The sequence below is a fragment of the Bidens hawaiensis genome, unplaced genomic scaffold, assembly GCF_021521415.1.
Source record: "Bidens hawaiensis isolate Kalapana, Puna unplaced genomic scaffold, B.hawaiensis_p1.1 tig00004234_1, whole genome shotgun sequence".
NCBI classification, from domain to species: Eukaryota; Viridiplantae; Streptophyta; class Magnoliopsida; order Asterales; family Asteraceae; genus Bidens; species Bidens hawaiensis.
In genome coordinates, this window is record NW_027491252.1 from 183,390 (window position 1) to 255,478 (window position 72,089).

At 37.8% G+C, this 72,089-nt stretch overlaps 3 protein-coding genes and 2 pseudogenes across 7 annotated transcripts; 3 read left to right on the forward strand and 2 right to left on the reverse strand.

The window, feature by feature from the left end:
* Positions 1–18,849: 18,849 nt before the first annotated feature.
* LOC143625729 (UDP-galactose transporter 1-like) lies at positions 18,850–22,070 on the forward strand (annotated as a pseudogene). Its single transcript, XR_013152319.1, has 5 exons — positions 18,850–19,121; positions 19,194–19,439; positions 20,248–20,455; positions 20,578–20,809; positions 21,676–22,070. The product of XR_013152319.1 is annotated as a UDP-galactose transporter 1-like (transcript).
* A 1,808-nt stretch (positions 22,071–23,878) lies between these two features.
* On the forward strand, positions 23,879–38,029 carry LOC143625748 (uncharacterized). 2 transcript variants are annotated; one of them, XM_077096001.1, is made up of 17 exons: positions 23,879–25,175; positions 31,463–31,548; positions 31,694–31,891; positions 32,017–32,298; positions 33,034–33,094; positions 33,553–33,658; positions 33,823–33,914; positions 33,986–34,165; positions 34,251–34,498; positions 34,567–34,722; positions 34,811–34,987; positions 35,064–35,183; positions 35,276–35,416; positions 35,537–35,590; positions 35,834–35,893; positions 36,160–36,546; positions 37,430–38,029. In XM_077096001.1, the coding sequence occupies exons 1-17, from the start codon at positions 24,017–24,019 to the stop codon at positions 37,481–37,483; spliced, it is 3,561 nt and encodes a 1,186-aa protein (XP_076952116.1). In that variant the 5' UTR covers positions 23,879–24,016; the 3' UTR covers positions 37,484–38,029. The 2 variants fall into 2 exon arrangements, with proteins under 2 accessions (XP_076952116.1, XP_076952117.1); XM_077096002.1 differs by having other exon boundaries at positions 32,017–32,292.
* A 2,106-nt stretch (positions 38,030–40,135) lies between these two features.
* LOC143625730 (uncharacterized) lies at positions 40,136–42,110 on the reverse strand. 2 transcript variants are annotated; one of them, XM_077095988.1, is made up of 3 exons: positions 41,948–42,110; positions 41,195–41,327; positions 40,136–40,463 (listed from the first exon to the last, which is right to left on the reverse strand). In XM_077095988.1, the coding sequence occupies exons 1-3, from the start codon at positions 42,022–42,024 to the stop codon at positions 40,296–40,298; spliced, it is 378 nt and encodes a 125-aa protein (XP_076952103.1). In that variant the 5' UTR covers positions 42,025–42,110; the 3' UTR covers positions 40,136–40,295. The 2 variants fall into 2 exon arrangements, with proteins under 2 accessions (XP_076952103.1, XP_076952104.1); XM_077095989.1 differs by lacking the exon at positions 41,948–42,110 and adding an exon at positions 41,627–41,766.
* A 1,380-nt stretch (positions 42,111–43,490) lies between these two features.
* On the forward strand, positions 43,491–45,988 carry LOC143625731 (cytochrome P450 81Q32-like). The gene is made up of 2 exons (XM_077095990.1): positions 43,491–44,501; positions 45,212–45,988. Exons 1-2 carry the CDS (start codon positions 43,596–43,598, stop codon positions 45,836–45,838), a joined length of 1,533 nt encoding a protein of 510 aa, XP_076952105.1. The 5' UTR covers positions 43,491–43,595; the 3' UTR covers positions 45,839–45,988.
* Positions 45,989–55,649: 9,661 nt separating this feature from the next.
* Positions 55,650–58,084, reverse strand: LOC143625732 (protein SRG1-like; annotated as a pseudogene). The gene is made up of 4 exons (XR_013152320.1): positions 57,826–58,084; positions 57,493–57,740; positions 56,060–56,384; positions 55,650–55,928 (listed from the first exon to the last, which is right to left on the reverse strand). The product of XR_013152320.1 is annotated as a protein SRG1-like (transcript).
* Positions 58,085–72,089: the final 14,005 nt, after the last annotated feature.

Sequence of the window (72,089 nt, forward strand, 5' to 3'; positions counted from 1 at the left end):
AATGGAGTATTTGTCCTCCTGTTATAGTGAAAATATGGAGTTGTTATGTCTTATGGAATTTATGAAAATTAATCATATTTAATATAATTAAAAACAAAAATTAAAATGGTTTAAAAGGTTTTCAAAGTGTACTTTTAATAAATTTTATTTAATTAAAACATTCATTGCTTTATTTTTATTAGTTAATTAAAAAAACATAATATGAAAAAGATGGTAATAATAATAATCCAAGATTTATTATAATGATTTGCATGGGAAAAGTTCATGAATAAATTATCTTGATTATGAATGTTTTAAATGAGTATGCAATACTACCAGGGTGGTAAAAAGTATATTTGCATAGAAATGATCACATAAAATACATGAAACGAAAATTGAGATTAATTACTAATATTATAAAAAGATATAAATTTAAGTAGAACAAAAACAAAAATTTAAAATGGGTCCGGGTTTTCGGGTTTGATAATTAACGAATGTTACACAACGACTGTCAAGTGACAGTCGACGGTATGGTTTCCCGGGAGAGAACGCCCAAGCCAAACTCTAAAGCCAACGTGAGCCCGGCTAAGACAACATAGTCTGGCTAGAGTGGGGTATCGGGGCTCTCCAAATTTGAAGAGTACGATAGCCTAAATATAAGAAAGTCGTTGTTATAAAAAGTAAAATAAAATAGGCAAAGCATAAATAATAAAAGTAATATAAGTCCCATTCGTTATTTTGACTATTTTCTACCGACGTTGGTGATAGCATTTATAGAGTTAGGATACCAAAAAGACCCAAATACCCTTAAGTACCACCCGCGGGTCACAGAGGAACCTCTAATAGGCCACCCGCGGGACATATGGATCACCCGCATATCACATTAGAGGAAGAACGTCCTCATTACACGCGCGGAAGCATCCTGGCACCCTCAAAAGTCATCCGCAGGACAAGACATCTGTCCGCCTAAATAACTGGAAGAAAATGCCAGCGGGACAGCTGTCACCAATTATTTACTCTCTAGAAGAAGGATCACGATTCTTACTTGGGGAATACGTGACATATCAACCAATGAACAAAGGACACCTGGCCAGGTTGTTATAACCGTGCACATGGCCAGGGTGCGATCCATCCTATCACTGGATGACACGTGTCCAGGTTGTTATACCCATGCACATGGGACGTATAGCTCAACCTATCATGAGAGGACACGTATCCAGGTAGTTACCAAAGAACTTCTAGAAGAGAGCAGCTGGCCCAATCACCTTCCTACATCCTTCGGCTATAAATACCTCGTCAAACGGTATGTGGTATTCATTCACTCACCTACATTCTGACTACACTTAGTCTATTTACTTCAGTACTTTATCCTCAGTAAAGGTCACTGATTCTCACGCCGAAGGGTGGTTACAGGAAGACCCCCCCCCCCCTTTTCCTTCCTGTTACGAGACTCACGGTGTCTGTTTCGCAGGTTCTGGTCATTGCACTTTGGGAAGTTATACTCATATCTTGGTAGTGGTTATCGTATTTTACCCTGTGGACTCATTGGATTCAGGACCCATACCCGGGGATTGGATCCGTGTTTCTTCATTGGCGCCATCCGTGTCTGGTGTTAGAACAACAATAGTTTTCGTTGGTTTTTTGGTTCGTTCGATATGAGTAAACTTCCTGAAGGGCCGACGGGAATCCCCGCACCTGATTCACGTGTAACTAACATAGAAGCACCTCCGGGTCTCAGTGTTTTTGCACGTATTACGACTCCAAGTGGCCGTACTCTTGAACGTGTCACAGCTCCGGGGTCAAGAAGCATTGATGTAACACCTGGGGGTTTTACCCTAGAAAATGTTACAACACCAACCGGTCCCACTCCCACAGACATGGGACGTGTCTCGGCACCGGAAGGTTCTAATTTAGGTAACCTCAGACGAATTACGGAAGAGACTCGTCGAAACCGGTCAGTGTTGGATCTGGAGGATGATTCAGGCGACTCTGACATGGCGAGGTCTCATCAACGTAATTCCAAATCCAGAGGAAAGCTAACTCCCGAGGAGTGGCTCCATGTGCAACAACAAAGTTTGGTGGCCGAATATGAGCGCAAAAAGCGTGATGAACGACTTCATGCTCGCACTTTGAATTATGAAGAATCTCCCAGGAGATCCCCTTCTCCTCCACCAACAGTGAGAGAAAGTTAGATCCGTTACAGCCAACGGACGAAGCCAGAGTTTGGCGAACTACCGAGGTTACGCCTTCGTCCTCGCATAGATATGCGGATGCCATCTTACTTAGAAGAATTTGATAGTTACGATTCAACCTACCAACCAGGAGAATACAGTATGTATACCGATGATAGTAGGATGAGCTCACGGGCAAGGAGCAGTCGTCCCCAGGACACAGTCCGCCATACCTAGTACCATAGTAATGCTGAAAGAGACTTTACTAAACCATATCGCCCGGCGGCCTTCGCCGAAAAATCAAAATTTATAGCAAGCATTGCAACAACACCCTTCCCTATTAATGCTAAAATACCTACATCGGTAGGTAAATACAATGGTATGACTGATCCAAGTGATCATCTCCTGAACTTCGTGGCAGTAGGTGGTGTCAGTGGTTGGACACTCCCTTATTGGTGTCACATGTTTGCATTGACACTAACAGGGGCAGCGAGAGAATGGTTTGAAAAGTTACCTGATGGTCAAATTTCTAGCTGGGATGACCTCGTAAAAAAATTTTCTCAACAGTTTAGCCAGCAGAAGAAACATACACGAGATCAATCAGAAATTTTGGATGTCGTTCGCCGAGATAGCGAGTCCATAGAAGATTTTATCACCAGATTCAATAACGAAAGTCTGAACATCGGTGGAATAAGCAAAGACATGCTTCGTGGTGCCTTCCGCAAGAATGTCAAGTGTGACGATCTAGTCCGCACACTCACTAGCAGAGATGGAATGCCAAAGGAGTGGGGCGATCTTATGACTGCGGCAAAGTTGTATGCTAACACTGAAAAAACTTTGAGGAATGGTAATCCGAAACAAAAATTTAAAGTCGAATTTCAGACACCGAGACCCAATAAACAGGCGAGAGGGCCTATCTGGTTAAGACTTCAGCCAAGTGTGGAAGTGTCAAAATCATTCGATGCAAGATCCCTCATAGGCAACAAGAACAAAGCGGGACCCTCGAACCGAGGTCCCAACAATTGGACTCCTCTCACAAAGACTCCCGCTGAAATTCTCACTACAGAAAATATAAGTTTTAGAAAACCACAGCCACAGACAAGGTCATTCTTAGATGCCAAGAAGCATTGCTCATATCATAACGACATTGGTCATAATACGAAAGATTGTAGAACATTAAAAAGTGAAATTGAGGCAGCCGTGAAGTCTGGAAAACTTGGGCACTTGGTGAAAAATGGGAAACCTGATAACGGTAAAACTCCCGTTCGGGACAACCAAGGCCCGAGCAAAAAGCAAGTTAAAGATTTAAACGTCCACATGATACAAGGCGGATACGATACAGGGAAAAAGAGGAAGGAATCTGATGATGAGGAGTGGAAGAATGAGCCAGTGATCTTCCCACGAATAAAGGGGGCACAAACAACAAGAATCCCTTGATCATCACTGCCCTCTTCGGACACTATCGCTCCCAATACGTCTTCTTCGACACCGGTAGTACATCAGACATTATGTATGAACAATGCTTTGAACAGCTTAACGAAGAAGATAAAGAAAGATTGAAACATATCCATGCTCTAGTATCAGGGTTTGGAGGGGAAATAATGCATCCGCGAGGGGTAATCTCATTCTCGGTTACCCTAAGTGACGGAATTCATTCGAGGACCGAGGAGGTCAAATTTCTGGTTCTACCAGCAATATCGAAACATGACATTATTCTCGGATGAGAAGCGATTGGTGACTTCAGTGCGCATCCGTCCACAGCACACGGTGCAGTTGGAGTTCCAACTTGCACCGGCATAGCAATAATTCACGTCAATCGACATTGTTTTGCAACCGAAAGCTCAAAACCCAGCAAGATTCCAAAACAAACTTTGAGGACTGAACCGGAAAAATGGGTTTTGAACAAAACGTTTCCTGATCAAACTGTAACAATTGGACCTGCTATCTCTGAAATAGTACGGACTTTCCTAAAACAGTTGTTATCAAAAAATATTGACGTTTTCGCATGGCAACCCCCGCGGACATGACTGGTGTCCTGCAGAGCATTGCGGAACACAAATTAAGGGTGAACCCATTGTTTACTCCAATTGTTCAAAAACAACGTAAGATGGGTCCGGAACAAACAAAGGCAATGAATGAGCAAGTCCAAGATCTCTTACAGGCTGGGATCATCCTGCCAATCCGTTATCAGACTTGGGTCGCTAACCCAGTTATCGTCCCCAAGAGCAACGGGACATGGCGGATGTGTATAGATTTTAAAGATATAAATAAAGCATGTCGTAAGGATTGTTATCCTTTGCCGGAAATAGACCTCAAGATTGATGTTGTGGCACCATTCAAATTCAAATGCTTCCTGGATGCCTGCAAAGGCTACCATCAGATCCGCATGGCAGCGGGTGATAAAGACAAAACAGCATTTCGTACCGATCAAGGTATCTTTTGTTATAAAATGATGCCTTTCGGACTGAAAAATGCGGGAGCCACATATCAATGATTAATGGACATAGCGTTTAAAGATCAAATTGGTCGAAATCTGGAGGTTTACATGGATGATCTCGTAACTAAAAGTGTTGAGGAAGACTAGATGCTGAGAGATATTGAAGAGAAATTTGAAACCTTAAAGAGCAATAACATGAAGCTAAATCCAGCCAAGTGTTCAATCGGAATGAAGGAAGGAAAGTTTCTTGGAGTAATTGTCACGGGTGCGGGCTTCAAAGCTAACCCAGACAAAGTTCAAGCTGTAGCATGCATGCCTTCTCCTTCTTCCCTCAAGGAAGTTCAGACACTCAATGGTCGATTGGTTGCTTTGAATCGTTTCCTGGCAAACCACGCAGCCAAATCTCATCCATTTATCTCAACACTAAGAAACTGTCTCAAGAAAGCACAATTTAAATGGACCGTAGAAGCGGAACAAGCTTTCTTGGAGATTAAAAAATGTTTGATGGAATTGCCCACGTTAACAGCACCCCATGCGGGAGAACCTATAACGTTATACTTATCGGCTTCAGACATTGCCATCGGGGTTGTTTTTCTGACAGATAGAAAGAATGTTCAAACGCCGATTTACTATGTTAGCAGAACGCTATCAGACCCAGAAACAAGATACTCTATGCTCGAAAAACTCGTTTTGGCACTGGTATATGCTACCCGACGTCTCCGCAGATACTTTCAAGGGCATCCCATCAATGTCTTAACCGGATACAAGCTCAAAAACGTTCTCAGTAAACCAGAACTGTCTGGGCGATTGGCCAAATGGGCTATCGAGCTAGGTGAGCACGCGATAGAATATAAACCTAGGCCAGCAATCAAAGGGCAGATGTTGGCGGACTTTGTAACAGAAGTCCCGCTCCACAAAGAAAAGGAATGTTTGATTGAGCAGCAACCCCAAGCACCTCCGGAATTTGGACAGATTTGGTCTTTATTCACGGACAGATCTTTGAGAAGTGAGGGATCTAGCGCAGGCCTCAGGCTAGTCAATCCCGAAGGCCATGAGTTTACATACACTATTAAGTTAGACTTTAAAAGTACTAACAATGAAGCTTTTTTGGCAGGCTTACGGATCGCCAAAAAACTTGGGGTTAAGCATTTGGAAGCTCGGGTGGATTCCATGTAGATTGCGGGACAGATTAATGGTACATATGAAGCAAAAAATGATATCATGGCTTCATATGTATCACAGGCGAAAGATTTAATGCTTCAATTTTCCTCATGCAAAGTCATTCATATTAACAGAAGTGAAAACAAACCGGCGGATGCTTTTAGCAAACTAGCTTCGACAAACTTTGAACACTTTGCTAAGGACATACGTGTCGAAGTGTTGGATCGCCCGTCCGTTATGCAACACCAAGTTTTGGTAATTCAAACCGGAGCGGAATCTCGGATGACACCCATTACAGCTTATTTGTCATCCGGAATCCTCCCAGAAGAAAAAACAGCGGCCCGGAAGATAAAACACAAAGATTTGAACTATCAGATACATGACGGTGCTTTATACCGACGTTCCTTCCTAGGACCACTACTTCGATGTGTGGATGCTGAGGACGCGAACTATTTGATCAGAGAGGTTCACAAAGGAATATGTGGTCTTCACGCTGGCCCGTGCATGGTCGTAGCAAAATTAATGAACGCCGGATATTATTGGCCATGAATGCATTTGGATGTTGTGCAAGAAATCAGAAAGTGTGATTCATGCCAGCGTCATGCGCCTAACATGCTACGACCAAAAAACGAGTTAGTTCCACTCACTTTGGCTTGGCCATTCCAGAAATGGGCGATCGACATAATGGGACCTTTCCCCGAAGCCCCCAGACGGGTCAAATTCTTGATAGTAGCCATTGATTACTTCACAAAGTGGGTGGAAGCCAAACCGGTTACCTCCATAACAGCAGCAAGTGTTAAGAAATTCCTGTAGGAATTCATAATATGTCGGTTTGGTCTTCTTCTGGAACTCGTTAGCGATAACGGAACACAGTTCGCGGACAGTGGGTTACAAGAATGGTTAAAAGAGTTACACATTTCTCAAATCTTCACCTCTGTAGCCCACCCGCAAGAAAATAGTCAGGTTGAGAGGACTAATCGGACCATCAAAGAAGGAATTAAGACAAGGTTAGGAACTAAAAGGACGGGTTGGGTTGATGAATTACCCCATGTACTATGGGCCTTCCGCACTCAAAGGAATTCCAGTAATTCCGAAACCCCCTTTAGTTTAACTTATGGCACAGAAGCCATGATTCCGGCTGAAATTGGTATTCCATCCGCCAGAGTTCTTATGATTGAAGATAATAATCATGAACTCCAGATGAACCTTGACCTCCTCGAGGAAAGAAGAGAATTGGCATCAATTCGCGAGCATAATTATAAACGCCAGTTGCAAAAGTATTATAGCTCGCGGGTCCAAAGATGTGAGTTTGACGCGGGAGACTTTGTCTTCCGCAATAATGAAGCCTCCGGGCAAGAGCCTCTGGGCAAGCTGGCCGCAACTTGGGAAGGATCGTATAAAATTCAGAAAGTTTTATCCAAAGGTGCCTACAAGTTGGAGAAGTTGGATGGGACTGAGGTTCCTAGAACTTGGAATGGAGGTCAACTAAAGAAATGCTACATGTAGTTTGTTTTTCTTTTTTGGCCTACGTGCCTAATTAGATGTTCACAACCTATGTAATTTCACTTCTTGTAATTCGGCTTATGCCTCAGTTATAGAAATTTCCATTTCAATCATTTAAGACTTGTATTGTTATATAATCCTTTCTTAGTATACAAAGAAGATCCTCCAGACACTTATATTATGAAAAATAAACAAAGTGTACCGGATATAAAAATAAGCCTTCTTCATTCATACAAAAAGGGATTACAAGACACAGAAGAGCTTAATTCAAAAAGGAAAAGAAAAATCTATCTACGGCACGACATCGTTATGTCCTGCACCTCCGCCTCCCGCACCTTCTTCTTCATCTTCTCCATCAAGTTCAAGAAGAGATTTTAGCTGTTGGATGCTATCCTCTTTGTCAGCAAGCTCGGATATCTGCTCCGTTAAAGAAAATTTCAAAGAATCAAAATCCTTTGATTTCTGTTTAAGGATCGCAACAGTATCTTGGCCAGCCAAGACATACTCCTCGGGAAGCTTGGAAGTTGAGCCGAACTGGTAACCTTCTTGAAAACCCAGTTAACGGCCAGCTTGTTTAGAAGCTTTCAAAAGGACAACAACACAATTCCCAAGCTCATCACTAGCCCGAACATCGGCGATGACCTATTAAAAATATTATGCATAAATAACTATAAACACTTAGATTATTTATAGTAAGAGCAAGATACATACCTTGGGGATGGCTTTCGCTAGTAGCCATTTTTGATCCGCTTTGGCCTGGACAAGCTCCATTTTGTGACCGGCGCACTCCAAAGCTTGGTCACGGTTCTTGACGTTAAGGTCAGATAAACGCTTGTACTTGGCCGCCGATTCAGCTCGAAGGGCTTCCACCAATTTGGCTTGTTCATCCAATTATTTCTGGAGAACAACCCTGGCCTCCTCAACAGCGGACCGAGCAACCTTCTCCGCTTCCAGAGCCTGGCTGGCTTCTCTAGCCTCGTTTATAGCTTTAAGAGCCTCCTCTTTAGCATCAGATGCGGCAGCCGCCAGCTCGTTCATCGCCAACCAGTCTCTGGTTATTTCCTGGTTAGTGGAAATAGCATTTGCCAAATAGTAAGAATTGGAGTTCAATAATTCTTGGCGAATACTACGGCGACGTCTCTCCCTCTCACCGTGCGGAAGACTCTCCCGCAAAAATTCTGAAGAGAGGTCCACGTCGCGAAATGTAAAAATCCCGACGTAAGGACCAATTTGGTTGATGCGGGGTGGGATCTTCCTCCTGAAGATCTGGGGAAGTTCAAGGAGAATGGGGAAACATGCTCACACCCCCTTGATCCCTGAAGTGATGAACGTAATAAGAAGGCGAATTCTTGGCATGATCAGTTGTGTCGGCCTCCTTATTCTTCAAAGGGGAGTCATCCGCAACAATAGCCGGATCCTTAGCAGTATTAGGAGGCGGCGGTGGCGGACGAAGAGGTGAATCTTTCAAACCAGAAACACCTTCATAAAGGTTATCCAGGTTCACTGAAAAACATTAACATTGGGTTAGAAATATTCTAATCCACAGCAGATAAAAAAAAAGGGAGATTTTGCATACCTAACGAAGGGTCTTCTGCGTCAAGTTGTTCCAAACGTGCTTCCAAGGCGGCGGGATTTGTCTTATTGGATTTCTTCTTCTTTGAGACAATCTTAACCGGATTAACCTTGTGCTTGCCCGCCACCTTTGAAATGCCCGCGTCAACAACTGGGCGCTTACCCTCAGCAGTAACATCATCGGGTCCCGGACCCTTAACTTCCGAAGCAGTATCGACATCATCTTGACCCGCTGCCTGACTAGTAGTGGCTCATTGACGGGTAAGACCTGCAGTTGAGTCCACATCTTTATTAGCATCATTTGAACAAATTTCTTCACAAAGTGACGACTCCTCGCTAGACGAAAAGAGTACGATCACTCCGCTAGAAGTAATGGCAGTCACGGGAAGGGGTTGCAGAATGCCCTCACCTTTGAGTATAGCTTCTCGAACGTACTTCTCACCTTTGGCATACATGGGTTCGGAGACCACAGGCTCCGGACGAAAGGCAGTGGGGAACAAAAAATTGTTGAGAGTTCGGTCCAAAAGGGACCATCTCTCGGTTCAATCGGACGATGTACCATCATGCCTCCTTCATGATCCAATAAAGTGTTGAAGACAGAACCTTCACCTATATTAACAAATAAAACAAGTTAGCAATTACTCGTTCACAATGAAAAGGATAAACAAACTTACTCTTGTCAGTCTTCTCATAGTATGGTTCCAACTCAGGAAAGGGCCACAACCAGCTCATTTTTGCACTCACCATCGCTCCCTCGTGAATGGGACGCATGGGAGTTGGGGTAGAAGTCAGTGCCTTAAACCATGGAAGACCTTCATGAGCGGTGGCAGGAACCACAGGCATGGGAGCTTCCGCCTTGCGTTTTGTCATCGTGAAAGGAATGACATCCTCTCGGATCCAGAAAAACTTTGGCTTCCAGCCATGAAGGCTACGGATCCATTCCGTTCCTATGGTCTTCTTCTCGATAGATGCAAAACTACACCACCCATCGCGGAAGGTCATTTTATAGAAAACGACAAACATGCCAACGGAGGGTTCAAAGTTGTGAGCTTGGCAACAAAATTCGAAATGTCGAATCCTCAGCATCCCAAAGGGATGGATCTGTGAAAGATGAATCCCATAAGTCGTCAAGATTGATTGGACAAACTTCGTCACCGAAGTTCCCTGTCGTAAAATTTCTTCACAAAGGACTAGTGGCAATGGAACCACTAGCCGGACGGTCTGGCTCCCATTCCGTTGCCAATCCATATACGTTAACAACGTCATTAAAATCTTCTTCTTTAAGAGCTACGACAACTTCGTTGATAGCAGGGGCACCTTTCTTTTCTTTAGCCATTTAAATAAAAAGAAAGATGAAGAAATCTCAGGAAGATGAAAAATCTCAGAAAGATGAAAAATCTTAGAAAGTGTGGAAAAGTCTCAAAGAAAGGAAATCTGAAAGTGATAAAAGTTGAATGGAAACCACAAGTGATCTATTTATACTCATCACAATTAATGCGCCTGATGGAGTGCCAGAGGAGAGAGAAACCGCGGATCGCCAAATGACTGACACGTCAAGCAAAAAGTTCAAATAAGTGTAAAACAGGCTGTCAACGGCGTCATACACGTCATGTCAGTTGTGCTCAAAAAGTTTCTCCCTCCGCCACGTCACCATAGTTATCCAAACTTTCAAACATTTCAAAAAGTTGTAGATTTCATAAATATCTTCTAAAAGATATTTTCTTAAAAAAAGATTCGCAAAAGACAAAGAGCTCTTTCTCATTAATTATCCGAAAAATAATTACAAAAAGAGAAAGAAAACTTGCAAAGTTACAAAACATCTAAACCTATTCTAAGGGTTCGAGGCCGTCTCTTCTGAAGAATCATTCTCAGATTCCTCACCAAGATAGTTCTTTAAATGTTGTACACCGTCATCAGCGGAAGCAAATTCCGGAAGCATATCTTGTAGAGGGAAGAACAAAGTGTCGTGCTCTCTAACCCGGCTGGCACGATCTTGTTTGATGTTTAAGCCATGGAGCGGAGGATCCTTAAATGTGCAATTGCTTTGGGCATAATTCATTCCTTCATGAAAACCCATTACACAACCAAATGAGGAAGAAGCAACCATCAGATTGGCAAAGCTATCATTAAGCTCCTTACTTCCTTTGATATGGCGGATGACCTGTCGGGTTAAAAATATAAGTTTTCATTATCAAAAACGAGAATTAAGCAACGAACTTCAAAATATAACTTACAGCATCGACCCCTCGAGCGAGGAACCACTGACGGTCCCGCTCCGCGCGTTCAGCTCGCACTTGAGAAGCTTGAGATTCCGTGGCCTTTTCCTCATAAGCTTGCAAGAGGGAGTCATAAGCAGCTTGAACCTCAATAACACTTTTGTCTTTAAGCTCAGTTTGCTCCCTCTGCAACTTTAATTCCGCCTCAAGCTCTTGGATTCGAACGCCTTGAACGGTCACTTGATTTTCTAAAGCTGAGTTTGCTTCTTGAGCCCGGGCTAAATCATCTCTCTCCTTTTGAGCCTTTGCCCGAGCAGCCTCAAGAACGGAATTTTGTCTTTCACAAGCTTCTTTCCATCGGCGGGCACCATCAGCATTACGATCTTGCTCACTCTTAAGGGCATTCTCCGCGTCGGCTTGCTTCCATTTAGCAGTTTGGGCAGCAATACGATGCTCCTCAGCTTCTTTCTTCGCAGCCTCGGCGGCTCGACGAGCTTCTCCCACTTTCCCGCCTAGAGTACGCCACTCACTTAAGACCTCCTGGCTACCGGCCAAAGCATTAGCTAGATGATAAGCTACATTCGTATAAAGGTCATGGCGGGAAAGGTCACGTTGATACGTCATTTCAGCAGGTGGCGCACAATGTTCGACAAACTCCATACAAGTTCTAGGATGAGAAAACCGAGACCCGTTATTAATGCCCCATGGAGGGACAAACAGCTCATATTTGTCACCCAGGCCCGTACCCCGTAGTAACAGGAACCCGAAGGTTTAAGACGAGCCGGGGTGGAAGAAGGCTGTTATGGAGGGGGTCGAAAAGGAAACTCTTCGGTCCTGGAATCCTCCTCATTAGTAGCAGGATTGTTCTGCTAATCATTAGTAACACTCCCAGTCTGAAAAAGATAGTCGAAGTGAGTATCAGATTCTGACTGGTTGTCGAGCCCTTCCGCCGAAGCATCAATCGGAGGAGTCGGCATCCTCTCTTCAACGGTAACCTCGATCAAAGGAGAATTCGGCCGGCCCTCCGCGTCAGCAACATTAGGGGGGATAGATGGTTTATCCCCCGCCCCTCCCCTTGAAGGAGGAGATGATTGTTTTTCGATATGAGGAGTTGAGGCGGGCATCTTCTCGGATATGTCTTCACTAAAGATTAACGGATCTGCGTAGAAAGTTATACTCAGCCAAACACTCCTAAAAAGTGCAATATTTAAATATTAACTCACACCTTCGACAATGTCAATGCGGTCGGCAAGGTTGTACTGCGGCTTCTTAGGGCGGTGAATTTTTCGTGTTTTCTTCGACAGTCCCGCCTCAGTATCTGCAGCTTTCACACCTGTGTGACCCGCTTGAGAAGCTACGAAAGCTCTTTTTTTCTCCAATTCTGCCAATAAAGATGAGACAGAGGAAAGTTCAGAAGCATCAAAGTCTCCCTCCTCTTCAGAAGCAGAAAATGTAGAAGCATCGCCATCATCATCGCTTGACGATAAGATGGCAATCATTCCGTCGGAAGTAATGGTAGTAAGGGGAGGAGGGTTTAGAACGTACACACCTGTTTCAAAGGTGGCATTCGAAATTACAGGTTCAGCTCGAACCTTCTTCGGAAAAAGAAATTGAGACTTGGTTTTTTCAAGAATAGGTTGGTCTCCCGCCTCGTGGATACTCTTACGGACACAACCCCGGTCCTCAAAAAGAGCATTAAACATAGGACTCCGACCTAAAAAAATAGAAACTTAGTCATAAAAATATTCAAGGACGAGAAGAGACAATAAAAGATAACTTACGCTCATTCAGATCTGCAAAAATGGGTTCCATAAACTACGTTGGCCACAACCGGCTCATGCCTGCCCACACTAAAGCTTCTTCTGGCAAAGCATGCATGGGTGATGGATCCATGGTAAGAACACGATACCACTCACGACCTTCATGAGCAGCTATGACAACGTCTGGAAGAGCATAATTCACTGGGCGACGAACCATGGTCAAAGGCACCATATCCTCAGATACCCAAAAAAACATGCTACGCCAGTCTATGGACAACTTTTCAACTTCATACCCAATGCTCCGGTCGGAAAATCCTTGGCATGTATACCAACCATTACGGTTAGCAAGACGATAAAAAGCCGGAAATCGATCAAAGTGGGGCACCATGTCACGCGCTATACATACAAATTTCGTAGTGACGAATTCGCATCATAGCACGCGGATGTAGTTGAGATAGATGGATCCCATAAGCAGTCAAAACTCTTTCGAAAATTTTTTTTATAGGAAAACGGAAATTCCCATGAACAAAATAATCAGCATACACAACCATTTTCCCAGGCGATGGGAAACTGTCGATAGAACCAGGGGAAGGGAACTCCGGTCCCCACTCAGGTGGAATACCATAAGTTTCCAGCAATTTCACATACTCCGAGTAATCCCATGAAACTTCTATTTGATCAACTTCAGTCTGAACGTTCGACATTATAATAGAATTCAATAAAATAGAAGAAAGATATATGAAAAGTTCAAAGAAATTACGAAGATAATCAGAAGAAAAGAGTGATAAAACTTCGATTAGAAGGAGTCTCTCCTTATTTATACCCATCGCAATTAATGCGATGGGATATGAACAGTAGAGAGAGAAAACCAACGCCTAATCAGTGATTGCCATGTCACGCGGGAAATTCGAAAAAGAGAAAAAGTTGCACAGTCGGGTACAGTGACAGCCGTAAAAACGTTCCATCATCTGTTTACGCGCCTGCGAGTGGTCAACTTGTCCTTTTTTCATGATTATCCATAACAACAGAAGATATTTTCTACCTAATTCAAAAATCCTCAACACACGTTAAGTCCAGAATTTCACCCGTATAAAGACTTCACATGGAAGAAACACTGGACTGGGGGACTTATAGATGTAGGATACTAAAAAGACCCAAATACCCTTAAGTACCACCCGCGGGTCACAGAGGAACCTCTAATAGGCCACCCGCAGGACATATGGATCACCCGCATATCACGGTAGAGGAAAAACGTCCTCATTACACGCGCGGAAGCATCCTGGCACCCTCAAAAGTCATTCGCAGGACAAGACATCTGTCCGCCTAAACAACTGGAAGACAATTCCAGCGGGACAGCTGTCACCAATTAATTACTCTCTAGAAGAAGGATCACGATTCTTACTTGGGGAATACGTGACATATCAACCAATGAACAAAGGACACCTGACCAGGTTGTTATAACCGTGCACATGGCCATGGTGCGATCCATCCTATCACTGGATGACACGTGTCCAGGTTGTTATACCCATGCACATGGGACGTATAGCTCAACCTATCATGAGAGGACACGTATCCAGGTAGTTACCAAAGAACTTCTAGAAGAGAGCAGCTGGCCCAATCACCTTCCTACATCCTTCGGCTATAAATACCTCGTTAAACGGTATGAGGTATTCATTCACTCACCTACATTCTGACTACACTTAGTCTATTTACTTCAGTACTTTATTCTCAGTAAAGGTCACTGATTCTCACGCTGGAGGGTGGTTACAGGAAGACCCCCCCTTCTTGTCCTTCCTGTAACGAGACTCACGGTGTCTGTTTTGCAGGTTCTTGATACGATCCTATAATAAAAATATTATTATTATTATTCAAGTTTATCAATTATTTAGTTTCCTTATTATAGTCAAATTATGTTTCCTTATTGTTTATCTTTTTCTATTTTTATGTCTTTGTTTTTCTATATATTGTAATCTCGTTTAAGAAAAAGAATAAGAAATAATTATTATTTGGGTTTATTTTCTCTTCTTCTCTTGTGTTCTTGGGAGATTGACGGTTGTCTCGAATAAACTGTAACAATTGGTGCTTTCATTGATCCTTAGCCTAGATGGCTTTGGAAGAACTCTTGTGTGAGCATCCACAATCACCTCGTTTCACTGGATCTAATCCCGCCCTATGGATCTCTCAAGCTGAACGATATTTTCTCTTTTACGCGATTTATGGCGATGAGCGGTTTCCCTATGTCATTGAATCCTTCGATGACGAACCATTCTGGTGGTTCAATGGTTGGCTTCGAAGTTCAGATTTCCTCACCTGGGATGATTTCACTACAGCAATGCTTACTCAATTCCACGTTAGTTCCATTAATGCAATGGTCAAGTCTGATAATGAAACCATTGTTAATGAGGAAGTTACTCAAGGATTGGGGGATGTGACCTTAGGTGGGTATGCAATTGGTAAATATAAGCAACAAATTTGTAATTTAATGGCTAATAAAGATGTTAATCAAATTTACAACAATACAATTAGCTTGTTGGTGCTGACATCATTAAAAGGTGCAATAAGACAACTTGTGTTGCGCCCGTTGTGGTGGTCCGTTGACATTGGCTCGAATAACACCGGAAGACTCAAATGGTGGCCACTATGGTGCTACGTTGAGACCGTACCACTTGTCGTTGTACGACTCGAGTGGCGACCATTATGGCAATGACATTCCGTCCTTGAGGACAAGGACGTTTTCAAGGGGTCGGGAATTGATACGATCCTATAATAAAATTATTATTATTATTATTATTCAAGTTTATCAATTATTTAGTTTCCATATTATAGTCAAATTATGTTTCCTTATTGTTTATCTTTTTCTATTTTTATGTCTTTGTTTTTCTATATATTGTAATCTCGTTTAAGAAAAAGAATAAGAAAGAATTATTATTTGAGTTTATTTTCTCTTCTTCTTTTGTGTTCTTGGGAGATTGACGGTTGTCTGGAATAAACCGTAACAGTTCTGGTCATTGGACTTTGGGAAGTTATACTCATATCTTGGTAGTGGTTATCGTATTTTACCCTGTGAACTCATTGGATCCAGGACCCATACCCGGAGATTGGATCCGTGTTTCTTCAGCATTCTTAATTTATTAGCATCGTATGCATGCTCATACTTATCCGAAATTTTAAAGATCCTTTAAAATTTGAATATTATTCAACAACTCAAACTCGATTTGACGATTTCCTTACACGTAAGTTTATTAGTATTATTTTATTTATTTAGTCGTTGTTAGCAACATGTAACAATTTAATACAAACTTATTAAAGGTTGTATTTATATAATGACAGATTACTCTCAAATCAAGTCTTCAAAGCTCAAAGTTATTAACTTAATTATTTGTCATATTTAAATATCAATATATCATTCAGGCTTTCTATACACAGTAATTATAACTGATTTCGTTTTACGAATCCAATATAACGAGGTTTGTCTTAAAAATCATTGAAGACTTCGATAACACATTACTTGGTATTTATGACTTAGACTTATATTTAAAATAATTAGTACTTAACTTTCAAAATCACCTTTTTTTAAAAGGCCGGAAACAAATAGAAAAAAGCATAACCGCTTACAAGAAGCAAAAGGCCCGAAAACTTTCATGGTCACCTAATTGTTTAATTCTTCATTACTCCTGGTTGATATTTATAACTTCTCTTTCAATTTACTTTACGCAATTGCCCGGTAGCAAGTTAAAAACATTATAAATAATTATATAACATATCTATATAAAATCAGGTAAGTGGCTGCTAAACAGTGTATAGTTTTGGGCTAGAATGTTACATAAAAACATATATTATACTCAGCCGCTGAAATTAACCCAAAATCTAAATATGACACATTTAACTAGCGTGTAGGAGCTGCCCATTCATTACAATACAAAAATGCATCGGCTTTAGCCCAAATAAAATAAGCCATGTTACTCAAAAATTTCTTTTTAATATATGAATTAAGTGACAAAGGATATTGAAGATTTGAAGCTTCCAAACCCCCCCCCCCCCACCCCTGTTTTAAATCAAGTCATTGCTGATCCATTTCAGGATTTAAAACATTAAGGTAGCGTTTGTTATGCAGTAATGACAGGCGAAATGGAATGATTCATTACGTGGGAATAAAATAAGAGGTGTTTGGTTGCACAATGGAATGAAATCATCTATTACACATGGAATCTCATTCCATCAAAACCATTCATTCACACCCCCTCTTTTTTTTCATTCCATTCCTCCTTCAACCTACTTTCTCAACAACACCATCATCTAACAACCACCACCACCGCCACCACCACCACCACTACCATAGCCACCACCATCATCTGACCAACACCGCCACCGTCACCACCACCACCTCCGTCGCCGCCACCACCACCTGACCGCCACCGTCGCTATCACCACCTCCACCACCACCACCACCTTACCACCAAAGCTACCACCGCCACCATCGTCGCCATAACCACGGCAACCATTGTCACCGTCGCCACCCGACCATAACCACCACCACCACTATCACTGCCTGGCCACCACCACTGTCATCACCACCCTACCGCCGCCATCACTACTAATGCTACCATCGCTTGACCACCACCACCACAACCACCACCCCTGTGGCCTGGGCGCCACCACCACCACCGTCGCCACCACCATTTTCATCTCCAGAGCTACCACCACCGTCACCATTTCAGTTTTTTTTTCTTTTTTTTTGTAAAAAAATATATATATTGAGATAGGAATATTTTTATTATTTCTATTTCATTCCTAAAAATTCTTTCGGATACCAAACAACATAAATTAATTATTCATTTCATCTCCGTATGTTAACCAACCAAGACAAAGCCTTTGTCCATTCCATTCATTCTCCCATTCCATTCCCCCTTCATTCCATTCCTTTCAACCAAACATACCCTAAATTTGGATTTATAATTTAAACAAGTCTATGTCATAGCCAAGTCTGAACTCGGGTTGTCAATAAATCAAGCCAAGCCGGTTCATTCACAATTTATTTATTATTAACTAGTATTACACCGGCGTAAGGTTGGTAAAATCCAGACGATGGTAAAACTCATGAGTTGTCAGTTCCCGGACATTGAGGCGTTAGTCGACACAAATTCGGTCAGTTTCGGTTAAGTGCGTTATGGTATTAGAACGAAAACTCAGGCGTCGGCAAAACCCGAACATTGTCAATCCTGGTTGTTGAGGCGGTAAGTCTATGTAAATGCGGTCGGTTTCAGTTACGTTTGTTATGATATCAAAACTAAAACAAAAAATCAAAAATAAATAAATACAAAAACACATTTGGCATTCGATTGGTTTTTGTTATGTACCTTAAGGTACCATAACTTAACTAAAAAAAATGTGGTGAGCCTACGCGAATTCGGTCGGTTTCCCTCACATTCATTACAGTACCGGAACTAAAATAAAATTGACATTTGATCGATTTACGTTATGTTCGTTACGGTGCTGAAACTAAAAACAAAAAAAAACTTGTTGTCGACTACTAAGGTGCCACCAAGTGGCCCAATCGGGCACTTGTGGCACCAAAGTTTTCTTTTACAATATATAATTTAATGTATTTATGTAAAATGAAGTAGACATCCAAATACCAACATCTCTAGTTATCGGTGAGAAAATTGGCCAGATCCACAAGACTTAAGTTGGACCTATTTAGTGGTATTCTTAGAACTCGGGTGTTGATCCTATTGTAAATAACATGACCTGATCAGTTCGGGTCTCACTGGTCTCATGGGTTTATGCAAGGAGCAAATGGGTCAGACCCGGACCCGTTTAATAGTATTTTTAGAACCTAGGAACCAATCTATTGTAAATAACATGGTTTGATCCGGACATCGGGTTCAAGTATCACGAGTCTTCCCGGTTTATGTCTAGAGATCACCCACATATACACCTAAATAAAATTGACATGATGAAACTCGGTGGTGAGGTGACATTGAATCGGGTCGGGTTACAGATGAGTTCACTTTAATGGTGAGAAAGGCAACGGCTTAATAGAGATTAGACAGATCCAAAATCATGTGGAAGAAGTGTCACCGTTACACTTACGATATCCCCTCCAATTAACATGTAATGTAATCATCCAACCAAAATTATTATTATTATTATTATTATTAATTACGGCTTTGCTTGTTTCATTTCGGATATGAGCTTCTAGGGCTAATGGAGGAAACCAGATTGTGTTCATGGACTGTCTTCCGATCCATCTTCGCCATCTTCCAGTGGTGGACCTTCAATGTTGCTGTTATTATCATCAACAAATGGATCTTTCAGGCATCTATTATTTTTTTATTAATTTGGGTTTTATTTTTTATTAATAATAATTTTATAAATTTTTGGTTTCAGAAACTGGATTTTAAGTTCCCTTTGACGGTATCATGTGTACACTTCATATGTTCATCAATTGGTGCATTTCTTATGATCAGAGTGCTCAAGCTTAAACCGCTTATATCCGTTGAACCGCAAGACCGATGGAGGAGGATCTTTCCCATGTCTTTTGTGTTTTGTATCAATATTGTTTTGGGGAATGTTAGCTTGCGTTACATCCCGGTTTCGTTTATGCAAACCATCAAGTCATTCACTCCTGCAACAACAGGTTAGATACGTATATGTTGGAATGTATATCTGGTTAGTGTTTTTAGTATTGACCCCACATGCCGTTAGATTTATTAAGGTTTCCTTGTAATGACTATAAATTGTAAGGTAATCTATTCAGTAATGCAATTCAGTCTTTCATTGTCTTACATGGTGTATCAGAGTCGGCCGAGGCTCTCTATCATCACTGCCACTAGGGGTTAATACCAGCCACGCCGAGCTGTTCGCAAGCTACTTGAGCTCAGATCGATAAAAAGCTCGAAATGAGCCAAGTTTTTTGGGCTCGAGCAGAGCCCCAAGCCTAAGCCTCTAATAAAGCTCGTTTAGTTGTTGAGCCCGAGCTCGAGCCTTGTATGGGAAGCTCCTTTAGGCTCGTCGAGTCTTAGCGAGCCTTGTGTTTGTTTAAGTTTTAACTCGTTTGGACTTATATGTATTAGTTTTACACTACATAACCAAGCTCAAACCGAGCTTAGTCTCTTTTAATTGTTGCTCAAAATATATAAAAATAAATGAAAAATGTATATAAAATAATTTATGAATTATATATGAGCCGAGCCCGAGCTTGAAATAACAACTCGCATGCTAAGCTCGAGCTTTAGAAAACGAGCTCGAAACGATCCGAGCTCGAGCTCACATAAGTCAAAACGAGCTAAACTCGAGCTGGGATTCGGCTCGTTTACACCCCTAACTGCCTCACCACACACAAACAACAAACCCTAATTTGAATGTATATCAGATTAAGGTTTATAGTACTGAGCCAACAGGCCCATTGCTGGATTCCAATATATATGCTAAAGCATGTATAACAGTGATTTTGCAGTGGATGGTATGGAGGAAGCACTTTGATTGGAGAATCTGGGCCTCTTTGGTTCCGATAGTTGGAGGAATATTACTTACTTCTGTAACTGAACTTAGCTTTAACGTGTTCGGATTTTGTGCTGCCTTATTTGGTTGTCTTGCAACGTCTACAAAAACTATTCTTGCAGAGTCTTTGCTTCATGGTTATAAGTTTGACAGGTATTCTTCACTCTCCATCATATATTAACGATGATTACAAACACTAACATAATATTATTACAATAGTACTCTAAACTTTTTGATGTGCAAACAATAATCTTTGTTATTGTGGTTGTTGGCAGCATAAATACAGTGTATTATATGGCACCGTTTGCAACTATAATATTGGTGCTACCGGCACTTGTTTTAGAAGGACCCGGAGTTTTGGAATGGGTTCAAACTACCCCTACTCTTATGTCGTCCTTGATGATTATTATTGGTTCGGGAGTAACCGCCTTCTGCCTTAATTTCTCTATATTCTATGTCATCCATTCAACGACGGCTGTCACATTTAATGTTGCTGGAAATCTTAAGGTATTTTCCATGTTTTCTGCGGTATTAGTATCATATTAAGAATGTGTCTGTAAACATCATTTGAGTGGCTCATAGATCTAAAGGTTGTACAACTGGCGGATTGGTTAACGGGTCAAAATAGCTTTTATTGTAGTGCAGGTCATAGGGGTCAGTTGGGCTGGCCTAGGACACTTCTTTTTCTTTTTCGTTTATATGAATAATCAATGTGTTAAATACGATCACAAAAACTAAATATTATATTTTTTTAAAAGCAATTTGAAGTAGATTCTAAGTGTAAACGAACTGAATGTTTAGTGAACCGTTTGAGGGGAAGTTTGTTTATTTTCTTAAACGGATGAACATAAACATAAACATAAATAAGCAAACACGGACAAAAAGTTTTGTTCATTTAGTTAAACGAAGGAATGTAAACACATGTCGTGTTCGTTCATTTATGTCCATGACTCATTTAAGTTCGTTTGTTTACGCTCATTTATGTTTGCTAGTTTACGTTTGTTTATGTTTCTTAATATATTCATTAAAAATTTTTTGACACGTTACAGCTTAGTCTAGTTTATTTTTTTTAACTGTGTTTAGCTTAGTTATCTTTGTTCGTTTATATTGTTAACAAACACGAACATGTTTAATTTCTTAACAAACAAACACGAACAAGAAAACCTTATTTGTTTAATTTTTCTTGTTTGATCGTTTGGTTAAAGTTAAACGAAGGAACATGACCATGCTCTGTTTGTGTTTGTTCACTTCGTTTACAAGCTTAACTTTGGGCGACTCTTAACTCAATTAACACATTTCCAGTATGCTATAAAATAACCCCTCACATGTCAACAAATTTGTAGAACTAAAATAATTTATTGTTGGTTTTAAAGGTGGCATTTGCGGTTGCATGCTTATGGATGATATTCAAAACCCAATTTCACCCATGAATGCGTTTGGATGTGCAATAACGCTTATTGGATGCACATTTTATGGGTACGTGAGACACAAACTTGCTAACCAGTTACCTGGAACTCCTCGTACTCCGCGGACCCCACGTTCACGCATTGAAATGGCTCCGCTTGTAAACGATAAAATAGATGATAAAGTTTAGCTGCTTGTTTAGAAATATAATATTAACTTGGTTTTTAGGGACTATTTGAGAACATCACATGGTAACGCCTTATATCTTTTGCCTTTTAAAACTTAAAATGATTAGTATTGTTTCGGCTTTATAAAGATATAATTTTGTGATCTTTTTCGTTATGGTTTTAGCGTTCTATGAACAATCTAGATTGATATATGTATGAATTTTTGGTCAAGAATCATGCTTTTTAAATTTGGAGTTTTGAAGTGCAAAATGTTATTTTTATGTTTTAGCTAAAAGCAATATCTCTATCTATGAAATAAGGGTACGGTCTGCCTACTTCTCACCCTTCTCAAACCCTACTAATAGTCTTGTTATTCGTGAGACTTTTACTGGGTATGGTTGTTGTTGATGCTTAAATAAAGAACTGAAAAATCATAAGAAAGTTGACATGTTGCACATGGTCGATCCACAATAGATAGGATTGCTTATTGAAAATAGTTATTAATAGAATGTATTGCTTACTGAAAATATGAAAGGCTTCTATGGCAATTCGATTGTTTTATAAAAGTTTAGCGACTTGTGTTAAGAAATGGTTTACATAAATTTATTTGAACTGGAAGTTGGTTATACTTAGTATAACTAATGTATTAAGATGCTCATGTATCGGTTTCACTAAATACCGAACATAATTGATTATTATTGATGATATGCAACGAAATAACGATGTTAATTGAATTTTGGGTTGTGTAGTGTTCGACTGAAGAATAAGAACAAATCAAATAAATAGATAACTTAAAATTGTTTTTGTTCCTCCCATTTGAGGTTTTTAGGAGTATCAAATTACAATTGAATATTGAAAAGCTACTCATTATTCAAAGCAACAATTACAAGATCTTGTTAAAACTTGGATGATAAACCCTCGATCTTTCCCTAAAAAACACTTGTGATCTTCTTCGAAAGCATACATAAGAACACATTCTAATTTGTAAGTTACTAAGCAATTTCATATTCATCAGCATTAAATTTCTTCTTCATCAGTTGAAAGTTGCCTCAACAATAACTCTTCTACCAATTGCAAGTTATTTTTACTAGTCACTTGGTACTACAAGCAAGTTGCATTAAGTAGCAACTTGCCTTAGCATCAACTTTGTTATGTTACTCTTGCCGATAGCAACTTACACTTCTAATAGTAATAAGTTTCCATGAGTAGCAACTTGTCCTTTCAATAGTTTCTATTAACATTCTTTGGCTACTAACATTCGTTGGCACTAAATAAGTTTTCAACTAATTATACTAGACTCTTATTTATCATTTGCACACTTCAACAAATTCTCAAAATAATAAGCATTGTAGTCACCGACTGGATTTAACATTTACAGCATCACGGAGGCTCTTACCTACATTTGGAAGTCTCATACATCATTTTGATACTGAAGAGGAATAGACCGGACCACCCATTGTAAAAGCTGACTTGATAAAAAGAATGGTCTAAATAAATGAATAAATATAAATACATATATGGTACCCAGAAGAGAAAAATGGAATATTTATCATTAACCGGTAAGTACGAAGAAAGATGTCACCATCATAGTCTGTTAGGATATAGAATCTTGATATTGAATAACCCTCAATCTTGTTAAGACTACAACATATTAAGACAAATAATATATAAGACCATGTGTTGATTTCTTATTCATAAGAATTTCATCCCTTATTTATAATTTTCATTTGGATGTTGAATTCGATTACAGATAAAAAAGAATCCAACTTTTTTGAATATGGAAATAATAATAAAATATAAATATTTTGTTCTTCGTTAAAATAAATAAATTTATAAATAAATAAATGAGTGTCCGAGTCGACCTGATAGGCGATAGCACATCAAAAGATCTCCTGACTTTATAATAATAATAATAATAATAATAATAAAATGGAACAACCAAAACGGAATACACGTACACTTTGTTTATCAACACAATCAAACAAACAAACCCTAGCAATACCCATTGGCGGCCAATCTCATCTACCTGTAGTACAATCAACCAACGCTACGATGCATCAGTAACACCCCGTAAACATTCATTCTATAGAACTTAGGGTTAGGGTTTTGCCAAATTAGGGCTAGGGTTTATCGAAATGGAACCATGATGTGTCGGATTGAGAACGGATGTTGCACCACTGAGGAAACGCATTGTCCAGTTTCCACTGATGAAGATAAACACGCACCAGTGGCTCAAATTGGTGTGAGTTTCTACGCACAGGCGTGTAAGGCGCTTGCGGTTGATTCGCCTTTTGATTTGGAGGATCTGGAGAAAAAGAGTTCAGCTACTGTTACTACACTGCCTGGTGGTTTGGCTAGCTGGTTGTGTAAACATTCGGATAGTCGAAAGAAGCGTAAGAGGTCGCATTTGGGCTCGGATACTAATAAAAACAAGGAGAAGGTTAAGGTGAACAGCATTTGGTCTGAAACAGAGGATTACTTTAAGGGAGTGTGTTTGGATGATGTTGAGAGGCTAAATGAAGCCGCTTCGGTGTTTAGGGGTAATAGTAATAATAATAGTCTCATTTCAATTCCTTATCCTGGAAATGATAATAGTAAAAATAATATTAATAATAATGTGAATGTGAATGAAAGCAGTAGTCATAGTGAACAGGATATTAACCATATTATGGAAGTAGACGGTGAAAGTGTTAATGAAGTTTCACAAAACCAACAAGAGCATAGTGGGATAGAATGGCTTTTAGGTTGTAGAAATAAGATATATTTGGCGCCTGAACGGCCTTCCAAGAAACGGAAGCTGCCAGGTGAGGAAACGAGGTTGGAGAAGCTTTTTGTTGCTCAACCGGTTAAAGACCGAGAGCCGTCTACGTGTTGTGATTATTGCAGCAAGGGTGGGACAGATGATCAGCTGAACAGGCTGATTGTTTGCACGTCTTGTGGTGTGGCGGTGCATCAAAGATGTTATGGTGTGCAGCAAATTGATGATGCTGGTTGGTTATGTTCTTGGTGCAGGGTTAAGATTGATGGAGAGAAAAGCACTGATTGTGACGGGCGCTGTCTGCTTTGCCCACAGCAGGGTGGGGCTTTAAAGCCTGTGAAAAAGAGGGGTGTTGGGGATGAAGATGGTGGTCATGTTGAGTTTGTTCACTTGTTTTGTTGTCAGTGGATGACTGAGGTTTATATTGAGGATACAAAAAGCTTGGAACCGATTATGAACGTTGAGGGCGTTAAGGATGGGCAGAAGAAGTTAATATGTTATCTGTGCATGGTGAAATGTGGTGCCTGTGTTCGTTGCAGTTACGGTATGTAGTCACATCAGTTTCACTCTCTCTTTTAGTGGTGTAATGGTGCATCATATCTATTGCTGTTAATCAGTTATGGACACAATACAACTGTAATGTAGGTTTTTTTGTACCTGTAACCATGTAAGTTTTAGTAATATACCCTAACGAATGTCTTATACTAGTTTGTGTTTCTACTTTTTCTGTGTAAGGTTTACTTGCAGATTCATATTAATAAACATAAATTTAACATGTGTGACTACAGGCTAATATCATTTAGATAATATGGTTTATCCATGTTTACTGTTCTTCAAAGAATGATAGCCTGTTCTCGTTTACTGCAGTTAGACTGCTAGAAACTAGGCATTCTATCCGGTCAACTGAAAAATGCTTTAATTAGTTTGGCTTAACATTTGTATATGGAGTTGCTCCTTTTTAAGGCCAAAAATATAAGTAAAGGATGCAGTGTGCGCTCATAACCTTAAGTTAAATGTCTTTAGTTAAATACATTTCTTGGTTCTTTCCATAGTTGTCAATAGCGGCTATAGCGGTCGCTATAGCGCGCTATGTAAAGAAGCGGCAGTTCCCCGCTATATGCTATTTAGCAATTAAAAAGCGTGTAAATAGCGATAAATTTTTTTTTTTTTCAATTTTGAGTTTTGGTTCTGACCTGGGGATTAGATGTGTAGAACCGAGCGTGCAATTATCAAGAATAATTGATTTCAGTTCTTTGGATCTTCCAGAATCTGATTATCTATTAACAGGCGGCAATGCTGCATCTATCTCAGGGGAGATTTGCATCTAATTGAGTCGTAATTTTGTTTTTAATTTGATACTAACTGCCATCCCTATTAAAGGGGGTATTTTCTTTGCAATTTAATTTTAACTGGATGCACCCTAAATAATTGGAAATTCCAATCAAATATTCGTAGTTCAATTTTGAGAAAATAAAAAGGGTATGCTTTTTTATTAGTTCTTATTTTTATTTTTAATTATTTGTGCTTTTCATTAATTCTAATTTTATTTCTCTTAATATTTATTTTTGGTATTAAGTAGATGAGGTTAAATGATAATACTTTTATACTTTTGCTACTTTGTTATTAGCATAATGATGAATACTAGAAAATTAGGCTATTAGAATAATGTTGTTTTATACATTACAACCTGATGCTAATATGTTGTATGATGTGAATGCGAAAATTCAAATTTGTTCTAAACATTTATACACTATAGGCTTCTGTTGAATACTTGAATATTAGGCCATTAGCATAATACTTAATTGCTGATAAGCATATGCATTTTGTTAGGCATGTTTTGGTGTTTCTTTTATCGCTAAACACGAAATAGCCGTCGCTATTTACCGCTATTCGCTATTGACAACTATGGTTCTTTCCCTATAAATTAATTTTTTCATAATTCTAGTATTACATATTCATGGGGTGCTAAGTAGCTATTCTCTTTTAGATAACAATAGAAAAAGGTTTATGGAAAATATTTACTCATCACCTATCTGTGTCTTGTATTTGAAGAATAATATTATTTTTCATATACATAATATATTTTAAATGTTTTATTTAAGTGCGCTTATTTTTTCCCAGGCCCTCGCATTTTTGCGCCTAGGCCCTATGTGTCTTGAGTGCGCCTAACGCATTTGATAACTATGGGTTGGTCCCTCTAGTCAGTTTGCCATAAGCGATTATAAGGACATCAAGATTTGCGAAGTTAACTTTGAAATTGTTTTGGAACATATTGTGAAATCATGGACTCTTAATTACCAAAAGGATCTCAAATAATTTGTCAAATGTTTTCTTTTTCATTTGTTCAGTGCTTAAAATATGAAATCTGACTTGAGAACAATTCAGCCCCCAGAGTTATCTGATGGAGATTACTAGACTTGCAAGTAGAAAGAAAGTAGTACTTTTATTTTGTTTTTTAGATAAGATATTTGAATATGTAGGAACGGTGACATAATATGGTTATTAAAAAAATCAATAGGTAACAAATATGTGGGGCTTGAGTGCTATCTTGTAGATCTTGGTCTTTTTATATATGAATTTATAATGTTAAAAGTTCTTACAGAAGGGCCTTGCTCTTATTTGGTGCTGGTCAAGCTTACGCAGTCCATGATATATATGTTGGATTTTAGTGTTCATGCACTAGATTTCTTGTAGAAGCTTTCCATTAGCCATATTTTCTCAAAACATTTACTGATTTATATTTTTATGAACTGTTCTTCACAACAATACATCTCCTAACTGAAATGCACATTAGCATTTGGTCTCGAACTAGATTGCCTTCTCATACTAGTATACCATTAATGATTAACCAGTATCTTAAGAACGCCTGTTTCTTTATTCTTTCCTCAAAAGTTGTTTTCTTTATGAATCATGATAGGTGGCATAGTTATATGCAACTTATGCAGTTACTTGTACCAATCATGCTCTACATAACATGTTAGCTAGTTTTGTTCACGGTTCACCAATGAAATGACAGTCTAGACTAGCTTTGTTTTGTTTTGCTGTTCTTTTTTTTTTTATCAGCCCTGGGTCCATGTTCATGCTTTTTGGAATTAGTGGGTGGTTTTCTTATGCTGCAGATAAGGTGACACGTGGCAGCAAATAATATTAGATCAATATCTTAATTTGGTGCAGGTTGATTTCTGCTGTATGCAACACTTTTTGTACAAAGTAAATATATCTTTTGTGAAGTAAGAATTTATTGTTTATGCAGTTGGGGAAAAATTTACTTTCTGCATGTTTATATAGGGGAATAGTTTTCCATTGGCAAGGGTTTGTAGGCTTAATGGTGGTTATGTTTTGGGCATGGAATGAAAAAATGCCAACTGTCATTCATGAAACTGCTACTTCTCTTATTGCAGAATTGAATTGTAGTAATAACTTGGCATTGTTAACCTCCACTGTTAGGAACAAAGCGGCGCGCGGAAGCGAAACAGCACACACATGCACAACGATAAACACACATAAACGAAAATATAAACGACACAAGAATTTAACGTGGTTCGGTCCCCGCGAGGGGACCTACGTCCACGGGCTGCAACTAGGTTTTCTTATTAAGCTCAAGGCACACAAGATTACAATTACAACTAGGGTATATATATATACTAAATCTAGGGTTCCTAACTTGTTCTCCAAGTTAGGCCCAAACAAATAAGATGGGACCCATTAGGGCCGGCTAACCCTAATTAGGGCCGGCTGCCCTAATACCCTTTGTTCGAGTCTCCAACCCTAACAATCTCCCACTTGGAGGCTCGAGCAATCCTCAATCCACCATCCAAGCAAACCCTATACCTGTAACTCCAGTAATCTTAAAAACAGAAATCTTCCAAGCCTCCAGTTCCAAGAACAAGCTAAAACTTCACGGTCAGAAGTTCTCCAAGCCTCAAGCTCCCAAGAACAAGCTATGATTTCAAATAAAAGAAGTCCTCCAAGCCTCAGTTCCCATAAACAAGCTAAGACTTCAATCTAATCCTCCTAGTTGCAGCGGCCCGCTCCTCAATTACCTGAAGAGCCAGTTGAAACTCCATTGAGCTCCAACCCAACAGTCATCAATGACCCAGCCATGGCAAAACCCGCCATTGACTCATCCTCAATCTCAACCGGCTCCCACTGATTCGAACTACCGGCTCCAGAGACTCCCAGAGAAAACACCACTCTCCAAAACCTGCAAGTACCCAGGAGAGATTTTCCCATTCGGAATTCCGGTATTCAAAACCCAACGGTGTTTTGAACTGTACCTAGAACACGGTTCGTGCTCCCACTGTTCCAAAACCCCTGACCTAGTTTAAACCTCCGAATGCACTCAGCTACATCCCGGTGGCTCCAGGATTCACACTTGCAAAATGAATCCACTTAGCTCTACCCGATGCAGCGAGCCAAGACTTTAATACTCGGAAGTTGGTTCCCTTCTTCCAGCGATACATAAACTTGTACCTTCCCAAAGTCTTCAATAAGATTCACCAATACTTCACTACAGTGGGTAACATGAAATGAAGTATACCAGAATCTCGAACCCAAGAGTCTCACTGCCTTCACTGAGTCCCAATGCATCAACCCAGACACATTCTCAGAAGCAGAATTCATTATCTTTTGACATTGACTCTAAAGAATGTCACGAACCTCCATGCAGCTCCACGAAGTCAACTATGCCCAGCTCCCACTGTCCCTGTTATCCCAACCCATTACCAAAACCAACATTCCATGAAATTATCCCCGATCGTACTTTTCCCGGTAAACGTGTTCACCCAGCACAAGATCCCGGATCCCCTCAAATGTCGAACTGCTGATCACCACCGAACAAGAAATAATTTCATAGTTCCAGACCAGCTAACCGGCAAACGGTTATAACTAACAGCAGTAGAGCTTTACCGAAAGCAAACGGTACCAAGGATTCCGCGATTGTACACCCGATCAGCTAATCCTAACCGAATAAACCTTTCAACCTGACTTCCCTTTTTTTTCACTTATGTCGTCACCAGCACACCAGAATCAGAATACTTAAAACCCAAAGCATTCCAACCTGCTAGTTCCATTTTCACCTGTTTTATCCCACAGTACCACATCCAAGTTCCTTTGACAAACCAACCAACCGAAATCCAAACCGGTCAAACCTTCGATCATACCCATCCCGTCTTCAGCTATAACAATAGCAATCAGGAAACAAATCGAAACAGTGAACACATCAATGGTACGAGCCAGAACTTGACGGATGTTCTCTACCGAACATTGTCAACTGACCGATTTGCTCCTACAATAAACTTCGCAGACAAATCTAAACCCAAATATTGATTTTCACGTAACTCGGTTCTCAAACAGTTGATAATAAACAGTCAACAGAAACTAACTAAATCTCTAACCTTTATTCGACGAATCCAAGAGTTTTATAACCAAACCCTAATCGGCGGCTTCAAAGAGATTAACCTGGTACTATAAACAAAACCATTTATACCCGCGATGTCATAACCCGAAACACCTGACCCGACCTTCACCTGCAAACCCGAGTGAGACCAGCAACTTCAAGAGATCCAAAACCGGAACTCTAATTGCAAATTCACTCCAAATCAGCCCCGAACAGCCCTGTTTTCTTTCCCTTTTTGCGCAACCTAGGGTTTCTCCTTTACGAATCGTTCTTCCGTGCAATACCGTGTGCAACAACGAGCCAAAGCTCTGATGCCACTTGTTAGGAACAAAGCGGCGCGCGGAAGCGAAACAGCACACACATGCACAACGATAAACACACATAAACGAAAATATAAACGACACAAGAATTTAACGTGGTTCGGTCCCCGCGAGGGGACCTACGTCCACGGGCTGCAACTAGGTTTTCTTATTAAGCTCAAGGCACACAAGATTACAATTACAACTAGGGTATATATAGACTAAATCTAGGGTTCCTAACTTGTTCTCCAAGTTAGGCCCAAACAAATAAGATGGGACCCATTAGGGCCGGCTAACCCTAATTAGGGCCGGCTGCCCTAATACCCTTTGTTCGAGTCTCCAACCCTAACATCCACATCTAACAAAAACATTTTAGCTTATAACTTTTGCCTTAACTTCTTTTTATATTGTATATTTGCAATATTAAATATGGGAACAATTGCATATTTGCATTTAAACAGTACTTTGGAAATGATGCTGCAATTTTTGTTCATGAGGACCGAGGATGAGTTGGGTGATGATGCATTTAATTAATTAAATGCCAGTCTTTTGGTCTCACAGAAATAGCTTACATGCGACAAAAATATAAGTACTTAACAGTCTGCCCGACAAAAGATGAGAATGCAAAATTGCATGTCTAGAATTACATGAGTTGTTTTAAAAACAGTAGACATAAACGGTGTGCAATAGCAAATGCAGTATTAAGTTTATACATGTACCATTACAAAGTAGTTGCAATATGAAATTCATGTCTTTGGTATTAAAAAGCTGTTGTTTCAATCTACAAACGAGTTTAAAAAAGCTATGCAATCAAGATGCAGCGTGCTAAGCATTAGTGGAGCTAATGGGTCGACTGGCTTTTTTATGCTTATTTGATAAATGAGTGCATTGGTGCTCTCGTTAACAGGGTACTGACACATTATCTCAACGTTTGAGAAATTATACCATTTTGGCAGAGTTATTTTTTTCAAATGACTATTGTATTTATGTTATCGCTGTTTTAGGATGTGAAAGTCTGCCCTTACAGTTTTCTTCTATTTCTTTATGCTTTGCTTGTTAACTGTCCCTTTTGGACTTTCTTACACTATCCACTGTTTGTGAACTATAATTTCGTTTATTTTGATACTTGCATAGGATCTTGTCGAACTGCTTTCCATCCTGTATGTGCAAGGGAGGCAAGTCATAGAATGGAAATTTGGGGGAAATTCGGGTGTGATGATGTAAGCTCATTCATTTTCCATTCAAACTATAAATCATCAGTCAATCATTTTATGTTCTCATAAATTGTTATATTGTGTTTATTTTTTCACTTGCTTAAAATATCTTGATGTGGTCTTTTTCTTATTTTATTTTAAATTTATGTAGATTGAGATGCGAGCTTTTTGCTTAAAGCATTCTGAAGCCCCAAAAGAAGGCGGTGCATCTATTGAAGATGAGGTGCTGAATACTAGCTCAAGCGTCAAAAGTAAAACAGACGTTGACGTGGCAGATGTCAAAGGCAGCAACACCGTTGAAGATGTTAAAGTGTCAGATTCTTCTAATCTTGCTCTACTTGTAAAGAAGGTTCAGTAAAAATTTATGAAACAAGTGTTATTATAAGAGCATTCTTATGATTGACTGTTTTGTGGGATTACTATTCCTCTTAGTCAAATTGTTTAAAAGTTCATGCTTATGTTTGTGACTTGCAGAAAAATTTGAAGCTTAAAGTTTTGTCTACACGCATATCTAATGGTGAGAAAGCATCTGGTGTTGAAAATGCTATTACAAGAGTACCAGACAACAATGTAGGGAGTTTTTCTGTTAAGTTGGGCCCACCTCGGAAGAAAGCCAAATGCAATATTAGGGTGCTCAAGGATAACAGTTTTATATTGTCTCTTAAAAGGAGTTCTGCAGATGGAGTAATAGGGGATGAGGATAAAAATGGTGGCAAGTTTTCTGGTCAAGAGACTTCTCCTGATTCTACGGTAAAGGTTGTTGCTTGCTTCTATAATCAACTTTTAGTTATGGTTACCTTTTGTGATCTTATTGCATGGTTTTATAATGTTAGCAGCTTAGGTGAATCTAAGATTACACTTTTATGTCATAAATTTAGATTTTAGAATTGATTATCATTATCATCATCATCATCATCGTACTCAGTAAATCCCACCAATAGCAAAGCTATGGTAGGGTCTGAGGAGGGTAAGATGTAGACAACCTTACCTCTACCCGGTAGGAATAGAGAGGCTGCTTCCAGTGAGACCCCCGGCTCGATAGTAGTTTTGCATTAAGCCTTGACATAAGGCACATAACACTCAACCATTGGGAAACCCACTGATTGGTGCATGTACCTTTGTCTTTCGGCCATCAACGCCACCACATGATGCCTGATTAACCTTTCGCCACTTTTAATGTTATTTTCACGAAATTAGTAAAATAACGTCAAAGTTAGGATTGATGATTTTACTAATTAATTTGGTTAGTATGATTCTTTGTGGAATATATGATTTAATATTTTAAGGTCTTCTTTTCTCTCTGAATATTTGTTGGTAGTATCTAATCTGATTTAACCACCCCTGGTTATTTTTTTATTCTTTTCTCGGTGCATGTAGATTTCTTGCTAATTGCTTGTTTTTTCTGTTTTATTTTATTATGTTTTGTTAAGAACAATCCACTTTCTTGCAGTAAAAGGGATATCCAAATAATTTTTAGTTTTGTTTCTGCAGACATCTACTGAATCTTGTCCGGTTTCTGATTTATTGGTGAGAAACACTACTAAACAAAAAGGTGCATTTTTCTGATAATTTGCTTTTGCTATGTTTCATTTACCCTATTATATATGGGGTTTGCTATGTCATTCAGTTGATGGTAAATATAACATAATTTATTAGCAAAGACCATCTTTTTCCGGTTCAAACTGTTGATTGCAGTTGACTGAGTATTTGAGATAGGTTTTTCTATTGTAGTTGACTGAGTGTTTGCGATTGTTTTTTTGAATTGGTTTAATATAAATTGCAATCATGGTTATAAGCAATTGATTACTTGTTGCAATGACTTTCTTTGACAAAGTTAAACTTGCAAAAGATCAACCTATCATCCAAATGATAGTTTATGAGAATCAAGTTTGGAAGAGATGATTGCTTAAAACTAATTAGCCAAATTTTCATATATACAGTTTAGTACCTTTTTTTTTGCTTTTCGTCTAAATTTCTAATATCATATACCAAATTTACCACCTTGTACAGGTGATGCTGTCAAGTGTTCAAGTCCAAGTCAAATTGGCTGCGGTCAAGTTGACAGACCAATCGACTCCAGCTGTTCAATCACTGAGAATAACAGCCTTGTTGCCACGTAAGCTCTAAAAACTTGAATCTTTGCAACTTACTGATAGAAGGATAAGAAAAAAAGAGAAAGTGGGGGGGGGGGGCGGTGTTACGTTTTGGGATTTTTGTTTTGAATGTTTGTGATTATTTGGTTCTACATGAATACCAATATCTAGACATCTGGTAATGTAGTAGAACAGAAGCTTCACCTGATTCTTATATCCACCCACTTATACTGATGCGGAAACAATATATTTCTGAGATGAAAGTTCACAAGGATGATGGTAACATCTTGCTTCATACGTATTCCTCACAGTTATTTTGCGATGATGTTATCTGATGAAGGCTTCCTCAGGTTCTGGAGTCGGTTGCAATCAACAAATTCGAAATTCGGCTACTGAGTCGAGTACCGAGTCAGGAAAAACTGAACGGATGAGTATCATAAATATGTCTCCAGTTGATGAAGTGGAAGGAGAACTGGTTTACCATCAACATCAACTACTTCGCAATGCCGCTGCAAGAAAACACATAAACGGTCTCTTTATTTTTGCTGGTTTAGGGTTTTTGCTGTATATCCGTTGCTGACTAGAGTACTTACTTCTGTTATGTGGTACATGCAGATGTTTTGATTTCTAAGGTGACCAAGTGTCTCCCACAAGAGATTGAGGATGTAAGAAAACATAACTGGGATGCGGTGTTTGTGACCCAGTTTCTTTATGACTTAAAAAAATTTAAAAAACGGGGTCAAAAAGAAAGAAGGCACAAGGAAGCTCAAGCTGTGTTAGCCACTGCAACCGCTGATGCAGCCGCCTCATCCAGGGTTTCTTCTTTAAGGAAAGATACGGTTGATGACTCAGCTCACCAAGAGGTTGTTGTGATTGACTCTTATTTTATTATCATAAAACTAAGTTATTCATATCCTTATTATGTCTTCAGAATATTTTGAAAGCAAAAGAAGCACATTCCAAGTTGTCTGTAACGACTTTACATGAAATATCAACTTTGAAGAATAAAGGGCATTCTAAGGTTTGTGATGTTTGTAGACGGGCCGAGACAGTTTTGAACCCTATTATCATGTGTTCTAGTTGCAAGGTTAGTTTAAATGCTTGTAATAAACACTCTTTTATTTCCTAATCTTTTTGTTATTGTTAAGATCTAATCATATACTATCTGCTAACAGGTTACAGTTCATATTGATTGTTATCGTAGTATTAAAGATTCTACAGGCCCATGGTTTTGTGAGTTGTGTGAAGATATATGGTCATCTCATGTAGCAGAATGTAGATTATGTTGTGGCACTATTGGTGCGTTTAGGAAGTCAACTGATGGTCAATGGGTCCATGCCTTCTGTGCTGAAGTAAGTTTCTTTTCTTCCGTTGAGGATCTATAATGTTGTTTATGATTCTTACATGTGTTTCATTTTTGTGATGCAGTGGATTCTAGAATCAACATTCAGAAGGGGGCAAATGAAACCTATTGATTGCATCGACACAATCATTAAGGGGAATGACATTTGTCTTGTTTGCAGCCGCAAAGAAGGTGTCTGTCTAAAGGTGAGTTTACACATTTTATTTATTTATTTATTTAATTATTTGTTTTCTATTTTCTTGTGTTGAAAAATTGACTTTAATAATATTGTTTACAGTGCAATTATGGTCACTGTCAAAGCACATTTCATGCTACTTGTGGTAGTAGTGCTGGCTTGTTCATGAATGTGAGGACTATTGGTGGGAAGTTACAGCATAAGGCTTACTGTGATAAGCATAGCCTTGTGGAGAGGACTAAGGTGATGTGTATTTTGCCGTTACTTTAACTGATACTTTTTCTATGTTGCACTGTATTTTGCCCTTTTTTTATGATAATAATAACCACTCTAGTTTCTAATAAGTGTTTTTGTATATGGTAGGCTGAGACTCAGAAATATGGAGTAGAAGAATGGAATTCTCTGAAGAAAGTTAGGGTGAGTTACAGTCGCATGAGTGTCAACATTATAACCTTTTGCAATGCTTTTTAGTTATCTGTTGCTCTCAGTAATCATTACAAAATTGTGGTTTATGCTTCTCTGTTTTTTGAATGTGTTTTTATTTTTAGTGTTTGCATCTATTTATTCGTGTGACAGATGAAAAGTTGCAATCTTTGTATGACATGGTGAGTATTATCTTGGAACCATGTTTAATTTATATGATTATATTTCTGTGTGCAGGTTGAATTGGAGAGATTACGCCTTATATGTGAAAGAATTATTAGACGGGAGAAATTGAGGGTAAGCTTTTAACAGTATGTGTCTTCTGGAATATAAAGTTATAACCATAATACAGTTTACAATGACTAATGTTAAAAATGGAACACTTCTACCAAGTTTAATGACTAAAATGGTACGGGTCACGGTTTGATGACCAAAATGTGTGTACGTTGTCGTTTTATGACAGTACCCCTTAATTAAATCCCATTTATATTGTTAGTTACGTTAATTCTATCCATATTTATATGTTGATCATTAACACCTGCCAAACAATTGTACTGTTGCAGCGTGAATTGGTCGTTTGTTCACATGACACGCTTCGTTGGAATAGAGAATCAATATCTTCATTCACGCGCTTATGTACTCACGTGTCACCTGATGTTAGTTCAGAGTCAGCAACAACCTCCTTAAAAGACAGTTACACAAACAGTTACAAGTCTTGCAGTGAAACTATCCAGAGATCAGATGATGTCACAATCGATACAACAGTCACCGGGAAGCGACGTATACGGTTTTCAGTGGGAATGGACAATGACCAGAAAACTGATGACAGCTCAATTTCTCAAATCTTTACTCATACTCCTACAGTTAGGCCATTAGCTGGCAAACAAATCCCACACAGGCCTTCACACACTGCAGCTGATGATGTGGACAAGTGTCACGGACATGAAAAGGTAACTTCTTTTTCGTTAGGGGTATTTTAGTCATTTCACATGTGTATCACGGAGTTTTTACTCGTTTTATAAAAGACATGCCGATTCTGTTTTAATTGATATTAAGGTTATTTTGGTCATTTCACATGCACATACTAGAACTTTTGTTACTTTAAAAAAACTTGATTAACATTAAGGGTATTTTGGTCATTTCACATGCACCTAACAGAATTTTTTAATTTTATAAAAATGTGTGGATTTTGTTAATTAATAAGGGTATTTTTGTCATTTCTCATACACTTCACAGAAAACGTTAATGTACATCTACTCTAGGGACCAATCGTGTTATGTTTGTGCAAACGTATGGTCTAAACCTGTAATCTTTGAAACTTAGGAACTAAAGTTGCATTATAGCCAAATCACAGGGACTTTTTTGTGTAATTAACTTTTTATGAAAATGATTTAGGTGGTCTTATGCTTTAAAGTTAAACCCCAGGCTACTTTTAACCAATAACTTTTTTAGCTAATGTTTTTAATGTTGTTTGTTTGATCCTTCAAATATATGAAACATTACTGAAATCATCCTGTTTATATATAAATTGGTTGAGTTTGCAACCTTTACTTTTCTTATAATTTGAGATGCGGAAAGTTTGATAAGGTTTCAAAAGAGGTAGTGTTACTGTTAGGTCAAGTCAATTATTTTTTTTGAAATTTGTAGCTAGTTATTGAATTAAATATGATAACAGTAATTATATTATTACAACAATATCTGTAAAAATCCATCTATGACTATGATGCTGAACACTTTCGGGTACTTTTTGACCAGCTGGACCCAAATATCCATTTTCAAGTACGCGAGTTAAATTTGCACGAATAACTTTCAATTGTATAAACACTGTCACAGCATACAGAAACCTTTGAGAAAGAGTTGCTGATGACATCAGACAAGCATCCATGAGAAATCAGCGGTTGCCAAAAGGATTTGTTTATGTTCCTATTCGTTGCCTCTCAAGCGAGGAGAGAATCATTGCGGCTGCTGAAGACAACTCGGGACAAGATGATTAAACACACCTAAAATCATTCACAGGTTTTTTCATTCACTTATGCATGGCAAAAGGTCTCAAACCACTGAAAAACCAGAAGCTATTCATTAACGGCTGAGATGAGATGAAGCAAGTCGTGTGTATATTCATCAGAGAAAAAGATGAGAAACCTGCATAGTAGGTGGTATCAAAAGTGGCTTTTGTTTATTTGTTGTATTAGATTCATTTTGTTTAGTGGTTTTAGTGGCAAGTTGAAGAACTTGTATTCCTATACGAGATGAGTAGCGAGTTGTAAAGTGGTGTACATAGATAGCACTTACACCAAGAAAGATAGCATTATCGTAGTTGTTTGGCGGAGTCTATAAAAAATTAGTGGAGTTTAAAAATTGTATGTTAGTTTGTAAGCACTTTCTTTAAATTTTTATTTTATAGGCCAAATGGTTTTCTCACCCATCAGACTAGTTTTTTGGGTTGAGTTCTGTTGGAGCGACTTTGGATTTTGTTGAGCCAATATTGGTATAGAATCATCCTTTTGACTGAAACTGGTTTAGATTTGATTTAATTTTTTTAACCACTTGATAACAACTATGAACGCACATCATTCTGACTCAATGTGATTTTACACAACAATTTAGCATACGCCAAAAGATTGATTCAAGTTCCATGATGATCGCCCTTTAGGCTAACGATGGGGTTCGGTTGAACTGCCTTATTTCCGATTTCAATGTCAACTCCAGGTTTTGGGCCACCCATCTGGTTAGTAAGGGCCTGAAGCTTTACTTGCTTCTTGTCTTTTATCAGTAATCTTATCTTCACAAATCACAATTCATCATCTTCAAATAATCTTCCAAAATAACACACTTGCTGACTTGCATACTACTAAATCTCATTATGTTTTTCATTTTTTAATTATTTGCGTTATATTCCTCACATAAATTGTATCTGTATGATTACAGAAAACTAAACCAAAATTGACATAATAATATGCAACATATATTCTCCTTTTATCACTTTGCATTTAAAAACTTAAAAAAACAATCAATCAATCATATCCAGTGAAGTCCCACCAACAGCAAAGCTATAGGTAGGGTCTGGGGAGGGTGGGATGTAGGCACACCGTACCTCTATCCAAAGGGATACAGAGGTTGCTTTCAGAGAGACCCTCAGCTCTAAAGTACCATATGTATGAAGCAATACAAAGGAAATCAAAGTTCAATAGTAATAATAATAATAATAATAATAATAATAATAATGATCATCATCATAATAATAATAATAATAATAATAATAATAATAATATATGAAAAGAATATACTAATACTATATATATGGGAATAATAATAATAATAATAATAATAATATATGTGACCAAAATAAGGTAAATAAAAGCCCTAAGGAATACCTTTCTCCCTAAAAATCCTTAACTTTAATTCTACTTCTCCATGAATTCATATCCTCAACCATGTCCTCGGAGAAGTTTAAGTCTATCAAATCATGCTTAATTCTCTCATCCCACGTCAATTTAGGTCGTCCTCTACCCCTCCTCCCTTCTATAGTAATGTTTTCTACGGATCTAACAGGATTCGTCGGTTGTCTTCTCTTCACATGTCCAAACCATCTCAATCTCCACTCTCTTATCTTGCCTGCTATGTTCGCCACCCCTAATCTCTCTCGAAACACAACGTTTCTTATTCGGTCTAACCTTGTGTGCCCACACATCCAACATAGCATTCTCATTTATGCTACCTCCATCTTCCGCACTTGTGCCTTCTTGATGGCCCATCAATCCGTTCCATATAACATTGCAGGTCTAACCGCAACCCTATAAAATTTTCCCTTTAGTTTAGTTGGGAAGCTCTTGTCGCACAATATACCTGTGGCTGCTTTCCATCTACACCATCCTACCTGAACTCGATGGGTCACATCACTGTCTAATTCCCCGTCGCTCTGAACAAATAATCCTAGATACTTGAACTTCGTTACCTGCGGAACCACCTGCCCTTCAATGGTGATCTGTACATCCTCATTGTCATTCCCCCCGCCAAAATCACAGTGGACGTACTCCGTCTTAGAGCTACTAATCTTTAAACCTTTTGTCTCTAAGGTTGTTCGCCACTCCTCAAGCCTCATGTTTAGATCTTGTTTTCTCTCAGCAAGTAACACAATATCGTCTGCGAACATCATGCACCACGGAAGCGTCCCCTGAATCGACTTTGACAACTCATCCAAGACTACTGCAAAAAGAAACGGACTCAGCGCTGACCCCTGGTGAAGACCTGCCTCTACTGGGAAGAAATCAGTATCCCCCACTGGCGCACGGACACTTGTTGCACTCCTGGTATACATATCCATAAAAAGGCGACCTGCATATGACAGTGTGCCACGACAGGTGCACATATCCATAAAAAGGTGACCTGCATATGACAGTGTGCCACAACAGGTGCTTTGGGAGTGCTTGGAGGGTAGAGGAGTACCAAGGAAATACATAGAAAACTTAAAAAAAACAAACATCTATTTAACTTTGCATTCATATCTCACCAGTTTTCCAAAAAAGAAAAACATGAAAATGTGTTCATGTAAGAAAATCATATAAATAAATGTATAAAACATACTCTATTACATGGTGTTTGTGGGTGACAATTGCAGCGGTGGGTGGCAGTTGGCAAGCCATTTGGCTGTTAACCCGAATCGTTGTCAAATAAGATGGTACCCGTGTTAATAAGCCGATCAAACGTCCCTTTCTTTGAACGTTAGTTCCACATAAGATGGGGCGTCATCCCTCTTTGGGCTTGAAACCGTTGAACTGAATTTGCGGACCAATATAGTGAAACATGGTACAAGTATAATGTACAGCAGTCCCATGATAAAAGGGGCCATAACCAGCCATCCCAACAACTGCACGTAATGCCAACAAGTTACTAATCATATGTTTTAAGGGTGTGAATGGGTCGGTTTTAGGTCAAACAGTAGCAAAAACTGAAAATTCGGTTTTTGAGTTCTTGAAAACCGTTCAGTTTCAGTTCGGATTTTTTGGGTTTTAACTACATGCATGACCGTAACTGAACAGAAAATTTGGTTTATACGAAAATATAAAACCAAGCCTTTGGTTTTTGTTTGAATTCGGTTATTTCCGTTTCATGCACACCGCTGAATTATGTTTGGACGTGCTGTTTGAAAGTGATTATGTGAAAACTATATGATTGACAAAATGATCCGAAGATAATAGTAATTGGATGTTTAAAGCTGTAGCAGTCTTAATATTTTAATATCTAATATATTAATAACCTAAATGACCACTAAATAAATAGTATTTTGAAGTTGCTAGAAACACAAAATTATTGAAAATATAGAATTAGTACAAGTTCCATCGAGTATTTTGATATTTCAAGTCGATTTTTTGGTGAGCTTATAACCGGGTCATGTTAATGGGAATCTGAAAAGTTCTGAACAGTTAACTTTCAACCGTAGTATAAGACCATTTACACCCCTCATGGAAACTCACAAACTCACGCGGTTTTACAATTGGATTATTTTCTATTCAAACATCAAACACTGATTGTTGAGATATGAATAAAGAAAACGGGATGATAATAATAATAATGTTTAATGATGGAGATTTGACATACCGCATGAACAATGCTTAGAAAGATCTCCATCGAAGCTTGACCGGTCAATACCTTCCTTAGAGCATCAGAAGTTAAAGGAAAGTGGGGCCCACCCATAAGAAACTCGCCAAACCGCAAGAACACTATCACCAAACTACATCACAAAATACACCAAAATCAGGAAAACCAAAAAAACATAATATTCATCTGACGGACGTAAGTTTTCCAAATAAGGCTGATATTAGATTATATTTTACGTGGATTGGTATGTTGGAAACTTAACAAATGGTAATTTAATATAATTTTTAAAGCTAAACAATAATTTCATATACAGAATAAAATGCTTTAAAAAACATGATGGATGAGTATCCTCCTTTTAAGCGACTATATGTTAAGAGATTAAACATGAGGCATTCATGGGTCAAAGTGAAACATAATGAATGAAATGTAGACCTCAGCTCTATTGGAGTAATAACAAAATTGGCGAGCATGACAGTGGGAGCGTTTATAGAAGTGCCGAGCATTGCTATAGCCGCCACACAGAAGAAAAAAGGCACTCCTAGGAACACAAGCAGTGCATTGTTTTAAGCATATATAAGCAAGAAGAATTAAATAAAATAAAGAGCATACATACCAACAAGAGCAGCAGAGAGTGCCAATTGCTTAGGCTCCCCTAACATACAAGTTTATTATTATAATTGCTTGTAATATAAATACTGTTAACAGGTTGGTTTAATAATAAAGTAAAAAACAGATGAATAATGATACCAGTACCTGGTAAGGATATCAATAAAAGGATCAACGACCTTCTTATTAAGCCACCAACCGATTCCTTGCAATCCGGGAGCCATTCTTATCAAATCAACTATCAATCACTCACTCATCAAATTATTATTATTATTATTGAATTCCGATTCAGTAAAAGTACTCTTCCTTCATCCAATCCGCTTTTGCGTTTATTTGTTTTGACTTCCAATTATTTATTTATTTATTTATTTATTTTTGCTGTTGTAAATTGTCATTGAATCGAATCTGCGCGTCTGAAGCAACCGGAATCATGTAATGCAATTTATTAGATTGACCCCTCTACTTGTTCGGGCTTGACAAAAGCACACATACGCCCCTATAATTTGTTATTTTAGCTTATTATCTAATTTTGAACTAATCCTTCTTTAAGGGGTGTTTGTTTTTTCAGAAAACATCTTTTGTCTGCATATGTGGTCCGCAGACAACAAACATTTTACCTCCTAAAAGACAAACAACACCTTAGTCATCGGGTTAACTTAATATAATTATTATAACTATATATACTACGTGTCTTACTCAATGTTATAAATACGTTTCATTTTGTTAACAACTTTAAAAGTTCATAGCATAAAATAGAAGATTGTACGTTAAATTAAGTAGCATTTCTTGCCTTATTTTGTTTACTATGTACAAGCATGCGTTTAAATTAGGGGTGGGTTGCCCCTAATTTAAACGCATACTCCATTTTGCTAAAGCATCTCTCTATGAATAAATATAAATAGGTGATGTAACATTGTGACGGATTTATTAGGAGGAAAGATGCGTTTAAAATTATTACGCATTGCATGCCTCCATCAAAGTCATTCAAGCCCATCTCTCCACAAAAAGAGCTCCCAAAAACCACCACATTGGCTAAAAACACCATATGACACTATATCAACCTAAAGAGTGCCTCAAAACCACATCTCTTCATCCGTTAACGCTCGGTCCGCCTCAAGCCTAAGCCTCTCTAAATCTTTCTACAACCCCAAATCTCCCATCTCCATTCAAAATCTCTCCAAATCCTTCACCTCTTGAACGCCGACCACAATCTCCATCATAGACGCAGTCACTATAGCTACATATTTTCCACCCTAAGCTCGTTTGACCCCGTCTTCACAACACAACTGAGCATATGCATCACATAAGGAGAACTATGAAATCACGCTTACATTGCAACTACCAATAGAAGGCCTGGCCTTGTCGACTGACCTCTTATCACCCTACAATGCTCCTTCAGCCATTGTTACAAGTTACAACTATCGTCATGTACCTCTCGATTGTTTTATATTTTTACATTAACAGACTTGTCAATAGCAAAAAATTTGATGCTCAATATATAGACAATGTGAACGTGCTCTTATATAGCATGTCACTTGTCGTTGTTACTTAGATATATGTATATATATTTTAAGTGATATTATTAAGGTTTGTTCATTATCCATAGATAATAATAATAATAATAATAATAATAATAATAATAATAATAATAATAATAAACTATAGGCATGTAGATTTGAAACTTTGTAACCTAAAAATTTCCTAAAATAATAATAACATAACCATTTTGCAAGCTTGTTATCTCAATCCCACCAATAAATGCTCCTTTTGCACCATCACCTTAATTCCTTGTTCAATGGATCAACACCTATTTTATTACTACTTCCTTCCCTTTATTTCTTTCTTCCTTTTTATTCTTTCCAAATTCCTTCTTCAGATTCCCCCAAATCACAAAAACCTTCCTCCGACCCCTCGTTCTCTACCCATTATCGGCCACCAACATCTAATCCAAGACCCACTACACCGCGTTTTGCACACGCTTTCTTTAAAATATGGTCACGCTTTCATCCTTCGATTCGGGTCCCGCCCGGCCCTTGTTCTATCATCCTCTTCCCTTGTTGAAGAATGTGTCACACATATCAACGTGTTAGAATACCAACCATGTGGCCCATACTGCAGCCCATTATCAAGGCCCATGAAACACGACTACGCTTCCATGATCGCGGCCCATTATGGCCCGTATTGGCGGAAGCTTCGCCACGTCACCACCATCGAACTCTTCTCGATCACGAGGCTTAACACGTACTCGGATGTTAGACAAGACGAAACCCGATCATTGATCAAGAGTTTAATATTTGGAATTCTACATAATAATTTCACACGTGTGGGATTGAGGCCAAGATTGCAAGACATGTCGTTTAATATTATTATGAGGATTGTGTCGGGGAAAATAAACTTTGGTCCGGAAGTTGATGATTTGATGGCGAATCTTAACTTTCGACAGATGATTGTGGAAATGTTTAAAGCTCGAACTCAGTATCCAAAGGAGCTTTTGCCATTCATGCAGTGGATTGATATCGATGATATGAAGAAGACATTGTTGAGATTAAAGGCTAAAAAGGATGCATGTTCAAAGGATTTGTTGGATGAATTCTGGAAGAAAGATGGTGTTTCTAATAAGGAAATGATTGATACCATGCTTTCTTTGCAAGAACCATTGCATGAAAACTACTCTGATCATATACTCAGGGGTATTATGTTGGTATGTATAAAGACTATTGCTTTTACATAAGGTTCTTGGGTCTGTTTGATGGCTTAAACCGAGCCAAAAACGTCGTGTTCAGTTTTAGAGCGAGGCGTAACCAGAAACAAACCATAATATTCGGTTTTCAAAGAAAACAAATGAACCATTGATTATTAGTTGTGGTTGGTTATTTCGGTTCAATTTTATCAGTTTTTTATTTTTAAATATTTGGGCTTTGATGTTTGTCAATGAATAACATTGACTCAATATAATAAACCAGGGACGCAAATCCAATAACAAACATCCAAACAATTTCGGTGTGGTTCAACTTTTGAGCAAAGCATAACCAAAATGGAAATTTTAGTGATTAAAACCAAACCTTTAGTTATTAGTTTTGGTAGGAAATTTTAGTTTGGTTTTTGCTGATTTTACTTTTGGTCTTGATATATTTAAGCCTGAAAAGGACTAGCTTAAAGTTACAGATTTGAACCATAAATCTAATAACAAACATTCAAACAAATTCGGTACAATTTGGTTTTGGAGCGAGACATAACTGAAACCGATCCTTATTTTTCGGTTTTCAAAGAAACAAAACTGAACCTTTGGTTATTAGTTTGGGTATGTCATTTATGTCTTATTCTATTGGTTTTCATGTGGTTTAGTTTTGTAAAGTCAATAACTTTTGCATAACTTGCTTAAAGTTATATATATTTTCTTGATTAGTGCAGACATTATTACTTGTTGGTACGGATTCTTCTGCGGCGACGATAGAATGGGCGATGTCGCTTCTCTTGAACCATCCACACGTTCTTCAAAAAGTTCGAGTAGAGGTCGAGGAATATATTGGACAAGACCGCTTGATACAAGAAAACGATCTTCATAAGTTAAAATACCTACAAAACGTAGTAAACGAGACACTTAGATTATTTCCATCTACACCACTCTTCGTGCCACACGAGTCCTCCAATGAGTGTACCATTGGAGGCTACAATATACCATGTGGAACAATGTTATTCGTGAACACATGGGCTATCCATAGGGACCCAAAGGTGTGGGATAGCCCTACAAGTTTCAGGCCCGAAAGGTTTGAAGGGTTGTTTAGTAAAGGGTATGATTATATGCCATTTGGGATTGGAAAGAAGCAAGGCCTAGGAACTGGTCTAGCTAATAGAGTGGTTGGTATGGCTTTGGGTTCATTAATTCAATGTTTTGATTGGGAAAGGGTTCGTGAAAGGTTGGTTGATTTGAATGAAGCTAAAGGGTTAACAATGATAAAGAATGAGCCATTAGAGGCCATGTGTAAAGCAAGAGAATGTATGTTTAATGTTTTATCAAAAGTATTATATGATTCATAGATAAGGATGCTCCAATATCTTTAAAGAATACCCAATGATATGTTAGGGTGTATATTAGTTTATAGGATGTGATAATTTAGATGAGTATAGGTTGGTAAATTTTGTGTTCCAAGTTTAATTTTACTGGATTATTTTACTAAACATTTAGTTAGCGTTTGATAAGCAAGAATGATAGCAGGAATAAAATGATTCGTTGCGTGGAAATGAAAAAAAAAATGATGCTTGGTTATTCAATAGAATGAAATTATACATTACATATATAATCACATTCCATCTAAACTGTCAGACCTATGGCGAAAATGCCGGGACGTGAGCTAATTGCTCACAGCTCTCAAGGTACTATCATGCAATATTAAAAGTGACAATATCTATTAAATTTAATTAAATAATCAAGTACATCAAACTCATAAATAAACAAGTAATTTAAACATCCAAAATTTATTTCTTGTATCTTCTTCTCTAACATGCATTCTAAGTTGCTTCAACCAATCTTGATAACTACATCACACGATAACCTGCATATGCGTCAAAAATACAATAATTTTGTCAACACTAAGTTGAGTGGGTATAACACCAGATTTAAGACACTATAATTATAATAATAAATAAATGTGCAAACTGTTCCTATGAGATATACAGTTAAGCCATAACACATAAACAATCAATCAAACCATAAAGAAAGGGCTCAACCAATTCTATATAAATGGACATTGGTTACCAAGCAAGGACTAAACCGTTGCCATAAAAATGGACATTGGTTGCCGAAGATAGTCGTATGATCATACTATAATGAGGAACTTCACCAAAATGCGTTCAAATAAAGAAAGTAAGCAAAGAGCAAGTTAAGCAAAAACTGATATATACACAAGGATAAACAGTTGCGGTTAAGTACTATATAATATATAAATATCTACGAACGCATATGTCCCCAAAACGGTTAAAATAAGTAAAAGAAAGGGAATGAAATACTCACCTTAGTACATAAGCAAAGATAAATGAATACGGTAGCAGAAGAGACAATCTCTTCATAAAATACCGATGAGAAAACCTAATTACAATAATTACGGAAATAAATATGGATAGATAACGAAGCTAAAACTAGATAGAGGTTTGGGAATTTGATGATCGAGTGTATTCTTACGAAAATTAAATATTTATTATAATTTTTATTATCAAGTTTTATAATAAATAACATGATTTAATTACATAAAATAATATAAAAATACATAAATATATATTTATAAAAACTTTATGGTTTATATGAAAAGACTTACTTTAAATGTTTAACTTAAATTAAAAATACGTTTAATATAATTTTATTATTAATAAAAAAATATCTTTTAAATTAGTATAATACAATAAAATCGCTTATACAATACTCAAGCTTAAAATCATATTTTGATATGTTAATTAACGAGATGATTTTTAAATGTATATTCTAATTTAAAACCCGTTTTAAATATTTTAATACTAAAAACCTTTATCATATTTTAAATATCGATGTATACATATACATAATATATATATATAAAAGGGTTAAAATAAAAAGACATAGTTTTGTAGGAAGAGTGGGAATAACATAAAATTTAGAGTTAGGAAACTATTTAGCCTAAATCCTTGATCCTAGAAAACTATTTGGTATTTTAAAAACTACCAATCTCAACCACTAGATCATAGATCCAATGGCTTAGATTCATTCTTACTCTTCCTAGAAAACTATTTCTTTTTATTATAACCCACCCCTATATATATATAGGGTAAGGATCCTAAGAGAACCTTTTGCAAATTAAGAACTTTGAGAACCATTTTGGACCACTAAAAACACCTTTAAAAAAATATTTAGAAAAATTATAAAACAAAAAATAACAAAAATTTTAAAAAAGTAAAAAAACCAGAATTCTTATATTTCGTTCCGGTTTCATTAAAAAAATAAAAATAAATAAAAAATAAAAAAAACGTTGTATTATACACATATGTATAATTTTATTTAATGTTACGTAATATACACATATGTACAGTATCATTTATCTTAAATTATACACATGTGTATAAAAAATCATGTAAATGTACATATATGTATATATTATACATATGTGTATATAATTTGGCTAAACCGAGTTTTTTTTTATGAAACCGGGATGTTAAAATAAGAATTTTTTTTTTTTTACTTTTTTTATTTTTGTGTTTTTTTTAGTTTATGATTTTTTTTATTTTTGGGTTTTTTTTGTAATCCAAAATGGTTCTCATAGTTTTCAATTTCAAAAAAGTTCTCTCATGATCCTGATCATATATATATAAATATATATATATATATATATATATATATAGTATTTAACCAAATTTCAGAAAACGATTAGTGAATGTGTCGGTTTTAACTGAATATTAATTGTCTATGATTTTATTATATATATAATATCAATTAGTTGGTTAAAAGGTTAAAAACTGAATTTTAACAAAATATAGCAAATATTTCGGATGCCGGGATTCGAACCCGGGCCGGCAGCCCATATACAAACCTAACACCGCCCACCCTAGTCATTTGGGCTAGGGTGCCAGATGGTTATAACTTGAAACAGAACGTTTATAACCTGCAGCGCAAATCATCCAAATCAAGAAACAAACCCTAAAGATCACAATTGAATTAACCCGCAATTGTTTAACAGGTTCATGATAGGGTTTTTGTTAATCGATGAAAAAGGAATATAACCCATGAATTAATTAACTAGTTATGATATACAAACGAGGGTTAACGGCGTACTAATAGGGCCGGCTTAACGAAGACCAAAAACACGATCGAAACGATGATGAAAATATAATTAAACAGGGGGTTAATGATTGAGATCGCATATAGGTTGATTCTCTAAGATTAATTGAATTATTAAGGTCGTTTATATGTACAAAGAAATCTAATTAGTGTCGGCTAGGTTAAATGGTAAAACGAACCAACGAGATCGCGTTAACTCAATTAACTTGTCGGTTAGGCCGTTGATGGCAAGTATAATACATTCGATGATTCATTTGCTATATTAGACGCGAAAATTGAGGTCCAAGACTCATAAATTTGTAATCGGGTTCAAACAAACGGGTATGGATTTGGGGTTAGGTTCTGGATTAACCATATTTTAATGGGTTAAAATATTAATTTGCCCTCTAGCCCCTATGGTTTGAGCCTTTAAGGGTGGGTACAAAATGTGGTAGCAGTTTAAGTTTGGTCTAAAATCGCCATATAATGAAAGTTATAACTATATATTATATAATAATATAATAATAATAATTAATATCCTCGATAAACGAGATATTTTTTTTAAATAAAATAACCCTAACATTGAAACGGGTTAGGTATTAATAAAAATATAACTTCGAAAAACCCGAGTTGTTAAAGTCTCCGCTACTTTAAGTAATTTCGTCTCGAAATTAAAGAATACTATAACACCGTTAATTTTTATGAGAAATAAAGGAAAATCTTAAATGTGATTTAAAACTAATCATAATACAGAACTTTGAATAGTTGAAGCAACGCTGTAAATAAAAATCCGATAAGGGCACTTATATATATGATGTACCAGCGGCGTATCCATAATGTCCTTATCATCTCTACATTTGTACAATTATCTCAACTACTTACGATTCTATATTATGGCACACAATTATTCGGATTATGATTTCCATGCGAGGACTTTTGTAATTACGTGTCGACCCGTAATTACTTAGATCGTCGGATGGTCCACAAAACTCGTCCCATTGTATGGGTTACAAAACATTTAAAGAACATGATTTTGAGGAAACAAAAGTTTTAAGGAGTTTTAACTATAAAACTAGAAAATCACTAGTGTATAAAACAATTTCAAAAGTTGCAGTTGATTTTAATAAAGGAAGGAAATTTCTAAGATATCTTTTCAACGTAAAAATATAAGTATTTAAAGTTGACAAAGATAATTTATTAATAGTTAAGGTTAATGAAATGAGTTGTGATGAATGAAGTTAAGGAAATAAGATAGAAGTAGGCTTGATGGGCAAACTGTTGAATGCCATAACTCGTGACATGGGTTGTCAACTTGGACCCGATTTTGAAATCTTCATCATTCCGTAACAGTTTAAGATTGGTAAGTACTCTAACCCTTTCTTATACAAAACCGAAACCTAACTGAAACAAATCTAAAAAAGCAAAGCCGAAATGAAATAGAACCCATTTTAAAATACCAAATAAAATGAATCTGAACCAAAACGAAACTAAAATCTGAATCCAAAATTCAAAAATTTTTAAACTAAACTGCAACGAAACCAACATTTAAAAAAATCAAATCGAAACCAGAAACTAAAAACTAAAAATCCCAAAATCAAAAAACTGGAAAAGGCATACCGAAACATAACAAAAATTAAACCCGAACCGAACCAGATAGTGAATTGAAATGAAGCCAAAAAGCTAAAAGCGATAACCAAAGTACTGAATTGAAATGAAGCCAACAACCAAAAAATTTAACCAAAACAAAACAAAATAACTAAAATCAAAAACCGAAAAAACTAAAAATGAAACTAGACAATAAATAAAATATAACCAAACTGTATCCAAAAAATTAATAAACTGAAACAAAGCTAAAAAACTGAAATTGAAGCAAAAAAAACTTAATAAACTGAAACATAATCGAAATGAAACTAAAAATCCGAATTTAAAACCCAAAAAAAATTAAACGAAATCAACAACCATAAAAAGCAAATTGAAATGAAACTGATCGTGAGCCAAGCGAAGCGCGATTTTTTGTATGTTAAACGAGTTGAATGGGTTGATTGGGGGTGTATTTTAGCTTAATGATTCAGGTTAAAATTTTTGGCAAAACGGAGATGGGTCAAACAGGTTAAAAGTTGCACACATTCTTTTTTGTTAATTGGAAATGACACGACATGAATAAATATATGGCTTGGGTTAGGGTTGAAAAGAATCTCAACACGCCCGCCAACCCGACACGATTGACATCCCAAAAAGAAACAAGTGACCATGAACTTTGAAAATCAACCAAAATATAAAAACAGAGGTATGATGGTCATTTTGCATTCAATATGCTAAAATGTCATCTCCAACTTTTAGTGCAGTTTGGATGCTTTATGCAGTTTCTTATTCATTTTGATATTTTCCACGTCAAATCAAATTGAAAATATGTGTGAGTTTATTGTATTCAGCTTGACATAATCAACAAGAATTCAAAGAAACGAAACAATATTGTTGAATGATATATTATATGCATTGAATACCAAAACCAAATACTTTATAAGTTTTTTTTATAAATTAAATAACTTACATATTAAAGATCCATCTTTTTCGTTTTGTTATATATTTTTACAGCAAAAACATATGCATTTATACTACTCTGACAAAGCTATTTTATACTACTAGGAAAAAGTATTTGTTAGGGTCATATTATATATACTACTAGGGAAAATATGTTTTTTTGCCATAAAGAATAATACACAGTAGTATAAAAGGGTTCGGATCATTTTGGTCCAACTTATTAACCCGTTTAGCTAAACAGGTCATGTTCGGATTTACCTGGTGTTGCATATAAATCCGTAAAAGAACTTTTTTATGATGATCATTGTTGCTCTTGTCTATATTTTGTAACCTTAAAGTTTTAAAGTTTTATCTTATAGTTTATAATCTTATTTTCTAATTTCAGGAGTCAGGAACACAGCCTTGAGGGAGTTTATTCTGATGTTATAATTACCAAGGGACTTCATTGCGAGCGGTGGTACAAAGATGCCACTTGCTTTAGATCGGGTTGTTGTTTGTTCCTATTTGGATGAAGCACAACAAGAACATGAATAAAAAGAGGTTAGTTTTAATATTTTATTATTTTATGCTACATTGTTTCACTTTTCTTGTTGTCTTTATGGGTTTCATGTACACCTAAGAACCCTTCATGTACTCTCTCAGCTTTACCATGTAACAAAGATTGTTTTGCTTCTACTTACTTAAAAATAATCTTTTAGGCTGTTGAACAAGTTACAAGATGCCATATTTTCAACTTCTTGGTTAGTTGTACATAAAAATGTTGAGCAAAGCGCTGGTCAAACTTGGAGCTTGGTGTACTATTTTTGTTGTCGCCGCAACATCACGCAGGTTAATAACTTTGAGAACTTGGTGTACTATTTTTGTTAGAAAATAAAAAAAATACTCATGTAATAATGAATCGTTACATTAACAAATTTTGTTTTGTGACTAGATTTGGTGTTGAATTGTTGATAACCTGAAATATGGTATTTTTTAGAAGTTATGGAATAATATTATGAGGGGATTAATAAACAAATAGAAAACGAGTATTGCGTTGTGAATTCTTTTCGCTGCCGCATCGCGCGGGCACCTACTAGTACATATATATATGTATATATATAAGTATATACATATATAGTGTTTAATCAAAGTTCGAGAAACGATTAGTTAATGTGTCGGTTTTTAACAGAATATTAATTATATATGATTTAATAATATTTATAATATTAATTAGTTGGTTAAAAGGTTAAAAATGAATTTTAACAAAAATATACCAAATATCGGCTGCCGGCCCGGCTGCCGGGATTCGAACCCGCGCCGGCAGCCCATATACAAACTTAAGACCACCCACCCTAGTCATTTGGGCTAGGGTGCCAGATGGTTATAACTTGAAACAGAACGTTTAAAATCTGCAGCCCAAATCATCCAAATCAAGAAACAAACCCTAATGATCACAATTGAATTAACCCGCAATTGTTTAACAGATTCATGATGTACAAACGAGGATTAACGGCGTACTAATAGGGCCGGCTCAACGAGGATCAAAAACACGATCGAAACGATGATGAAAATATAATTAAACAGGGGGTTAATGATTGAGATGGCATATAGGTTGATTTTTCAAGATTAGTTGAATTATCAAGGTCGTTTATATGTACAAAGAAATCTAATTAGTGTCGGCTAGGTTAAATGGTAAACCGAACCAACGAGATCGCGTTAACTCAATTAGCTTGTCGGTTAGGCCGTAGATGGCAAGTATAATACATTCGATCATTCAATTGCTATATTAGACCCAAGAATTGAGGTCCAAGACTCATAAATTTGTAATCGGGTTCAAACAAATGGGTATGGATGATGGGTTGGGTTCTGGATTAACCATATTTTTATGGGCTAAAATACTAATTTGCACTCTAGCCCTTATGGTTTGAGCCTTTGAGGGTGGGTACAAAATATGCTAATAGTTTAAGTTTGGGCTAAAGTCGTCATATAATGAAAGTTATAACTCTATTATATATTAATAGAATATAATTAATCTCCTCAATAAATGTGATATTTTTATTAAATAAAATAACCCCAACATTGAAACGGGTCAGGTATTAATAAAAATATAACTTCGAAAAACCCGAGTTGTTACATAAACCAATCCTTTTCACCCCCCCCCCAATTTTTTTTTTCTATTTCATTCCTCATCCACCATACTTTCTCATCAACACCATCTAACAACCACCACCACTACCATCGCCACCACCACCACCGTTGTCGTCACCACCATCACCACCGTCGCCACCACCACCACCTTACCACCAACGTTATCACCGTCGCCGCCACCACCACCATTGTCAACGCCACCACCACCTGTTCGCCACCACCGTCGCCGCCACTCTACCATCGCTATCACTACCAATGTTACCACCGCTACCCCCACCACAGCCACCGCCCCTGCTGCCTAACTGCCACTACCACCACCACCATTTTCGTCGCTAGAGCTACCACCATCGTCGCCATTGCAGTGTTTTTTGGTAAAAAAGAAATTTATTTTGAGATAAGAGTGTTTTTATGATTTCTATCTCATTCATACAATTTTTTGGATACCAAACAACATAAACTAATAATTTATTTCATTCTCATATGTTAAACAAACAAGACAAAAGAATGGCAATGATATATTTCATTCCATTGTCAATTCCATCCATTCTTCCATTCCATTCCCCCTTAATTCCATTACCTCCAACCAAACATACCGTATGCAGGAATGGGAGCTGGAATGAAATGGATTGTTTTAATGGGATGAAAAAAGAGTGTTGGTAGGCTAAGGGAATGAAATCACATATTACTTTGTCAATTACATTCCCTCTAAAACACCCAAAATTTATTCTATCAACCTTTATTCTTTTTTCATTCAATCCCATCTTTCACCCTATATCAACTTGACCACTACTGACCATCATTTTCGTCGGCGCTGCAACTGCCACCCACCTCCACCACCACCACCACCACCAACCACCTTTACCCCCACCCACCACTATCACCGCTCACCACCAATTTTATTTATTTCTTCGTCTTTCATGTTTACCTAACAATATAAGGAAATAATTCAATCCATTCCGAGTTACTACACGGTAATCAAACAAGAGAATGGAATAGTAATTGTTCATTTCATTCATTTGCTCATTCTATTCCCCCGTCCTTTCCATTACTCCATACCAAACATGGAATGGAATTGGAATTTTCATATGATTTGAAATTGGAAATAATTTGATTAAGAATTTGAACATTTCAATATTACGAATTGGAATCGAAGTCCATTCTTGATGTGTTCATTTAACAAATGAATTAGAATCTATCACCATGAATAACACCACATCTCTAGCCAACCCCACCACATTCAAGTTAAGAACCCGGATCACGCTCAGGTCAACATTCGGTTGCGTTTAATTCAACCTGAGTCTACGTTTGTGTCGTGTTCGGGTCTATGCCCGGGTCTACGTTCGGGTCAAGGTTAGTGGCCCGGGTCTACATTGTGTGTCGTGTTCAGGCTAACATTTCGGGTCGACGTTCTGGAACGATTTCGGGCCAAAAAATCGGGTCGCATTAGGGTCGACGTTCTGAGTCTCATTTGGGTTGGTAATCCGTATTGTGTTCGAGTTGACAGTCAGTAAATCGTTCAAATCGTGTTCGTGTCGACGGCCGGTGCGTCGAACCAAACTGACCCGAATTATTGAACCGAACTCGTTTTGACGCAAAGTGTTGACCAAACCGACCTGGAGTGTTGAACCAAAGCTAAAGCGTTGAACAAAATGAGAACTGACCCATTACGTCGAACCGAACGCGAACCGACCCAGAGTGCTGACCTGAAAGCACTACGACCCGGGGTGTCGACCTGAACGCGAACACACCCGAACACGACCATGTTAGTCGAACGATCTAAGATTCAAACGAATTTAATTGAATTCCTCCACATTTTAGAAATATTTGGAATTCCATTATTTAAAAGAATTTGAAAAAATTGAATTCTAATTCCAATCACAATTACAATTATTTGGCAGCTGAACACACCTAAATGGAATTAAGATTCCAATTTCAACGAAATGAACACATTAAGGAATGAGAGAGAATCAATTCCAATTCCATCCAAATTCCATTTCATTCCAGCAAAACGAACACGCTCTTAGGATTTTTTTAGTATGAGGTAAAGGAATGGGTAAATGATGCATCATTACCAATCCATTGTCATGTCTAGTTAACCTATAAATATGAAATAAATTATTACTTCGTGATATTTGGTAGGCAAGAAAAGATGAAGGAATGAAATACAAATGACTAAAACACCGGGATGAAAGCGATAATGAAACGAAAAATATATGGGTAGGATAAAATGATTTCGATAGAATGAGATTGTTTCAATAATAGACAAAGGACGATTCTATTGTGTTAGCTAAGCAAATACCTTTTTTTTTCTTTACTCATATCATAACCACAACACATTTCCAGTATACTACAGATGTAGCTCGATAATACATTGCAAGTGGTGGATGAACATTAAAATATAGTACAACTAGGTCCATAATATATTGCAAATGGTAGATGAAAACTAAATATAGTATTGGTCGATGTAACTTTTGCTTTTTAGTTCCCGAGACATGTAGTTTTTCAAGAAATCACCAAAACCAATCCTTGAGAATCTTGCCGATGTCTTTGGAGTAACGAGGCTTAGCGCAGGCCCTATCTCCATACCCAAATTTGGGCTTATGAATGTGGCGATGGATATCCTTTCTTTCTCCGCGTTCACGACTGCTCGATGCTTTTATATTCGTCGTTGGATACGATCTGAAAGTGAACAAGATGCAATTTTCAAATTTAGCATTTTAAACAATATTAAGTGGTGATATCAAGTGTTTAGTCACATAAAGTGAACATTAGATAGTTTTAATAAGTATATTTTAGGAGACTAAACCAACCTGTATGACATCACCGATATTTACAATGAAAGCGTTGGGAATTGTTATAATCGGGATCCAAACGCCATCTTTTTTTATTTGGAGACCTTCTACTTGATCCACTTGAAGAACAAAAGTGATCCCGCTAGCGTCTGCGTGAGAGGTAAAGCCGATGACTTGTTCGGGTTGTGGACACGGTGGATAGTAGTTCATCCTCATCGCTTGAAGCCCGTCCGAGAACAATACTTTCATCTCTTCATCCTCCATCTTCAGAGCTTTTGCCATCAACATAAGAGTTTTTAAGGCTACCTTCTCAACTTCCTTTGAGTATTCTTCTATGGCATCTCTGTGTTGTTATAAGATTACAAGCATATATTATATCAAATATCTTTCTATAACATAATTTGCTTGTGGGCTTCACATAACTCAACTCTAAGGGGGTGTTTGGTAAAGAGATTTGATTGGGGAGAAATGGAATTAGAAATATTTCTTTTGTTTGTTTTCCACTTTTCATTTCTATTTCTCTTTCTATTTCTCTAAAACTAGAGAATTCCATTTCTCTTTAAAACAAAGAGAAATCCATTTCTCAGCAGCCTCCTCATAGCATGTCACCACCTCGTCTCCGGCCACCACCCCGTCTCCGGCCGCCACCTCGTCTCCAAGTCTGCAACCACCACCCCGTCTCCGCGGTTCGTAGTGGTGAACACAGAGATGGTAACCGGTTGTAGGTTGCAGGTGGTACGGGTGAACGGAGATTAGGGTTTCAAGTGGTGGTTCGTGGTAGGTTAGGGTTTTCAGATGGTCGGGTGATTGTGGTCGCAGGTGGGTGACAGTGGTGGTGGAAATCGGTGGTGGTTGCAGGTGGCTTCTGATTATCATCATCATCATCGCCACCACAACCACCACCACAAAATCTCCAAAGAGGCAGTGATGACAGATCTGAGTCTCCTTTTTCTATATCTTATGTTCCAAAAATTTGAATCTTTTTAATTTCTTGTGTACTGTGGTTGAAGAAGGGGGTTTGGTGGCGGCAGCCGGTGGTGGTGGGCTGTGGTTGAAGAAAGGGCTGTGGTGGTGGTGCTGGTGGTGTGGGGCTGTGGTGGTGGGGCTGGTGGTGGTGGGGCTGCGGTGGTGAGTGGTGTCAGGTTGGGTGGAGGTGGGGTTGGGTATGGTAGAGTTCTCTGTTTATTTTCTCGTGTACCAAACAAGAGAAATGATTCTCATTCTCCATACCAATTCTCTTTCTCTACAATTCCATTTCCATTTCTATTTTCTCTCCATTTCCATTCTCTGTACCAAACACCATTTTAGCTACTATTTTTATCATAATTCTTTGTAAACGGAACTACTAATTTGTTAATACATATATTAATCTGTACAAATTTGTTCTACATATTCTAGAACAAATTTAATATTTTTGAAATGGTTATCTCCCTACGCATTTAGAGATTGACCTGAATGGATGAGGTAGCTTAGGTAACAAGTGCGGCTTTCGAAGTTCAACAGGGAGTGTGACGATGCTAAACATGTCGGACCAGTCAAGTTTTTGCTCCTCTGAAACAACAAAAGCTTGTCCAAATCCTTCAACATCGTTCGACGTTTGCCCATACTTACGTTTCTCTTCTAGTGGCAGCTTAAAGAATTCTTGTGTTTCTTTCTTTAGTTTCTCGAGTACTGAACAACTCACCTCATGATTTATCAACTGTAATATTCAATTGCTAATTAAGTACATTTTCTTGAAATGCATAATAACTTTTTTCCTTTTTCTCGAGTAATGAACAACGTACCTGAAAGAAGCCCCAGTCTCTACAAGCGAGGTGTAATTTTTCAACCTCCGAAGTAACATAATCTTGAGACAATAAGCGCTCCATATCAACGACAGGTACTTGAGGTCTTGAATATGGAAACGAAGATATGATGGGAGAGTCTTGACCAGGGCGAACATAGCGAGGTGGAACCCTCGCGAGTGGTTCCTTAACGAGTTCTTGCACACTTGGAACCAGAAGTGAAACTCCAAGAGATGTTCCCTTTGATTCCATGATCTCTTACTTTTCCTTTTGTTTTAAGGTGCATTCCCATTTTATATCAACCTTGTTAATCATAAACCATTATAATAATATTAGTTACTAATTAATATTAATTTGTACTTTTGATACGGTTAGTGATCATGCTTTGTTTATATCTTATTGTAATTTGTAAGTTAGCTCCTAGCATCTCCTAATCAAGATATTCTCTGCCGTCCAAATAATATATGTTCATGAGACACTTGTTGTGAGCATTATTTAGAAGAGGTTAATTATATGTAGTATAGATATTAAAAAACAAAAAGTCAACCACTCACAACTTTCACTATTCATAAAATATACAATGTAATTTGCTTAAGGTACAACCTTCTTATGCTTCATTTTGCTATGTGTGTCCCATAACATTTGTTGACTAACATATCACATATGTAATCGCGTTGGCCAAACTTCCCGTGAGTTTTCTTTGTTTGTGTCATAATTCGTTGATTTCTTTGTCTGTCGATGTCACCCAAACACGAAACGAATAACGATTGTGTTGATTTCTTTGTTTGTGTAATTCTGAAGTTAGGTCATTGCTGTCCGTTTCGTTGTTGGAGAATCTGTATGGCTGAATAAATCCAGATCGGAAAACAAGTGTGTAACCAAAAAAATTTCGATGGTCACATGCATCCACTATAACCATCTCCTTTACCATAATTATATATTCTTTTGTGTGTTTTCTCTGTGTTATCACTTATCACATTATACTTCTTTTGATGGCTTTTGTTCTAATTCTCTAAGTTACTTGGACCAAATGAGCTTATTGAATAAATTGCTTCAATATATTTCTTTTGTGACTCATATATATATATGCGCATTTGCTTTCCAATGACGATCAATTCAGCGGGTGCCAACAATATGATAATCCTTATGGAGCAAACACAAACACAAATGCATAACATTACTCAAGTTCGATCTGCTACAAGTAAATACGACTGTATCGACCCTTTATTGACCAAGTAATCGATGATTTAGCCAATAACAATCGAATCAGTGTGACCCGTTTTCTTTTTAAGAGTAATAAAGCATAACCCATTTGGCCCGTTAGAGACAAAACAATTTTTCTGGGTCAGTTTTTGGTTTGATTTTTGTGACGAGTAAAAAGGGTAGTTGTGCGAAGTTGAGGATAATAAAGTATTTAGCAACGCTCAGGCATGTTTATCAGATGAGCATATATTCAGGCTTGAGATCGTATAAGTATGATTCGAATCAAGCCTTCAACAAACCTATCTCGAATAATGTATAACATGCTATTATGTGTTGCATTAATGCAAGTACATCGTACATGGGAGTGAAGATCTTAATAGAAAGGCTCAGCAAATCGAAAGGATAAAACAGATAGAGTCGAGCAGCGTGTGGTGGTATTGGTGATGATGATTTTGTGTTGTTTTTTTGTGTGAAAAGAATCTTTGATAGAAATTAATATTCTTTGGAAGCAACATATAGATTAGTTGATTACATGCTATTGAGAAGCTGTAGGCTGCCAAAACAGGGTTGCAACACATGCTTTTGGGTTAGCTTTCGAGGCAAAATCATGTCGATTCGAGGTGTTTGACAGCCGCGTAGAAGCTATTACGGGTTAACATGGCGAAATCAATGTTGAATAGCTGGGAGGCATATTTAGTTATTTTGTTTACTATCAAATAACCAAAATGTATGTGCTTAGGATCGTTTGGATTAAAGCGATTGTAATTGTGTAATTATTTTATCAATTCTAATCGCGTGTCACCGGACTACAAAACTAACTATATATCCATCACCTTGTAGCGCACAAGCACACCCATGCGCCACAACGCGCGGGTATATAACCTTGTTAACATTTAAAATACAAAACTGACAGTAATCAAAAAGTCAAAATTCACAAAAGAGTCAACTTTGTTTAAATATTCCAAATTGACCATATTTTGCAAATGTTGACCATGATACCCTTCTCTTTAATTATCATTCCAAATACTTCTTTTGGTTGACCAAACGTCTAATCCGTTGACGCAAGTGGTTGTGTTAGCATGGTTGGATTGGTTGTTACTTTTGATGCAAACTTTGTTTCCAGTTGTAAGTTTTCTAAAAAAAACATATTTTTATGAGAGTGAGTTTTAGTGATAGTTTGCTACTAATTGGGTCAAAATGATGTTATGGTTTCAGATTTGGGATAGAACTCTAGATTGTAAAAAAAAAAGGATGTGTTACTGGATATTTCCCTTCCTAATACCATCAATTACATATTTTCTCAATTCTCATGTAATGTAAATACGGTTCGTGTTAATGGATACGAGGTTTGAACTCAAATGAAATGGTAAAACTAGAATAGCTCAACGACTTGTTTTCAGATACACATTTACCATCAAAATAAACCGTAGGGCTGCGATACGAATTCACTACTCCGGTTAAGAAAGTGCGTCTAAGAACACCACTCAAGATATCGAAATCCAGATATCAAACACAAATCAACTTTCTTGGAAATGCATTGACACAAATTAACCAAAAAGCTTTTCAACATATAAACTCATCTGCCATTTTTCATCCTCACGAATTGTTTACATTCATGAAATTCAAAACAAACTACTTGTTGTTAAATCTTATGGATATTAAAAGCTAAAGTACTATTTAAAAGGCATACAATATGATGATGTGGGTACCCTTAACCACTCGTAAGCTGGGGAAGCGTAGGAATATAAAAGCAGCAAACACAATTGATGAGTGGGTGAAAAGACGTGTTTAATATTGTATATTTTACTTGCTTATATTTCAATCGAACACGATTACTTTGTTTGGTTTTATGATTGAAGGTGCTCGGAGCTTGAAGAAACTAATCGGGAGCTTAAATATGTGTTTTGGAAGCTTTTTGATGGAACCGAAGGAACAGGAGCGCAATACAAGGGAGAAAGTTAAAATTTGGTCAAATCAAAGTTGGCATACCATACGCCGGAATCCGCGCACGCCATAAAATTTGGAGTATGGCTTTGTCAGAGTTGGCGTATGGTACGACAAACTTGGTGTACCAAATGCCAAAGGGACGACCTGATGCGAAAAACTCTGAAAATTTCGCTATAAAAGCCATATGTTTTAGGGTTTTGAGGGAGACCTTTTTCCAGCCGTTTTTGGGATTTCTAAGGCCGATTTTGGACCTCTCCAATCATCCCAATCACTTCTCTAATCATGTTTAGTTCAACCGAATCAAGATTTGAAGCTACGATCTCCATGATGCAAGGCTAAACCATTGTGTTCACTTTTGGATGGGGTTTTGTGTAAACTTACTTTGATCAGATTCTATTTGTTTTAATGATTAAGAACTTGATTTAGTTTTGTTATTTGATCTTGTTTGAGTTTTCAATTGATTATTTAAACAGTTTGTGTTCTAGTTATCAAAACTTGTATCACTTATCTGGTTGTGTTCATCAACATTTAGGACTATGTTCTTGTGTCATTGAACTAATAACTGTTAGTCATTGCGTAGCACTTGATTTTCATAACATAAAACTGGTAACTAGGTAGGTCACGTTCAGTTGTGTTAAGAATTCAGATAGGGTTTCATTTGTCATCACAACCAAACTACTAGGTCTAGCAATTAATGCGCAATAAACTTAATTGAATATGTGATATGTTTGTTATCGCATTACTTGAACCTGAAGTGAATCATGTTTCTCATAACTATTTACAAAAGTTAAAAGTAAATGTGTGTTACTGATACATTTTTCTAAACTGCTTGACATCGACTGTCCACCTAGCTTAATATTTAATAAGTCATGAGTTTACTTTCACTTTCCATTGATTCCATATGGAGACGACCCTACTTACCCGTACTACTTATAGGTATTTAAGTCTTATAAAATACTTGTTTATATTAGAGCACAACATCTACATCAACAAGCTGCCATACGGGGAAGCTCGAAGCTTCCCCATCAAGATTCCTAAGTTGACCAGAAGAGCTCTCGCTACAGTAAAACTACAAAAAAAGTCATGACTGATATAAAGCTGGTACCTTCCATAAAACAAGAGTGACGACGTGGCAGAAAAAGCAGAAAGCAGGTTGATCGAAAATGGTATTACAAGTGTGCATAAGTTGAAAGAGAAGTTGACATTTTCCTTTTGATAAGCTTAAGCTTCTCCGGAGAAGCTTCCGACTGCCTATAAAAGGAACATTTCAGCCAAAGGTGTATTCATTCCCGTTCACCCTATTTCTCTCTACTCTCTCTCTTCATACTTACTCTCCTATCAATCTTTGTGTCATATCACTGATTCTCACGTCGGATGTTAATTGTAGGAGACCCCCTCCTGCGGTGAGACTAACCTGTCATGTTTTCTTTGAATCTTAGCAGGTTAGGAAGCTCTGTTAGTAACATACTCTTGGATCGCCATACCTACTTTGTTAGCTATACTTATTGTAGCAACACAATACAAATGAAAATAGCATAAGAAATAAACTAATAATAAGTGCCAAACTTTGAGCATGGCTTCATGATATTGGGTTTCATTGGACTTTAACATGTGAGGTTTGCAGCTTCACACCAGTATGATTATGCATGGTTGTGTTAGGGTTTGAGAATGAGGAGAACCAAGTTCATATTTTGAGTTTGTAGCGACATTTAATAGGATTCACAAAAGGGTAACTAGGTAATTTGTTGTGAGAAGGGGAAATATGTAATTAGCTTTTAAGAGTTGGGTAAATATGTAATAAGTCATCTTAACAAGGAGATTGTTTTGGACAAAAATCTGCTAAGAATAATGTATCCAAATCTGTTATGTGAGGTTTAGTGCTAAAATGATAACATTGATTATATGAACGAAATAGAGATGAACACCGTGATTTGATCACGAGGGAAAAAACCCTTAACCAAGATAGTCTTACTTCGGTCAAAACTTATCAAGGTAATCGTTGGTAAAATAGCTTCGATCAAGGATTAATAAGATAATCTTTGGTCGAATTAATTTAGTCAATGATCAACAAGGTAACCTTTGGTCGATGAGTATGTGATTATCGTGGTCTCCGGCACAAAAAACCTCCGGACGGTGTGAAAACTATCACCGTCAAGTATATTAATGGTAAAAATCGGTTTACAAAGGTGGAGATATGATCAAAGATTACAAAGAATATCTAAGTGTGTGTGTGTGTATGAAATGCTAGAGAGAGTTCTTGATAGAGTATTTGAGAGTGTAAGCAGTGAATGAATGTGAACAAGTGACCTAACTTTGATCATAATCTCAATATAAATAATAAATAAAAGCTAACTAACTCCTATTTTTATGGCACTACCCCCACTAACTTAGTCTTCACCATTGACCACGTGCTGGAGGTGCCTTGTAGCTTAATTTTAGGTAGACCACGTCTTGGAGCCGTTAATGTTAATAAATATCAACATTCATATGAGAAACAACCGTTAAAGCACCAAATACCGAGGATCCATGACCCTGACAAAGCTCTGGAACTCTTCAGAAGGATGATTGATCCAGACACGTCTTCAAGAATAACATATCCTCAGTACTCAGTTATTTGTGACACAACAAGAAGTCCTATAAATCCGCCATTATCCCCACTAAACGTGTTACAACCATTTGACCACCTGCTTGACAAGTTTACTAGCGAGATATTCGGTGGAATAAGTCTTGGCGCCGTTATACTTATTAAATAACAACCTACACACAAGAAACAATTGTTAATAATACAAAGTATTGAGGACCACTGATCCTGACAGGATCTGTCTAAGGATAACTGATCCAAGAACATATGTCAGGATAACGTATCCATAGCGTCAAATTTCCATGCCCTAACAATTGCCCCCAAAATGGCGGTTGTGATAAGATCACAGCTGTCATTTTGCCTTTGAATTCAAACTTCCTGCAAAAACAGATGAGATTTGACAAGCTAGATATAATCATCAAATATCTATAGAGTTTCCTTGGGAACTTCCTTTCTGGCTATATATCCGAAACCTCTTATTCTTTATGCAAATCACGAACAGCTAGTAACACATGTTTAACCAGGATAGATGGTCTATATTTTGAACTGTGAAGTCCGGGTTAAAACTTTTAGTTAAGTCCATGTGACTTATGTTTAATAATAATTGAAAACTTTTGACTATTCGCTTGTTACTTGTTATTTTGAAAGTTTGTCTGATATAGCTTTAGACTTGTTGAAATTTTTGAGAAATATTCTTTAGTAAAAAGTTTTTAGGATAAAATATCCTTGCAAAAATAAACCAGAATCTTAAATCCTTATAAAAATAGATTGAGAATAATGAATCCTTATATCTATGAAGATATAAACTGAAATCAAATAAGTGTAAACCGATAAACAGAAATCATACCGAAAGGTCTGGTTAGACCTAAGTTACCATAAGTATTGATCCTTTTGCAATCCTTATAAAACTGAATTAAAGGATTTTGAATCCATAAGTATTGATCCTTCGGTGATCCTCAGAATCTAATTTATGATACCTGATGCAAATAACTTACGATATTATATGGGATTAAACCCAATATACCGAGGACAAGCCCACAAAATAAACTGGGGGCAAGCCCAACAAACTAGGGACAAGCCCATAAAATAAACTGGGGACAAGCCCATAAAATAAACTGGGGACAAGCCCGTGTAATCTAGGGACAAGCCCGTGAACTAGTGTTAAACTGGGGACAAGCCCAAACTGGGGACTGGCCTAAAGATACGGATGTCAACTGGGGACTCGCCCAAACCGGGATTTAGCCCAAACGTGAGATAACGTGAAAACATTATAAACCGGTGGTATGGTACGTCTACCATAAATCGTAGGATCCTCCATATAGCCGAAAACAACAAAATTGTCAGCCACTAAGCATGTACTGGTCCCGCTGCCCCGGACTATACATCGGATAGCGTGCGCAACTGGCGATCGTGAGAAAGGTGAAAACCATTAAACCGTAGGGGATAGACCATCGGGGGTCATACCCAATCATGGGCAAGGCCAAGGGAAATAGTATAGTACCTTAAATGTAAAGCAGAGGTGGCCAACCTCTTAGACATTGAACCTCTTGTTGAAATCTGCATTGTTACTTAAAAATTTGGAAAAGATAAATATTAAGAATACATTATCCTTAAAATAACTAGAATATGAAATGAATAAGTGATCAGATAGATATTACCAATTTTAGGATCCTTGATCCTAGATGGATGCTTGATTTTCGAAGGATATTAGATCTTGACTAGAAAAAATACTTTTTGAGATGGATAGCATTCCATGCTCTGGGTAACCTGTTGCCTTCCATAGTTAGCAAGTGATATGCCCCCTTCCCAGCTTCTGAATCGATCAAGTAGGGACCTTCCTATTTGGGTGCTAACTTTCCATATGCTAGATTAGTTGTGTTTTGGAAGGCTTTCCTCAAGACTAGATCTCCTTCCTGAAATCTTCTGATCCTTGTATTCTTGTTGTATGCCCCAGCTACCCTTTGTTGATAAGCTGCCATTCTGATCTTGGCTAGGTCTCTGAGTTCTTCTACAGTATCCAAGTCTTCTAGAAGGATTTCTTCGTTGGCTTTAGGATCACGGATGCTCGTTCTTTCCGTAGGAACCACCATCTCTGTTGGGATTACTGCTTCTAATCCAAATACCAACGAAAAGGGTGTTTGGCCAGTTGCATTCTTAGGCGTAGTCCTGTCTGCCCAAAGAACATAAGGAAGTTCTTCAGCCCATTTTCCCTTCTTGGATCCTAGCTTCTTCTTTAGATTGTTGATAATGATCTTGTTGCTAAACTCCGCTTGACCATTGGCTTGAGGATGAACCGGAGTGGAAGTAATCATTTTGATGCCCCAACTGTCACAAAAGTTAGTGGTTCTATTCCCGATAAAATGGGAACCATTGTCACAAACAATTTCAGCGGGAATACCAAATCTAGTTATAATATTTCGTTTAATAAAAGATATTACTTCCCTTTCTCGAACTTGTACAAATGCTTCTGCCTCAATCCATTTGGAGAAGTAGTCAGTCATAGCAAGCATAAAGACCTTTCCACCGGGTGTTTTTGGTAGCTTGCCCACAATATCCATTCCCCATTTCATGAAGGGACATGAAGAGGATATAGGATACAGAGGCTCCGCCGGCTGGTGAAGGATGTTTGCGTGTCTTTGGAAAGCATCACATTTCCTTGAATACTCCACTGCATCCTTCTTCATTGTTGGCCAGAAGTATCCAGTTCTGAGTATCCTGGAAAATAACGCTCTTCTACCTGTGTGATTGCCGCAATCTCCTTCGTGAAAATCCTTGAGTAATTCTTGGATCTCAGGATCCTTGATGCATCTCAGATATGGACCTGCAAGAGATTTTCTATATACCATATCATCTAATAAAATATATTGGGAAACCTTGAGTTTGAAGGACTTGGGATTTTCTGTGGTAGGGATTTCTCCATCCTGGAGGAATTTCTTGATTGTGAGGATCCAAGATCCTACTTTTAGTAAGGATGAGGGATCCTTAGGTTCCCCTGTGCATTCCATAGTTACTTCCACAGCTTTCTGTTCTCCACTTGCCGGAGACAATATGTGAATGATAGGTATCTTTACATCATCCGGGATCTTCAATGATGATGCTAAGTTTGCTAAGGTATCTGCCCCGCATTTTCTTCTCTAGATACCTGTAATATACTAAACAACTCGAAGGATTTTGCTAATTCCTTCATAATTTCTAAATATTTGACCATACTCTCACCTTTACGGTGTAAGAACAGCTAAAGCGATTAGTTATAAGTAAAGAGTCTATATAAACTTGAAGATACCTGATCCTCATTTTTTTGGCTAAAAGGAAACCTGCGATAAGTGCTTCGTATTCTGCCTCATTGTTGGTGGCTTGGAATGCATATGCAATGGACTGGGGTATTATGCCCCCCTATGGCGATTTCAGTAGGATACCCAATCCTGTTCCTCTTACGTTGGATGCTCCATTTGTGAAGAGGGTCCAAGGATCCTTTGTTTCTTCTAGTTGCTGAACTTCCAAATCAGCTTCCTTCTGCATGTCGCTACTGAAATCAGCCACAAAGTCTGCAAGCTCTCGTGACTTAATGGTTGTTCTAAGCTCATACTGAATGTCATATGCACTCAACTTCACAACCCACTTGGCCATCCTTCCTGACAACTCTGTCTTTCTAAGCACATCCTTAACAGAATAGTTAGTTCTCAAAATAATAGTATGGTGTTTAAAAATAATGTGTCAATTTGGTTGAGGCAATAATCAAAGAAAGAATTAAATTCTCAATGTGAGAATACCTGACCTCTGCATCTAAGAGGCTTTTACTTACATAATATACCGGATGATGTGGACCTTCATGATCCTTGGCCAGAACAGCACTGACTGCATTACCTGAAACGTCTAAGTATAGAGACAACGGCTCACCATAAATTGGCTTCATCAAGACTATTGCTGAGGATAGATAATCCTTAAGAGCCTTCAGCACATATTCATGCTTTTGAGTCCATTCAAACTTCCATGGACTTGCTTAACTGGTCTTTGAACATCATATTGACCAGTCTTTGACATGTTGCCCCTGTCATGTCTGAATGCTTAAAGGCAAAGGTGGATTTTCTTCGCCCTAGTAAGGATACTATATCCTTCTCAATTTTGCTGGGGATACTGGATCCTAGGAACACCTTTACATCTGGATCCTCGGGATCCAAGGATACTTTTTTTTAACGTCTTTCTACCGAGCTTCCAGAACGTTCCCAAGATGTTGTTGTGGTTGCTATGCTACAGTTTGCTTGGTTGTTGGCTTCATCAATGACGAATAATAGTTCTTGGCATCCACTTGATCGCCATCTATCCTTATTACTCCCCATGGGGTAGGAAGCTTGATGCACTGATGGTATGTAGAAGCCACTGCTTTCATTCCATGTAGCCAATGCCTGCCTAAAATAACATTGCAACAAGAAAGGTTATCAATTACACAAAATCTTTGATAAGAATTTAACCCTTCGATGTATATCGGGAGGTTGATGTCCCCCAATGTTTTCTTGGTTTCTCCACTAAAACCAAATAGCACCGAAGTTCTTGGGATGATTTTTAAATCTGGTATGTTCATCTTTTGAAGTACATCATGTTGGATGATATTGACCGAGCTACCACCGTCAACTAGGATCCTGCAAACATAATGGTTAGCTATAAATAAAGTAATAATCAAACCGTCCTGGTGAGGATCCTGGATGCTTGATTTGTCTTCTTCATCGAAAAAGATTCTTTTGTAAGTTATTGATGTAATGGGGATAAGCGGTCTTTCCCCATTATTCAATTCGGTCTTCTCAACGAGGGTCTCTGCTGTCGGAGAGGAACTTTGAAATATATCTACGCCTCTGGAGACGAAGTTGATCACGTGCGCATCTGGTGGTGGTGGTGCTGCTTTCTAAGGGGCTTCTTCAAGATCTTGGATCCTTGATTTCTTACCGGGTGACTCCTATTTTGTTGAAGTACCCAATCTTTCCTAGATCCTTTTATCATCCTCTAGTCTTATAAATCTGAGTGCCCTGTTTCTGACTTCATCTAAAGTCCTGCATGGAGTCATCACAAGATCGTCATAAAATAGGGAGCCCCTTTGAAGTCCCATCTTGAATGCTTCAACAGCTGTAGCTATATCAAGATTAGAAATCTCTAGGGCCTCCCTGCCAAACCTTGTAACAAAATCCCTAAGGGACTAATCATAAGGTTGGGCAACTCTATATAAATCACTAGTTAACTTTTCAAATTTCCTACTACAAGAAAACTAGCTGTTGAACAAGTTAACTAAATGTGAAAAAGAAATAACAGAATAGGGAGGAAGACTTAGCAGCCATTTAAGTGCAGATCTTGTTAGTGTGGATCCGAAACCCTTGCATAAACAAGCCTCCTTGAGCCTTTCAGGAATAGGATTGATCTCCATTCTTTTTCTGTATTGTGCAACGTGCTCCTCAGGATTTGTGGTCCCATCATATGTCTTCATGTTGGGTGTCTTGAATCGCTTAGGGATTTCAGCATAACAGATGGGTGGAGCAAATCTGGATAACTTGTGGCTTCCCTCAGGTATCTCGGGGATTGGACGTATCACCCCGGGAACACTGGATATCATATCCTTGAGCTTTTGTAGTTCCTTGGCTATAGCTTGGTTGATACCTGCATCCTGCATGGAACCACGGTTAGCATCTAAGGATATAGGATCATACAAGTTACCTGTTTGTTGCGTGAACGTCGGCATTCCAGAAGAGTGGCTGATGTAAGAAGCGTCTATTACAGGCGTTGGTCCACCAGAAGCTGTGGTCTGCATGGGAATTATATCTCCTTCATGGACTTCTGAAGACCGTTGATGTTGAACTCCTAAGGATCCTTAACCCTGATAGGAGGATCCTTCATGATGGAAGTTGTAGGATCCTTGGTGACACCCCCCAGAGGATCCTTGTTGAAGGGTTGATAATCCTCTCTGAAACATGGAGGATCCTTGGATCTGCTGACCCATCGATCCTGGATTAAGGACTGAGGATCCTTGCTGAAACATCGAGGATCCTTGAATCTGCTGACCCATGGATCTCGGATCTAGGATGGATGATCCTGAGTGAAAAGTCGAGGATCCTTGAGTCTGTTGACCCATGGATCCATTCTGAAAGATAAAGGATCCTTGTGGGAAGAATGAGGATCCCTAAGTTTGCTGGCCCACGGACCCTTGTTGGATAATAGATGATACTTGCTGAAAAGTTGAGGATCCTTGAGTTGGTTGACCCATGGACCCCTGTTGAAGGATAGATGATCCTGGCTGAAACAATGAGGATCCCTGAGCCTGTGGACCCATGGACCCCTGTTGAAGGATAGATGATCCTGGCTGAAACAATGAGGATCCCTGAGCCTGTGGACCCATGGACCCCTGTTGAAGGATAGATGATCCTTGCGAGAACTGAGCCATGGATCCTGGACTGGTGAAATCCAGCATCCTGGGCATCAGAGGAGTGTGATGCTCCGCTGGCCTCTTAGTCTTCTTGAGATCTTCTATCTCACGAAGGATCCTCCGGTTGGTCTCGTTAACAAAAAGTGTTGTCTCGTAACAGCCAACATTCGAATGTGGTCAATCATAATCTTTCGTTGTCGTTGAATCTTTTTCAACAGACTTATGTTGCTGCGATTAAACCTAAAAAAGGGAACATGGAGAATTGGCAACATTACAATTTGTGTGAAATGTTGAGCAGTCCAAACAAAGTTCGATACAAGAAACGTGGTGCATTTTTAGAGACGATGGCAATATGAATGTGAAAACCCATGCAAATTAGTCTGCCAACTCCAAGGAGGTGAGAGTTGTTCCGGCTTGGGATCAAGCAACAACATCGAATGAGGACAACATCTGGCATTTCAAGCAGCACATATCGTTTGCGATATATAGGATCGACGGCAAAGTACGTGAATCAAGCAACAATGTTGAGCACTAGCTAGATTTCTAATTAACAAGGACGGTGGCGATTATAAGTTACCAAAGCGACGACGACAATGCCTATTTTCAATTAGAAATAAAATGAGGAGGGGGTATATATATATATATATAGAGAGAGAGAGAGAGAGAGTTAAGTGCCATTTTAGGACCTGTGGTTTGAACAACTACGCAACTTTAGTACTTTTTTTGAATTTTTTGCAACTGGATACCCCATGTTAAAAAAACGGGCCATTTTAGTACTTTTTCGTTAACCCGTTTAATTTGTCCGTTAATTCAAGGGCATAATAGTAACTTTGGTGTTTTTTTTATTTTCGTTTTTCTTTTAACTACTGATAATAAAATCCCTTTTATTAACCAAAGCCCTAATAATCAAATCCTTTACAATCGTTCTCGCCAAATCCAAAGCCCTAATAATCAATCGTTTTCGTCATCGATCATCAACCTGCAACAAACAGCCCTAATTATCAACTCGACATCTGCAATTGAGGAATACGATCATCGATAATGGCTGAATTGTGGGTTGTTCGGCAAGAACAATCTGACTTCCAAGCAGATGTTGAATACGGTTAGTTAATCTATTTAATCACTTTTAATCCGATGATCCTTTAATATTGTTTAACTTATTTCTCAATTCTAACATGTTTTTTACCTTCAAATTTTAGCAGACAACCCTTACAACTTTACATTAGAAGTGCACCATGGTGGGAAGTTTGACAATGGTCCAGGTGGGAGAACATACGTTTTGGGTCATGTTGACTATATTGATAAGGTTCATTCTGAATATTTCTCAGTTATTATTCTAAAGAACATGTTAGAACAACTTGGTTATTTAGATGAAGATGTGGTATCATACCATTACAATCTCCTTGGAGAAGAGTTGGATGGTTTAAGACCTTTAGGTAGTGATAAGGATGTTATTGAATTGATAGAGAAGATTCAAAATACTAGGGTTATAGAGGTATATGTTGAACACTTTAAAACACATACTAGGAAATAATTGAACATTAAAGGTGGGAATGATGAAGTTAGAGAGGGGATTGATGAAGATTTGAATATTGGATTGGAGGATTATCAGTTTAGCAGTGATGAGGGTATTATTGACAATAATGTAGAGGAATCTGATGTGAGTGAAAAGGGGTCTGATGAAGGTGATGAGGAGGATGATTTTGGGAGTGATAAGGGGTCTGATGAAACTGATGGTGGTAGTGATAAGGGGTCTAATGATAGTGAGGAGGATGATTTGGATTACATAGTAGATGAAGATTATTTAGATGATGCTATTACTGTGGATATGAATGATTACAGAGCTGCTGTGGAGTTAACTTAAGTGATGAAGGTGAACAGGATGATGAAGATGAAGTTTTAGAAGAGATTGACTTAGAGGAGTTTGATAGTATTAGTGGTGATGAGACTCCTTTGCAACAAGCTCTAAGGATCAATAGGAAAAAGAAAATGGGTGCAGAAGATGTTGGTAGCCCTTTTTATGTTGGCCAAACTTTTGTAGATAAGGATTCTATAAAGTGGTTGGTTAAACAACATGCAACTGATTCAAGAAGCCAATTGCATGTTATGCTAAATGATAAACGTAGATAT

What these genes read in the sequence shown, in the direction of transcription:
- LOC143625748 (XM_077096001.1), top strand. Translation starts at nt 24,017, where the DNA reads ATGATGTGTCGGATTGAGAACGGATGTTGCACCACTGAGGAAACGCAT. An exon ending in TCATGTGTTCTAGTTGCAAG is followed by an intron (nt 34,723 to 34,810) that starts GTTAGTTTAAAT and finishes ATCTGCTAACAG; the next exon opens with GTTACAGTTCATATTGATTG. An exon ending in ATTCTCTGAAGAAAGTTAGG is followed by an intron (nt 35,591 to 35,833) that starts GTGAGTTACAGT and finishes TTCTGTGTGCAG; the next exon opens with GTTGAATTGGAGAGATTACG.
- LOC143625730 (XM_077095988.1), bottom strand. Translation starts at nt 42,024, where the DNA reads ATGGCTCCCGGATTGCAAGGAATCGGTTGGTGGCTTAATAAGAAGGTC. An exon ending in TTTATTGATATCCTTACCAG is followed by an intron (nt 41,328 to 41,947) that starts GTACTGGTATCA and finishes TTTGTGATGTAG; the next exon opens with TTTGGTGATAGTGTTCTTGC. An exon ending in TTCTAAGCATTGTTCATGCG is followed by an intron (nt 40,464 to 41,194) that starts GTATGTCAAATC and finishes CATTACGTGCAG; the next exon opens with TTGTTGGGATGGCTGGTTAT.
- LOC143625731 (XM_077095990.1), top strand. Translation starts at nt 43,596, where the DNA reads ATGGATCAACACCTATTTTATTACTACTTCCTTCCCTTTATTTCTTTC. An exon ending in TACTCAGGGGTATTATGTTG is followed by an intron (nt 44,502 to 45,211) that starts GTATGTATAAAG and finishes TGATTAGTGCAG; the next exon opens with ACATTATTACTTGTTGGTAC.